General features: G+C 42.3%; 3 protein-coding genes across 9 annotated transcripts in view; all 3 read right to left on the reverse strand.

Moving 5' to 3' along the window:
- Positions 1-318: 318 nt before the first annotated feature.
- Positions 319-34649, reverse strand: BAZ2A (bromodomain adjacent to zinc finger domain 2A). Of its 7 annotated transcripts, none has more exons than XM_081309456.1 (31): positions 34453-34649; positions 29642-29726; positions 25444-25545; positions 18915-19052; positions 16775-17365; positions 15721-15906; positions 14287-14505; positions 13385-13864; positions 13185-13245; positions 12309-12417; positions 12039-12140; positions 11696-11906; positions 10248-10348; positions 9883-9948; positions 9537-9764; positions 9139-9393; positions 8316-8530; positions 7969-8043; positions 7586-7766; positions 7400-7459; positions 7052-7196; positions 5813-6465; positions 5450-5672; positions 5191-5346; positions 4930-5081; positions 4444-4733; positions 4199-4331; positions 3938-4084; positions 3140-3366; positions 2899-3042; positions 319-2820 (listed from the first exon to the last, which is right to left on the reverse strand). In XM_081309456.1, the coding sequence occupies exons 4-31, from the start codon at positions 19048-19050 to the stop codon at positions 2655-2657; spliced, it is 5712 nt and encodes a 1903-aa protein (XP_081165582.1). In that variant the 5' UTR covers positions 19051-19052; positions 25444-25545; positions 29642-29726; positions 34453-34649; the 3' UTR covers positions 319-2654. The 7 variants fall into 7 exon arrangements, with proteins under 7 accessions (XP_081165582.1, XP_081165585.1, XP_081165581.1 ...); XM_081309459.1 differs by lacking the exon at positions 34453-34649 and adding an exon at positions 33263-33393; XM_081309455.1 differs by lacking the exon at positions 25444-25545.
- Positions 34650-36801: 2152 nt separating this feature from the next.
- On the reverse strand, positions 36802-44707 carry ATP5F1B (ATP synthase F1 subunit beta). The gene is made up of 10 exons (XM_081309945.1): positions 44544-44707; positions 43894-44076; positions 43482-43656; positions 42611-42732; positions 42177-42361; positions 40706-40864; positions 40481-40603; positions 39273-39485; positions 38741-38942; positions 36802-37072 (listed from the first exon to the last, which is right to left on the reverse strand). Exons 1-10 carry the CDS (start codon positions 44668-44670, stop codon positions 36972-36974), a joined length of 1590 nt encoding a protein of 529 aa, XP_081166071.1. The 5' UTR covers positions 44671-44707; the 3' UTR covers positions 36802-36971.
- A 12137-nt stretch (positions 44708-56844) lies between these two features.
- Positions 56845-71159, reverse strand: part of PTGES3 (prostaglandin E synthase 3) — a 19951-nt gene continuing 5636 nt past the window's right edge. Inside the window, exons 2-6 of the mRNA XM_081309287.1 lie at positions 62898-63011; positions 62681-62750; positions 61350-61448; positions 60682-60771; positions 56845-57887 (exon numbers count right to left, since the gene is read on the reverse strand). Coding sequence (XP_081165413.1) covers positions 57585-57887; positions 60682-60771; positions 61350-61448; positions 62681-62750; positions 62898-63011 — 676 coding nt within the window. The 3' untranslated portion in view covers positions 56845-57584. The remainder of the gene's footprint in view (positions 57888-60681; positions 60772-61349; positions 61449-62680; positions 62751-62897; positions 63012-71159) is intronic.

A 71159-nucleotide genomic window follows, 5' to 3' on the forward strand; every position in this document is an offset into this window, starting at 1 on the left:
TGAAGGGCCCAGACTAAAGGGAAGAGAAATACACAGAGCCTTTTGAATCTATCAAATGTGGTTTTTATTCAACTGACAAGCACTTTTCTACAGCTGCACTTGTGGAACATCACATGGCAAAAACAGATTTTTTCTCTAGACTTTTTTTTTCCTTTTTAAACCTTATTAAAAATGAGATTGGTCCTAAAAATATAGAAAGAAATAAATTTAAATTCACAAAAAACTGTACATTATCAAAAAGTCACTAAAACACCACATTTGGTTATATAAAAAGTCAGTCCCTTTTGTTGTAAAAGGAACATGGAAACTTGGTGTAGATGGTATGGTTTCTTGCTGTTACCAGACTGATAGGGGAGGGGAAACAAAGGGGCAGGGGGGTGGGTTGTCTTTTTATTTTAACCTGCCTTCCCTACCAAATACTCTTGACCATAGAGAAAATCCACCTAGCTCAAGGGGCAGTGAAGATGAGGAAAGAAAAGTAAGAAATGGCCCCTTTGATCACACCCTATCCCCATCCCTCCTTCAGCCCCTACTTTTCAAACTACTCTCGGACCCCACCCCATCTTAAGAGTGCCTGGTCCCTAGGAAAAGAGATGGAACTGGGAGAGGAACACAAGCAAGAACAAATGAGACTTCACTCCCCCTATCCACCTCCAATGAAATTAACCTAGTACATTTTATGCCAGGGGAAAACTGCCATGGGAAAAAAGAGGAGCCCCCAACTATAACAGTTCCAAATGTCTAACACAAAGTTTGTTACAGCGCAGTTATTTAGATAAAATATAAATATTTATGCATAATATAAAGTCAATTCAAATATTCTTCAATCCACCTCTTATTTAAAAGCAAAAAAAAAATCTCAAATAAAATTAAATTTTGAGGTTTATCTGACAGAAAAGGCGACTTTAGAAATAGGCTATGGGGGAGAAGGGATGTTAAAGGAATAAGAAAGGGGCTGCCCTAGGACCTACACTGCCCCCCACCCCCATCAGTGGCTCTTCAGTGCTGCCAGAAGTATAAGGAATGCTCCACCTCACCTGGCACCTTCCACCCAATGGAACATTTCTTGGATGCCTCAGCTCTCTGCTTAGGCCAGCCAGCAGCCACCTCCCCAGTGCAAGTACCCGTAATCTCTGATGGGAGGGGCTCTGCTGAGCAGGAAAGCAGGGGGCCAGAGGCCCATGGCTATAGCTTGGAGTTAGCAGCTTTCCTCTCACATGTTGGGGGCTTAACTTAGGCATAGTCACATGAAGGGCAGTGGTGGACCCAGAACCCCTCCTGTGCTCCAGGGTCTCTGCTGCTGGGGAAGGGGTCCTGGGGGATGAAGTAGATGAAGGAAAGCACAACTAAACCCACAGATGCTCATGGGATTAGAAAAGATCCAGTTCTACCACCCTTCCTGTAAAAGCTTAAGACCTGAAGCTACTGAGAGGAGAGGGAGTTCCTGCCGAAAGATTGCACAGTTTGAAGAGGCTGGAACAGAAATGACCAGGAGAGAGAGAGAGAGAGAGAGAGAGAGAGAGAGACAGCCATGTCCCCAGAGAAATTGTTCCTGTGGTTACCCAAGGACAAAAAGGTGATGGTATGAAACAATGGGCAAGGTGGGAATAAAAACAGATACTTGGGGAAATTGGATCCCATCAGACAAAACAGGGTCACAATCATAGCGTTCACTCTCTCACGCACACATTCACACAAAACACCTCTCTCCCCCTCTCTCTGAGGCCAGCCAATTGCTACCTGGCCTCCATCTTGGAGGTGCACCCAAACTCAGCAGTAGTTGTCCCTGAGGAGTTCCCAAGAGGGAGGTTTGGGAAGCAGATGGGGAAGTTGGCTGGAAGGCCCAGGGTGCCTACCTGCCCTCTCCCCAGCCACTGAGTTTCAGAAAAGGCTGGAAACTCAGCATATGAGGAGCATCCAACATTTTAGAAGGGATAGCTATTGGCAGGAAGATGAGGACAGAGAAAGACAGGGACCTCTGAACTTTTTTTTTCCTTTGAGGGGGGGGGAGATTTGGGACAAAAGGAGGGAGGAACCCGTACACGATAGTTTTACATTATTGGATGAGAAAAATCTGGAAAGATGTGAGGGGAAAGAAAAAGTTGAGAGAAAGCGAGAAGCAGGGAAGGGACTGAACATGGAAGCAGCATGTTCAGGGCCCGGTGTCCGGCTCGACACACTTGGGAGTTAAGTCCACTTTACTGGCCGTCACTGCGGGTCCGCACACAGTACAGAGTGTTTCTCAGTTTCACACATTCACTAGAACTATTGCTATTGTTAAATAACCCCAGAATGCTGGGGCATGTACAGGGAAGGAGAGGAAGCTCGGAGAAGGAAGTAAGGACTTCTTTCCCTCTCCCCATATTTAATTAGGAAATAAAACAGAAAGGAAAATTATTTTCTTCTTTCTTTTTTGGCTTTCAGTCCAGAAGAACCTCATCTCTGCACCTCTTATTAGAGGAGCAAGAGGAGGAAGGGAGAAAAAGACTAGGGATATGAGGATGTGGTTTGCTGCCAAGGGCAGGATCAAAAATCAGGGTTATATCTGACTTGAGTCTAGACCCAGGGCAGCATCAGCAGGTGAGAATGGCAGGTTTTTTTTTGTTTGGAAAGTGGGGGGAAATGCCACAAGGTGACTCCCAACCTCCCTTGCCTCACAGATTGGCCTGTTTGCCCTGATAAAATTCTTCCCAGCGGCTCTCGAAGAAGCGGCGCATGATGTGCCCAGCCTTGCCCACTTCAGAGTCATCCTCATTGAAGGTTTGGCAGTTGTCAAAGACCAAGAGGGCATCAGCTGCAAACTCCTCTGAGCTGGTATACCTAGCAGGGACAGAGGTGAAAGCTGAGTAAGAGTTGCAGAGTAAGGAAAAGCTAGGGGAGCTGTCAATATCTACTTACCCTCCTCTGAGCAGGCGCTCCCGCATGGTAGAAAAATCCATTGGGTTCTTGATGATGCGTCGGTACCCGCTCACCAAACGTGGGTTCACAGGCTCCAGGAAAGGCCAGGCTGCATCATGGGACTCCATCTCCATCAGGATAATCCTATCAGTTCAGGGACAGTGATGGTTCTATATCCAGAAGTGGACATACACTGACCCCTTCCAGCCCTCTCCTCTGGCCCAGAAATCCCTCAACTCACTCGCAAAATGTGAGATCACTGTGATGGTTCCGCATTGAGAGTCTCCGCCGCTTAGAGGGAGACAGTCCTTCTTCTGAGTACCGAGGCATTGCTGGGCTTTCTCGGCCCCTCGACAATACCCGGCGTCGGCGGCTATCACTTTCTGGGAAGTTAAGTGAATAACTACTTTTCCGCTTCTGGCCTCGCTTTGGGAAACCAGGCTTCTGAGTGAATTCTTCCTCTACTTGCTGAGGACAGGAAAAGGCGAGATGATCAATGGATAGGGGTACACTCCACTTGTCCTCCAGTTCATTAAGATCCCTACCTAAGTGTGACTGAAGCTTCAAAATACATAAGCCAGGATACAAACTTACTCACATAACCCAGTAAGCAGGGGTAAAAGTTATAATTACTCATATTTTATAGAGTAAGAGTCAATAGAATTTAATAAGGATTAGAACCCAGGTCTCCTAACACCCTGTTAGGGAGCTCATTTCAAGGAAAGCCTCAGGGCAAATAAGGATTGGTAGTAAATGGGATAAATAAGAAAATCTCAGCCAGGCATGGTGGTGCACACCTGTAATCTCTGGCTCAGGAGGCTGTAGGCAGGAGGATTGCAAGTTCAAAGCCAGCCTCAGCAAATTAGCAAGGCCCTAAGCAACTCAGTGAGACCCTGTCTCTAAATAAAATATAAAACAGGGTTTGGGATGTGGCTCAGTGGTTGAGTGCCCCTGAGTTCAATCCCTGCCCTCCCGCCCCCAAAAGAAAATCTCCAATTTATGATGGATGGGAGTGGGAATCAGAGAGCAGAAGCCTCACCTGGGCCAGACAGACAGCACAGAACCAGTCTCCTTCTGGGACAGCCTCCATCTTGGGCCGATGGCAGTAAATGTGGCAGCCACGGTCACACCCATCACAAAGCAGAAGAAACTCATCGTTGTCACCCTTCCGACAGACTAGACAGGTCTGGACCAAGGTAGTGAGGAGAGAGAGTGAGCCCTCAAGCCTCTGCATACCAGTAACCCCACCCACTCTGGGTAGCTGTATCCTCAGCCTTTCCAGACTTTTCTAGTCTCTTACCACTTTGTTGACAGACTTCTCCCAAGCAATGGACCTTTCCAGCTGGCCCACACACAAGCACACCTGTGCTGCACTCCGGCATCGCTCAAGTGTCTGGCGCCAGACACGAACTCGAGGAGTGATTTCATAAGATCTGAAGGGAGAAAGTGATGCTCTCTGAAGGAAAAGTAGGATCCACTAAAGACGGGGGTACTTATATCCCTTTTATCCTCCAAACCAAGAAAAGTGGAGTGGGAATTACTCACATCTCTGTAGTGGTGCCTTCAGGAGCACCATTGGGTGTGCTGAGCAAGGCCTTCTCTAGTACCACTTCATGAGCTGGCCAGAGAGGCTCCCGCAGGTACCGCCGCTCCACATTCTGTTCCAGGGCAGCCAGTCGCATAACAGCCAGGTCCAGAGGGTTGGTACTCTTACGTTGAGGTGCCAGTCCTTCCCTGCCCCGACCTCTCCAGGTAATATCTTCCTGGGAGTCAGGGAGATGCTCACAGTAGGCCAAGTCTTCCCGAGTAGAGTCTGGGCTAGGACATGTCCAACCCTTCAGTAGGAAAGAGGAATAAAACTCATTATGAAGGAAGAAATTTAGGGATAGAAAGCAAAAACAAAAAATATGACCCACTTAAGCTCACGGTAGGTCATTTGTGAAGTGGGACCAGAGGGTTCTTCCTCACAGGGCACAAGGGATTGATGTCCTCCCTTAAATAACTCCCAAGCCAATACCAATCCCAGTATACCCGAATCTGCAGATCGGACAGGATAACCCGCTGTTCCAGTTCCTCTACCCACTGAAGCACAGCTAGGTCTGTTTCATATGTCTTCTCTTTGGAGGACCAGCTCATAATCCCTTCTTGAAAGGCAGGTAGCTGAGTAGGCTCAAAGATGGGATCTAAGGAGGGAGAGGCAGAGGCAGAGGCCCAGGCCCATCAAGCTGTTAACCACAGAAGCAGCTCAACATTTACCATTTACACTGAGTTCGGGTCAAGGTGCCTACTCACCAGTTGAGGGCCGTAAGCAAACTTCCTGCAAGAAGTCCCTGTGCTTGTTAAGGTGTTTGTGAAGTGCCTTTTCCCGGATGCCTCGGGGGTGCAGGGCCTTGAGCATGGCATCCAATGTCTCAGGATCTTGGATCCACCACCAGCCTGAGCACATCTCTGTGAGCAGAGGAGATTTACTGACAAGGATAGGACGTGAGGGAGCCCACTATGAATCACACTGGCCATCACTCTTACCCCAATTCCACCTAATATCACTCACCAGGAGGGACAGGCTGGGCTGTCAACTGGGTTAGGTAACGCTGTTCTATCTGTTTGAAAAATTTGCTGGGAGGTCTCCCTCTCCGTTTTGGCTGTCCCAGCCCCACAGGACTCTGTGGCGTTTCTCCGGGGTCTCCTGTTCGTCTCTTAGGGGCCACCCCAGGCAAGGGGGTGGAAGAGAATTGCACTGGTGAAGAAGGATTGGTAGTACTGGGTCTATTCATCTGTGAATAAGTTGAGACATAAGGCGATGAGAATATTCTCACATTTATAGGTTCCCTCAATTTCAGACAACAGCCCCTCAGCCAGGCAATGAAGCCTATGGCCAGATGAAGCCAAGTATATACTAATTCTGGCTACTTACTGGCTTGGAAGAGGCAGGCAACTGAGGGGAAGGAGCAGGCTGGTCCTCAGAAACTGCAGGGGGTGGTGTAGGGGCAGCATTACAGGGCATCTGGGCTGAGAAGTTAAACCAGGGTGCTTGAGGGTCAGGGCCGGATTCTGCTTCATCAGGCTCTGGCTCCTCCAGGGGTTGAGGTGGGGCTGGGTCTAGTTTTCCTGGGCTGCTGTCAGGTGTAAGGACTGAGCTGCTCAACAGGGAACAGTGGCTCTGAGTCTGGCTCAGCCAAGACAGGAAGGCTGACTGACTGAGGTCATGCTGGCTCTGACCCAGAGACAAATGGGAGCCTTCCGGCTCCAGGAACCCATTATGGGACTGAGGATGAGACTGAAGCTGGGGTTGGGCAGGAGACTGAAGCTGAGGATGGGGCTGAGCCTCTGGATGAAGCTGGGCCTGGGGCTGTTCTAAATCCTGTCCCTTGACGGGGGATTTAAGTTGCCTAGGTTGCATTGACCCAGGCTTAGTTTTTCGAGGTCGGCCTCGGGCCCGGGCAGGAGAACTGGCAGAGCTGTTAGAACCAGCTAACTCCCTCTTCACAAAGAAGAGAGCAGGGTGGGGTGCTGGATGGGCTGCCACCTTTAAGGAGTCAGTTTCCTGCTTCATCATATCTTCAGGAACTGTAAAGAGAAGTAAAGAGCATAAGACATAACACTGATAACATAATGGGAAAGAAGCAGGCTTCTATACCCTATCAGCATAGGATACATACTTTTTTCCCAAATTGGACTAGTCCTAGTGCCCCTTTTTTGAGATTTCACTGGCAGAAGCTTACATGCCAATGAACATAGTAGCTGGGGAAGACTGTATGATCTAAGTGATCATTAGCAGCATAATCATAAACTTAAATTTATTAAGAACCAACTATATGTTAAGCATTTATTTTTTTGTGCTGGGGACTGAGCTATCCCTAGATCTGTTAAGCACCTTTCCAATTAGAAGCATTAACTCATTTAAATCCTTTCATTGCTTTGTGAAAAAACACATACTATTAATATCTCCAGTTTACAGATGAAGGAACTGAAGCACACAGCTGATAAGTGGCCAAGCAGGTAGGTAGGTAGTCTTACTCCAGGGCCTGTGCTCTTAACCACTATGCTATACTGACTCTCATAAAATGAAAGCAGTTCCAGACCACAAGGTAGAAAAAAAGGAACAATTTAACTTGTTAGGATTCAGAACTCAGGCTTCCACAGACACTCCTACCTAAGTTCCCCTCTGTTCCTTCCACGAAGATACCAGCCAAATATGGCAACACCCAATAGCGGCGTCTGTAACGATCTTGACCCAAGGAGACTGCTCGAAGCATCTGGGATGAGTGAAGCAGCTTTTTGCGAAAGAAGAGCTGACGCTGGGTAGACAGCAGAAAATGAAGATGAATAAAAAACACATTTCCAGAGCAACAGTGGCGAATTCATTCATTAGTATATGGGAGAATGGCAATGGCTCTCTGTTTTCCTATAGAATTTTGACACCATCTAGGCCCAGCTCAGAAGATGACCAATTCTTGCCAAGCCCATGCCTCCAACTCTTGGGAGGTTAGAAGCACAGTACCTTACTGAGTTTTTCTATCTGACGCTCTAACTCTGGGATGCTAGATGCTATAGCATCAACCTGGAAGGAAATAAGTGGATATTGAGAAAAAGGAAATTAATCAGTATCAAGAAAGAAAACATCTACTTTCTATTCTCTACTTTCCTTGTTCTCTCTCTTTTTTAAAATCATTTTCTTATCCAGTACCTCTCCATCTCTTCGACCTCTGCGGCCATGAATAGCTGCTATAGTCTCCTCCTCTTCCTCTTCTTCCATGCCACTGGTTTCCTCCATGATTCGAGAACTGCGCCGCCGTCCCAGGCCTTCCTCTGGCCCTTCCATTTCTACTTCAGGTCGCCCAGTTCGTTTGGCCAGAGCAGTTTTCAGTCTTGAAACAGATGGAGAGAATGTGTGAAATTGTGACGAAGAACAATGCCACAAAAGGAACACCCAGAATCTAAATCGTCCTGAGACCTGGTTAAGATCCCAAGTCCAGGGAAGGGGCTAATGTCACCAAATTCTAGGCAAAAGTCCTGGCTATCCATCACCCTTTCCCACTCTCTCTGAGCTCTACCCTGTCTTATCCCTACCTCCGAAGTCGGCCTTCAACAATCCATTTGTTTTTCCTGTAGCTGGACATACTCTCCAGAGTCTTGTCAATCTCACTGCAGGGAAATAGGGAATGTAATTTTGAGGTAGAAATGGCAGCACAGGAAAAGAGAAGGCAGACTTAAGGATAAAGGGGCTGCAAAGAGTTTCAGCCTAGAACCTAGAATGGATGAATGGCAAAGGAAGGCTTAAATTTTCCTAGTCAAAACATCTTCAGAGCTTGGCAGGGGATAGACATCACCCCAGAAACTTCTACATGACTAAACTCCTCCCTCATCCCATTCTGATACAAGGCATAGGATAACCACCCCCACCGCCAGCCCCTCACTTGATGATGAGGGTGGAGCCATTGAGCTCATGCACGAGGAAGGCCAGGACAGCAGCCTTCTGTTGGGGTGGCTGGGCCTGAAAAGGCTGGGTGCGCAGGCTGTCACAGAGGGCTGGCTCTACTCCATATGCCATGAGGAAGCAACGCAGAATCTCAGACACATTGTCTCTTGTCAGTGGGATCTCAGACACCTTCTCCCCCAAGATCTTTAGGGACTGTTTGGAGGAGAACATAATGGGAATGAGGAAAACAAGGGTAACAACTCAAACTGGGTGTACCTAGAATTTGGGGTTAAGATTAAACAAGAAAGCTGGGCGTGGTGGTGCACATCTATAATCCCAGCAGTTTGGGAGAATGAGGCATGAGGATCACAGTTCAAAGCTAGCCTCAGTAATTTAGCAGGACCTGAAGCAATTTAGCAAGACCCTGTCTCAAAAAAAATTAAAAAACTAAAGGGCTGGGGAAGTTGCTCAGTGGTTAAGTGCCCCGGGTTCAGTTCCTAGCAACAAAAATACATAATAAATGAGTTGGACAAGAGGAAAAGAATGTAAGTTGAGAGACCACAAAAGAAAAGTATAAAATTCAAAAACAAAACAACAACATACGAAAGAAAGGGAATAAAATAAAGAAAATGAACAAAGTAAAGCCAGAAGCATCAGGAAAGGAAAAAAACAAAAAGAGGGAAAACAGAAAGAGGAAGAAGCTACATCCTCTTCACTTCCCATCACTTTAGGGAGGGGCTTATAAGCATTCTGAAAGAGAAAGCAAAACTGACACAAAGCCTATCTCAAGCCTTCCCAGCATGCTTAGGAAAGAAGCTCACCTGACAGTAGGAAGGCAAGCCAGGATCATAAAGTGCAGCCTTTAGGAGCCGCACCAGCAGGTCTTGCACCTTGTCCAAGCTGTCACCTTGACACAGGAGTCCCTCTTGCAGGACTCCAAGGCTAGGCACATCTTTGGTAGGGTCAAAGCCCAGCACCTTGCCGAAGCTGTGCAGGAACTCCACGATGGTCAAGCAGTCTGAGAAGGCCCTACTGGGCAGTGTCAAGCCAGGAATGCGTGTGAAGTCAGGCAGGGGCTGGAGGGGTAAAAGTGGTAGGGAGTCCTGTTAGACTAATCAGAAGGCAAAAATATGGAAGTCCATGAGGTCCTTTCTTTTATAGAAATGTCCTCACAACTGGCCCCTCCATGACCCAGGAACTATTACTATCCCCACACTACCTGGTGGTCAGCCAGACACATATCCTCTGTGGGCTTCTTCATTTCCTCCAAGATCTTCTGCTGCCTCTGCCGTTCCTCTAGACGCCTTTGTGTGGCCAGGGTCTTATCTGCTTTACAGGCTGGCTTGGCTTTGGCTACCTCCTCCTTTATTTTTACCTTCTCTTTTTTTTCCCTCTTCATTTTTTCCTTCATTTTTTCTTGCTTTGTCTTTATCTTTTCCTTCTCAGCCTACCCACCCAAGGGAGAGAAGAACCCAGAGTGCCATAAAAATACCAGTCACCACCCTTCTGTGATGCCATTCTGGTGGCTTCAAAATTAGACTTGGTGATTGTGTACATGCACTTACCTTGAATTTCTTCTTAGCATCCTTCTGCTTTAAGCTCTTGGTATCTTGTTTCCGTTTGTTTCTGGCCTGTAAACCATAAGGGAAGTAATTTCTCCTCAAACTCTGAAAGCATCTCTGCTTGGGCTAGGATTCAAAAACAGATAAGGGTGCTGGGGAGGAGAGATGAGAGATGGGATGATGAGGGTTTGGCAATGGATCAACCCTGGAGATGCCCACATATTCTTGAATAACGCCGAATTCCCTAAATCAAGCCAAGGAAACTCAGGGTAACAAATGTGTGTTGCTACATAGGGGGTGACAGATATGGAAAGGGAAAAAAAGGATGAAGGGGGTTATAAGAAAAGTTAGCAACTAATGCCCCTCACCTGCCCTTGTACAAGAGTCTGACATTCTCCCCGTTGTACCTTCTGCCTCATCTTCTTTTTGCTTTTATTCATCTTTGCTTTATCCTCCTCATTCAGTGTTTCTATAAAGGTAAAGAGAAAAATGAAATGAGTGAGGTGAAGAGACAGGTCCCTAGTATCCAGTGCAGCACATAATTGTTTGTCACAAACAATTCTACTGAAGAATATATATTTTAGGTATACATAATAATAAATATGGGGAGAGACACCTGCCATGGTGATGGCACAAAGAACTCAAATGGCATCCCCTGTGTAGAAAGAGCAGCCCCTGGCTCCAATTAGACTGTTGTGGCAACAGTCCAGTTAAGGGAGAAGAGGCCACCATAGCAGCATAGCCTTGCAACCTATCTCTCTCAGGCTACCCGACAAGGGCAGAGACATACAGACTGATTTTAGTGCAGAGAGAGCTGGAGAGAGAAAGAAAACAAAATACCAAACTGCCAGGAAACGATCATGGCAATTGGCAGCATTGGTTAACCAAGAGTATACCAGAAAAAAAGGGCAGATAAGGGACTCTTCAATAGTCAGATCAGCACTGACACAGATATTGCTTATGTCCAGCAACAATGTGTTGCTCTGTTAAAAAAACAAAACTGAATTTATTCCTTTTTAGAAGACAGAATACTTAAGTATAATTCTGCAAACAGTGTATTTCATAATAGATATTTCTGACATAATAGTACCTATCCTTTTTTTTCTTATGTAGAAACAATCATTCATCTTCATGGCAACCTTCTGTATTACAGGCGGATAACTACTTAAGGTGTCCATTTGTTTTTGTTTTTTTGCAGTGCTGGAGATTGAACCTGGGGTCTTATGCATGCCAGGCAAGTGCTCATCTACTGAGCCACATCCCTAGCCCAAGACTTCTATTTAAATATGAGATTTGTTCTAGGTCATACAGTTAGAAGATGGCAGAATTCTGAATAAGAATTAGAAAACTATTTTTTCCACCTTCTTCACACTATACCAGGGTAAATGCAATATTTACTGAAAAAAATTAGATATTTCCCTACTTGTGTATCTCACTAAAATAGTGTCAATTATATTTAGAATTCAGATGTAAATTCTGAACCTCCATGACAGCGGAAACGAGCAAGGTAAGAGGTGTATAACCAACATAAGAAAGGAGCTGAAAGATGGGTAAAAAACAAAGTCCTCTCCTCTAGCTTATAGAGCTACATCTGGCTAGAGCCCAAAGCTTCAGTGATTAGAATTCAAGGAAGAAGTGGCTGGAATAGATGTACCCCAAGTGCTGGGACCCTGACACTGTCTAAGGAGAAGCTGAGTCAGATTTATTCTGTCCAAAAGTCAGTCATGCACCTGGGGAAACTCAGATATTAGCAATCCAACAACATTTGCATACCTCAGAGAGGGAAAGGATACCAAGGTAAGAGATACCACCATACCTTGGGCCTCCGGTTTCTTTAGGAAGCGGTTGTCTGTCTTATTCAATAGCTCTGGAATTTTGACCTTGGGAGGCCGACCTCGGCCCCGTTTCACCTTGGGGACTTCCTTAGTTTTGGCTTTCTCATTGTTTCGAGGTCGACCCCTTTTGCCAGTAATTGCCTGAATCCTGGATGGAATCTCCTCTGCTGAGAGTTGTACCCACTGCAATCCCTAAGGTAGCAAGGAAGACTATGTCACAATGGGAGAGAAAGGCCCCCAGAACCTCCAAATGCCATAAGAGGAAGCTGTAGATTGTCTACTCTTTCTCAAGGACAAAACCATATTTAACCCTTGGGCCAGCACCTCTGGTGTGTCTCTCTCTTCAAAGAAATCTCCAACAGGCATCCGGGGACTGAAGCTGAAGTGCTCCCGGCGGACACTGTGTACCACGTTGCGGCTCAGGTACTAAGAGGAGGAAGTAAAGCAACAGTAATGAGATTATAGCCCTACCCATGTCTTTGGCCAGCAAAGGCACAAGCAGAATAGGCCCCAAAGCAGACAGTGCTCTTCTTTTGTCACAGGGCCCAAAGAAATGAGCTTCTACTTTAGAAACACTCGCAAAAGCTACATTACCTTGATTACTTCTGGAAATTGTTTCATTCTCTTCCCACAGGGGCCATAATACCAGGTTTCCCCCTGCCATCGATGGCTGCCTTTCTTGATGCGCACCTCTCTCCTCCACCTGCCAGAGAAGCACATGGGCCCTGCCACCAGGTCACACCCCTACCCACTCCCATGCCACCCAGGAGTCAAGCCCACTGAGCAGATGGCCCACCCGCATCTGTCTCATTAGTACTGCATGCAGATGCAAAAGCAGCATGAGACACAAGCTTAACTAGAAGACAGGCTTGAGTTCCAGGAAATACCTTAGAGCATTCAGGAGGAAAGCAATACACTAAATTGTTCAAGCCCAAAAAGACCTCTATCCCTCATTTTTACAAAGTCAGTGATATGAGCAGCCAGAAAACCCTCCCTGAAGCAATTCAGGGCAATTACTGAGTTTCCAGTAAAAGAGGACAAAGACCTAAGGAAATAAAGGCAGACTACAGAGGGTGGGGAGGCAAGCAGAAGAGTAAACTTGCAGCGGACTCCATGAAATGACTCAGGAGGCCAGGCTTTAGTTAGAACTCTCTGTTCTAAGCAAGAGTATTGTTAAGACCAAACCTTATCTTTCTCTCAAACTTTTAAGCAGTACTCATACTTAGTGACCACAAGTAGCCTTACAGGGGTTGGGGGGGGAGATCCAGCAAGACAGTTATTTCCACAAGGCCCTTGGTGTCAGCAGCCTTGCTCATTTAGAGATAATATGATAAGAGGAAAAGGTCCAATAATCCACTCCTGTCTAACTCATTCCTCCCCCACTTCAGATGAAGAGAGGAACTCCCCTCTTCCTAGAGTCATGCATTCAACTTGTCAAGGTCAATGCACATAGCTATCTAGAGCATTTACCCATGCTGGAGGGGAAGACGAACTTCTTCTGGGGTGGCAATACGTCTCCTGAGAATATCACCTTTGGAAGAAGATAGGAGATACCTGAGTTAAAGAGTTTAGGCAAAATACTGAAAACAGGCTAGTAGGGAAAGGCTGACATCATAGGACACAAACTTTTCTAGAAAAAGCCAGAGGTACAACAGAATCTGGACGCTCACCACTTCCAGAAGTAGTGACTCCCCCAGTAATCTCTTCCAGGTCAGCAGAAGCCTCAGGGAAGCTGCTGACATCCTTATTTGCTGGGGAAGCTGTTGGGAAGGCAGCTGCTGGGGACGTTACAGGGGAAGCTTTGGGGGAGGTCACTGAAGTTGTCAAAGAGACTTCTGAAGAGACTGCTGGGAGGGCTACTGAAGAAGTTGAAGAGACTGTTGGGAAGACTACTGGGGAGACAAGTGGAGAGGCTGGAGAAACTGCTGGGGAGACTTCTGGAGAGATATCTGGGGAGGCTGCTGGAGAAACTGCCAGGGAGATTGCTGGGGAAGCTGTTGGCAAGGCTGCTGGTGAGGCTCCTGGATGCAGCTGAATAGTGGATGACTGGTCAGGGGCTGGCTGGGAAAGGGGTGGTGGGAAGTCTGAAGCCTGAGTCTCCATTTCTTCCTGTTCAGCATCACTGCCATTATTCAGGTCAAAGCTGTTATCTAGAAACCAAAGGAAAAATGGCACCAAAGCCAAAGAGGGTTACTTCAAGGGCTCTTCCCTAGGGTTGGGAAAAGAAAGTAGCTTTGGTTTTCCTCCCCAACCATTCATGAGGATTAAAGGCAAAACTGCTGCCCCCGCTGTCACTGTATGAAAAGATACCTTTTACATCTGGAGCTAGGAAGGCCTATCTAGTCTTCTTTCCCTGCAAACTCCAAGTCAAAAGTTCCTCTGAACAGAAGACACAGGTCAGAGTGTCCTGTGTCCTTTTTTTAGTCCCACCACACACTATCCCATAACCTCCTCAATTCCCTACAAATTTATTCTTACAGAATTCCTATTCCTAAGGTTCTAATTATAGAACCTATTCCCTCACTTTTTTGCAGGCCAAGAACTTTTTTTTGTCCTCTTTCTACTCACTTACCTTGCAGGACAGATTCCCCTAAAACAGGTGGAGAGTTGGGGCTAGCAAAGATTGAAGTTGATGTTTGACTATCATCTGCCAGAAGACTGAAGGCAGTAGCATTGTTGAGGGAAGGGCAATCAAGGGCAGAGATCACAGGGCTATCCTCAAGAGGTAGCTTGTCTTCTGCACCCATCAGCTCTGTGTCATCTATACCATAAAGTCCTCCACTCACTGGCTCTATTTATAGGGTAAAAAAAAAAAAAAAAAAAAAAAAAAAAATCAGAAAGCAGGATACTGAGGAAAAATCTGCAATCAAGATTTCACTGAGAAATACTGGCCTGAAAATATCCAATTCTAGTTTACAGTGTGAAGATTTTTTAAAAATATTTTTTTTAGATATAGTTGACACAATACTTTCTATCTATCTATCTGTCTATCTATCTATCTGGCTGAGGATCAAGCCCATGGCCTCACATGTGGTAGGCGAGCACTCTACTGCTGAGCCACAACCTGATCCCCAAGATTTTTTTTTAATATTTTTAATATTTATTTTTTTAGTTTTCAGCGGACACAACATCTTTGTTTGTATGTGGTGCTAAGGATCGAACCCGGGCCGCACGCATGCCAGGCGAGCGCGCTACCGCTTGAGCCACATCTCCAGCCCCCCAAGATTTTTTTTTTAATATTTATTTTTTAGTTGTAGTTGGACACAATATCTTTATTTTATTTATTTATTTTTATGTGGTACTAAGGATTGAACCCAGGGCTTCACACATACTAGGCAAGCACTCTACCGCTGAGCCCCGACCCCAGCTCCAGTGTGAAGATTTTAACATTAAGTTAAGGGATATTTATGGCACTCTGAAAGAGTAGTCATGAAACTATAGAGAACACAGTTTGGAGGTAAAAAATTAAGGAAGAGGTATTGATCATGTATCCACTCACAAATCCTTGCAAAATTTTAGCATTTATCATAAATTATACTACAATGGGGGTAAAAAGTTATTGTTCATTGGCAAATGTTTTCTTTTTCTTTTCTTTCTTTCTTTTTTTTTTTTTTTTTTTTTGTGGTGCTGTGAATTGAACCCAGGGCCTTTGCATGTGAGATAAGCACTCTACCAACTGAGCTATATATCCCCAGCCCAGCAAGTGTTTTCTTTATAGTTACAACCAATAGCCCAAATAGCCCAAGTGTGTGGTAGTTAAGTTCCTATTAAACAAATTATTAGAGCCCAGGGCTCTTGGCCAAATGGAACACTGGGAAAGAACATGGGAAATGAACCAAATCAGTTCAGAGTGCAATTGGCTGAGCTAGGTCAGTGTAACTGTGGTTTGCCAAAGGATTATCGAGGAGCACCAACACACCAGATTCTCCAACACTTTCCCTGGTTTTCTATCTCTTCTAGGTAGTAGAAGCTGGCTATCCTCTGCTTAGGTGAATGCCAAGCCTACCTGGTGCCAGAGAGTCAAAGGGCTCAAGAGAATCTTCACTGAGAATTGGAGTGTCTTCCAGTTGATCAGGAAGATGTGAAGGATCATCTAAACAGCTCACTGTGGGGTCGGGAACCAGGACTGAGACCTCTTGGTGTAATGACTCCACAGAAGAAACAGAGCCATTATAGCCACACATCTTTAGTTCTAGGGAATATCAGGAAAAGAGCAAAAGTCAAAATCAATGCCTTCTACTGGTTCATTTAGCTACAGCAGGTAATTAGTTTTTGATAAAAGGATAGTCAATTCATTCAACATTCATTGCTGCTAGGGTGCCAGTTCTATGTTGGGAACCTATCTTATCAAGACACTCTAAATAAGCAGAGATGTGCTGGTAAAAATCAATCCTATGGCGAGCAAAGAGAGGGGAAAGGAGATTGGGGTCTGAGATAAAAACCCCACCATGTTCTTCGATGTTTTCCCTGATGAGTGGGAACACAGAAATATTCTATGATTGTATAAGGTGGTCACCCTTGTACTGGAATAAAAAGCAAGCTAAGCTTTTAGCTATTTTGAGGGAAACAATGAAAGAGGTTGTCACATGTACCAATGCCAACAACAAAAAGGAAACTGGGTAAACAAGCAATGGTATGTTCTGCCTCCTTACTTCCCTCCTTCACATGCCAATCACTACCAGTTCTCAGCTCACTTTAGCAGCCAGTCTCAACTTGCCATAGTTGAAACAGCTTCAATGCCCACTGCTAATGCCCTAACCCTTTAGTATTTTTCGGAAGAAGCCCTTCTTGATGCAGTGTCTGTTGGGGCTGTTTCAGGCTCGCCCACCTGCCCTCTCCAGGCCAGCAGCTCTGCATGAGCTTGAAATAATTTGCACTCCCACTCGCGAGCTGGTGCTGCAGCCACAAAAACACCAGCCACTTGGCTCTGCTAATCACCAACATGCAAATCAGCCTCCACTGCAGAGAGCTGGAAAGACAAGTTTTCCTCACCTCAAAAGCCACTGTCCCCCACAGCCCCATTTTCCTTCTCCCCACCCAGTTCATGGACCCAGTTATACCTGGCTGTTCCTCTTCCAGCTCCAGGCTGCCTACCAAGCCAGTGCCATTCTCTGCCACAACTGTCAGCTCCTTTTCTGCTGCCTCATCAGGATGGATCCCAGTGCCTACCTCCTGGGAGGGCGCAAAGGTCTGGATGCTAGATCCCAACATGGGAGAAGTCTGTGGGGAGGTGAAAAAACCTGGGGGTCCATTGGGCATCACCTCAAAATTCTGGTCAGGAAAGGAATCATACAGTTCCTGTGAGTCGAAGTTTAGCCCCATGGGACTCTGGGTACCGTTGGCCCAGAACTCTTGGCTCCCAGCCCGAAGGTTAGTGTTGTGACTTGGGGATGAAGGTTGTCGGCTGCCCCCAAGGATGCCGTTGAGTGGGTACTGTCCCCCCGAGAACTGGGAGAGAAGGGGTGGGTCCTTGAGGTTGCTGCCAGGATTGGCAGATGGGTACTGTGAGTAGTTCCAGAGACAGTCGTAGGCCACGTTGGGGTGATGGAGGTGTGAGGTGCTGGAGGAGTGGGGAGCAGAGTTCAAAATCCCTGAAGTAGTAGTGTGAGATACAGTAGATAAGCCATTAACATTCACATCCCCATTCAAACCTGGCAGAGAAGGAGAGAAAAGGGTTAGTTATGGATATATACGTAAGTAATTCTACCAAAGAACCCCAGAGTAACAGCACTGACTAGAAAAAGGGAAGGTGAAATGGTGGGGGAGTCCCCCTGTTATATTTAGCTTTTTGGCCTCTGGGGAACACCAAACCCAGATGCTCTTGGAAGTAAGCTTAATAACTGCCGCTGAGGCTGCTGAGTAGGGGGCTGGGGAGCTCTCCAGGTCTACCATAAGAGCCACCAGCAGAGAGCTGGCTGTTGCTGCTGCTATAGACTTTATTAAATGAAGCTGTTTGCAGACTCCCTACAGTGACTTGCATTCTCTCCCACTCTTATTCTCTAGGGGAATTCTTCCCTTGAAGGGGCATGAATAAATTCTCCAATCCCCCACACCCATCTTTCCCTAGTGCCTATTTGGCCCCACAGTGGCACCAGAAGGGACAGCCTCCATCTCACTGGCACATGCAGATCCAGCACTTTGTGCCGGGCTAAGAATAGAATGTGCAGTCACCACAGCTACAAGATTCCAGCTCAGAAGGTTGGGCTGGGTTTTGCCCTTCCCCATAAGCCGAGAAAGGTAGTATGCAGTGGGTAAAATTCTTTGCATGACCAATGCTGCAGAATTCAGCTCAACATCAATGACAATCTCTGGGATGATGAAGGACAATGAAATAAAAGGAACAAAGATACCTAGGAAGCTGGGGTGGGGGAACCCCAATGAAATAAAGGAACATCTTTCTATACGCAAGCCTCTTGTAGAGGATAGGAGGGCAAGTGGCAAGTATAATCCTATTATAGTAAGGAGAGAAGCATGTGGACTTCTCTCTGCTTCTAAGCATAAAGGACTTGAAATCCAAACAAAATTTTAAGAGGTACTTGGTACAGACATGATACAGAGAACTGATAAGCCAAATCTAGAAAAGATCAATCCTGGCAGCAACATTTTCATCTGGAATTATAAATTTCTCTCTGGAAAAACTAGGTAAGCACTAAACCTTCCCTTATCCCTATTTTCTATCCAAGGAAAGGAGACGACACAGGCAAATTTACATCCGCCCTCTTCTCTGCTGCACAAAAAGGCAAACATACATGAACCCTTCACTCATCCTCCCCACCACTAGTCCTAGCCCAAAGTTTCTCCAACCTCTAAAGGCAGTGTTTCAGAGGGCTCGTCCTTTATTTCTCTCTGATGGGTCCAACCTGGTCATCAGCAGCAGTAGCCACCTCACTATTCTCTGGCAGTAGCCAGGGAACAGGGCTGACAGAAGAGCAGGCCAAGGTGAAAAAGCTTGTGTTTTCCTAATCCCCTCCAAACTCATCAAGACTAAAAAGTGTTGCTTCCATAAACCCCTAGAATTTAGTCTTAGAAGTCTATTTCTCTCTAGTAGCTGGAGTTCTATGGATTTACTTTCTCCTCACCTAGGGAGGACATAAAATTGTGGAATAGCTAGCCCAAAGTGGAGCCAAATCTCCTCCCATCAAACTACTCTAAAGAAATGATGCCCATTCCCACCCCAGGCCATGTGGCCCTCACACTCACTTTTCCCTTGCTGGGGGAAGTTCATGGGAGACCCGTTAGTGTAGAGGCCCTCCCCTGAGGAAGGAGAGGGTTTCAGTCCTGAGGCAGCAGGTGCAGGGGGAAGGCCAGTAAAGTTAAAATGGTCGTTTGCCTCCATTTCTGTAGGAGGGGAAAGAAAGGGGGAAAAAATACTGGCGGTTAAACAAGGTTATGTCATCTGGAATCTTCCAGAGGGAATACCCCCCTTCCCTCCCTTTTTTTCTTCTCTTGAGAAAAGGAGGAAATATACCCCTAACCTGGGCAATGACCCTATTGAAACAGTCTTTTAAAATCAGCTTTATAGTGATTTAAAAAAAAAAAAAGTTCATGGAAAAAAACAAAACAAAACAAAACAAGACACAAGTCTATAAAGGAGTCTGCCCTCTGTGTAAGCCCCACCCTCTTAACTCCCAGCCCAGGCTACTCTAACCCTCTGTTAGATATTATTGGCCCTTGATTGAAACATTTAGCATTCTCTATTGTTGTTTTATACTCAAGGTAAGACCGCAGTCCCATTCCCAGGGTCCACAAAAATGTTCTCAAGGGCTGGGGATGTGGCTCAAGCGGTAGCGCGCTCGCCTGGCATACGTGGGGCCCGGGTTCAATCCTCAGCACCACATACAAACAAAGATGTTGTGTCCGCCGAGAACTAAAAAATAATAAATATTAAAAAAAATTCTCTCTCTCTCTCTCTCTCTCCCTCCCTCTCTCTCTCTTAAAAAAAAAAAAGTTCTCAAAACCATCTTTTTGACAGGAAGCCACAGAAATGGGGGTGTTGGCAGGAAAAGCATATTTAATATGCATGTTTTATTATACCTGAACTAAACAGTGTCTATGTTACCCTATCTACACTTCTAGATATCCCAAGTACAGTTACATGAGTAAAGGGATTTGAAAAAGAGGCTACATTTCAGAAAAAGTGACCATATGGCAAAATTCAAATCATCCAGGGATATTCTACTACTTTTTTTTTTTTTTTTTTGGCAGTGCTAGAGATCAAACCCAGGGTCTCAAACATGCTAGGCAAGTGGTCTACCACTGAACTTCACCCACAATCTCAATATTCTATTTCTTATTTGTGGGAAATACCAGGCTCTCCAAGAATCTAGGTTAAATAAGTGTCAGTGTTGAAAAATTGATTAAATGAGAGTGTTCCAAAGAATATTGTTATGTCTACCATGGTTAATTCCTAATGTTTTGGTTTCATGGCCTAAACATACAGGGTCATAAAGAGAACAAAAGATGCTTATGATTGCAGGGGTTCAATGAGGGGCAGTAAGGCTAAGAAGCTATTCTCTTTTTCCTGAATATGATGTGATATAGTACTATGGAATGATGAGAAATGAAACCCTTGATCAGAATAAATTTAACTTTGAAAGAGCAAAGAGAAGAAGAAAGATAGGAGGCAGAAGCCAAAATTTTTGGCAAAGTCTGATACATCAGATACTTGCGATATACTAGTACATATTAATGATATGTGAGAATCTGTCTTGATACACAAAAAGCACCTCCTTGGATTATAGTATTTTTTGTGTGTGTGGCACTAGAGATTGAACCCAGGGGTGTTCTACCAATGAGCTACAACTCCAGCCATTTTTTTTTTTTTGAGACAGAGTCTAAGTTGAGGTTGGCCTCAAACTTGTGATCCTTCTGCTTAGCCTCCCCAGTCCTAAGATTATAGGTCTGCACCTCTGTGCCTGGGGGATTACGTTACTATATTCTCAAGGGCAGAAGAATTCACACAGAAAAGTTTCTTTTCCAGTTCCCAAGATGAAGCATAAGAAGACCTAGGTGATGTATGAATTAACCATTTGAAAGGGAGAATAAATTGGTTAAGAGCTATTTGGCCACGGGCTGGGGATGTAACTCAATTTAAAAAAAACAAAAACAACAACTATATGGCCACTAGCCAACATTTGTAAGAGTTATGCTCATGAGTATACCACAAACTGCAAATGAGACCTCATTAGGTAAATTATATATACAATATATACAATTCTGAACATGAAATATAAACCCTTTCTGTATAGTACATGGCATTATAACTAAGGTTTTCCAAATTAATGTCACAATTATCTCTACCTTAACCAATTAACTAAAACAAGAAGTAAAAATAAAAGTTTGTGTTTTGTTGACTTAAGGAGAAAAACCTTAGGACTCACTTCTTTTCCGTATAGGATTTCCTATTTCTATTCTAAAATAAGTATCAGGCCTCAAATTGCTGTGCATAGATGAATAAACCAAGTGTCTAGAGAAAAGACCTCATGGTCCTTCAGAATTCCCCTACTTTATTGTTAAATACTACTCCTTATCTGTAGAGGGTCTGAAAAATAACCATCATAAGATTAATAACCTTCTGAAGAAAGGTCATTCCTTAATCTACAGGTTAAGCTTGCTTAACCCACAGAGCAAAGAGGAAATTTGGTAGTTCATTTCAGATATCCTGGAAATGCTATGCCTTGAGAGTCAATTTCATTTGGTTCTCTCCCCAGCTTCACCTCTCCTTTTCTCCAGTTTTATGCACAGCCACATCGTCCCTGCTCTGTGAGGGGACAGGGACGGACGGACGGACACATACACACACACAATTTTTCTTCCTTTGTACTCTGAACTACACCTTCTCACTCAATGATGGACCACAGTTAATTTTTCCATTCTCTATTTGAATCCATGAGGAAACTAATGACCTCTTTGCTGCTCAGTGAAAGCATGGCATATCCTGTTTTATGAAATACATACTGCACTTCACACAATAAGTGGATGGCTCACAGAAATCAGAGAATTAAAAGGAATGGGAAGTTATCTGGTACCTGAGGTCTGCTTCCACACCTGTTCTAGTAAAGGGTCAGAAATACCACAATCATTTCACTTACAAGCCTTCTAGACACACAAAATACTCTTAGTGTTGTTCAGTGAGGTCAGCACAATGTAGAAGGCTCTGGGTTCAAATACTAGCTCTACTATTTACCAGCTTTTTGACTTGGATTTAAACTTGTTGAACCTCAGTTCATCATTAGCAAAAAATTCTGGCATGCACTTCCAGGACTTGTAAGGACATCTACATAAACATCTTAGCATAGAATTTTTGTCACCCAGCAAACATTCAATAAATGTTAGCTATTATTATTAGACAAACAGTAACAAGAATGATCAGTTTTCAAAATGATAATCAGCTCTATAAGGTCTAAATACAATTTAAAACCACCACTAACACAGAAGATACAAAACCAGGGATGACCCAGTCAGATCTCCCTATATTCAACTTGACTCCTGATTTCAGTTGTCACTTAAACATGGGATCCCAATATGTGAATACAATGAAAATGTAAACAGCTCCTTCCCACAATAAATCTAGGGTTATTTCATTCTAACCTTCCTACCCAAGATGCTTTACACAATAATGCCTTAAGATAAATTCTTTCAATCCAGAGCTAGTAAGAACAGTCCTAGCTTTCCTTTGAACTAATAGAATTTAAGCTAAAAAGAAAGAAAGAAGTCAGCCAGTGCTCAACCTCCAGAAAAGCAGACAGTTCTCATGATCAGGAAGCACAATCAGACAAGCACCCAGCCCAATCCCAGATGTACATAAATGGATGTCTTAAGAGCTCTTGTGTTGGTATAGGGGTGTAGCTCAGTGGTAGAGTGTCTGCCTAGCTGGGTTCAACTCCCAACACAGTAAGGAGGAGGAAAAAAAGCTGTGTTTCATTTGTTTTTTAATTGTTGTTGCTGTCTTTTCCTTTTGCAGTACTGGGAATTGAACACATGGGTTCTCTACCACTAAGTTACATTTCATTTGAGAATTAAGTCATACTGCCTCTTAAATTTTAAGCAGTAAGACATGGCCAAGCTGGCTGCTTTTCTCAACTACAGAGTTTCTACTCTGTGGGACTGTGACATGGTTTTAACAGAGAAAGGCTGACAATGCACAAAGTATTGAAATAAATATTAATGTATTTCAGCACTGTTGCAGGTATCCTATCTGACCAATTCTAACCCTTAGGCCTCTGAGGCTACTGCCCACTGCCCCCCCCGCCCTGCCCCCCAAAAAACCCCCACAGGATCACAAGATACATCAACACTCAACACCCTCGAGCTGTAGACTTAGGTAATTTAATTCCTGCAGCTCTTTAAAAAAATCCTTCCTTGCGCATTACACCAAAATTTCACAAATGGGAGATTTCTATTAGGGTGTAGGGACTGAGACCTGATTGAAACCCTGCTTTAATACAAAAAACTTCCTAAACTCCAGGGAAGTTCTAAGCTTTCAAGTTCCTGACTACAAATAACAATATATGCCTTTTGTATCTAAAAACCTCTTTTCCTTAACTAAGTCACCATCTTCCTCCACCAATAGAGTTCTAAATGCAGAGCTTCAAAACTGACAGGCCCTCTTCTCAAGTCAGGACAGCCCATCTGACAACCCTGGTTAATGAGCTTCCTTTGGAATTCTGACTCAGACACACTATTATGCATCAACTGAGGCTCATTCTCTTTCAAAATGTCCTTTCCTTAACCCTCTTTCCTAGTTAGAACTCTATGTGAGGCTAAAGGAAGATGACGAAAGGAAGATTATATTGGAGGCAGCAGGGGGACTCACAGAAAATTGCCATGTCCAGGCTGCTTAAGACAATACAAAGATAACTTGTTCTCTGTCCTTACTTCTTAACTATGTAGGTTCTACAGCATCAACTGGATATTAAGTTCCACTATTATTATTTCTAGCATCTAATTTAGTGCTAAACACAAGAATCAAGTTTTTGTTGAACCCATAAACCAAACAAATAGATGAGTAAGTCTACTCTCCTCCTCTGACTACCAGCTTACTATCAAAGAAAGGTTGTGGGCTTTACACCTATTTTTCAGAGAACCAAAAAAATTCAGTTTCATTCTATGTTCATAAATATAAAAATCTCTAGAGGAAAGAAAAGACTCAGATCTTTTTTTTTTTTGAAAGAGAGAGAGAGAGAGAATTTTTTAATATTTATTTTTTAGTTCTCGGCAGACACAACATCTTTGTATGTGGTGCTGAAGATCGAACCCGGGCCGCACGCATGCCAGGTGAGCGCACTACCGCTTGAGCCACATCCCCAGCCCAAGACTCAGATCTTGACATGATTTTTAGATAGCTATCCCCTATAAGCCTGGGGAACAGGGAAGAAGTGAGAATGTAAAAAGTCAATAAATCCAAGTTCTAAATTAAATATTCTAACAGGTTTAACTGAATACTCAAGGTACCACAGATTTGAAAACATTTAACTAAACAAAGGAACCACATAACAACCTAGGTTAGGTTTTCTGTTAGCTTTGGTCATTTCATTATCAGAAAACTAGAATTGTCCCTGAAATTGCAGGACACTAGAAGCAGAGTCCAGAGTTTTATAACAAGTATTTTCGCTTTTAGGTCTGATTGTTTTTCAGAATTTTAACAATCAAGGGCTCCAACTCTTCCTCCAGCAAGATGGTTCCCTCCCAAAAATAAGCTGAGCAAGCTGCTAAGAACCACAAGTAGTGACCCATACCTGTAACCCATCCCAGGCTGAGGCAGGAAGACTGAGGGTTCAAAGCCAGCCTCAGCAACTTAAAGAGATCCTGTCTCAAAATATGTAAATAAAAAGGGCTGGGGATGCAGCTCAGTGGTTAAGTGTCCCTTGGTTCAATCCCTGGACCAAAAAAAAACCCCAAACAAACTAAACCCATTAGTGCCAGGTGTGGTGGCACTATTTCCAGCTGACAAATTAAGTTTACCAAACAAAAAACACAAAACACATTCAAAGAAAGGTCTCTCAGGCTACACAGTAGGCATTTTTAAGAGCTGCAGGAATTATCCCATGCAATCCCAGTAATACAGGAGGTTCAAAAATTTAAGAGCAGCTTGGGCAACTTAGCAAGATGCTATCTCAAAATTGTTTTAAAAGGCTGGGGATGTATCCTAATGGTAGAGCAAACTTGGGTACAAGCTCTCCTATCTCAAAAACGGTGGGTGGAGGGAAAAGTAAGCTAGAGATAATCTAAAGTATAAAGAATAATCTAAAGTATAAAGGGGCTGGGGCCGTAGCTCAGTGGTTAAGTGCCTTCCTCGCAAATGTGAGACACTGGGTCGAATCCTCAGCACCACATAAAAACAAATAAATAAAGATATTGTGTCCATCTACAACTGAAAAAAAAATTTTTAAAAAGAATAATATGTGTAGGTAATATGCAAATAATATATTTTATATAAGGAACTTGAGCATTCTCACATTCTAATGTTCTTAGGGATCCTGGAACCAATCCCCTACAAATATGACTGCGTTCTCTTTAGCGAAGGGAAGGGACAAAACACAAGCCAATGAATGCTAGCTACTCTTGCTGCTGGTGACAAGAATTTCCAGACCCTGTTTAAAGATAGGGTTATTTATTTTCCTCCCTGTTTTGTTTTGCGTAACTTTTCTAAACTTTAAAATTAAACAATCTGACAAAGCTGGTGAAAAAGTCCTCACACATAAGAGACAACTCTTAAGAAAGTGTTTACCTTAGGCTATAAGACCTCTGAAGATACCAATATCCTAAGAAACAAATCAGGAACATCATCTGGGCCAGGAAATACTTCAAAAGTTGTACATTTCACTATTTCCTAGGACATAAAAACTGGTATTACTGCCTCACTTACTACAGTACACACAAGGTCAAATATCCCAGTTATTGACTACCTTTAATACTGTTTCAACAGTAAAAAAAAAAAAAAATATATATATATATATATAGAGAGAGAGAGAGAGAAAGAGAGAGAGGGGGGGGGGGCTGGGTATGGTGGTGCACATCTATAATCCCAGTGTCTCAGGAGGCTGAGGTAGGAGGATTTCAAGTTCAAGACCAGCTTTAGCAACTTAGTAAGGTCCTAAGCAACTTGACAGGACCCTGTTTTAAAATACCAAAAAAAAAAAAAAAAAAAAAAAGAAGGGGTTAGGGATGTGGTTTAGTGGTTAAGCACCACAGGGTTCAATTCTCTCACCCCCCAAAATAGAGAGGGGCTTGACCTCTTCAGAGGTGAAAAGGTCAACAGCCAGGAGACAGCAGCAGCAGCCCTAACAGGATTTGCTTCTCTCTTGGCAACACCTGCTTCCAGAAACAAGACTGAAAAATGAATCACTAAGACATTTTAGATTTCTGACAGGCTGAGGTCAGCTCACGTAGTTCTCTTTTACCTCAGATTTTTTCTTTTAGGAAGAAACTAAAGAAAAGGATCAGTCAATATTAAGAATCTACTTCTCTGGCACAGTGTGGTGGTATACTTCCGTAAACCCAGCTATTCTGGAGGCTGAGGCAGGAGGATTGCCAGACTTGGTAACTTAGCAAGAACCTGTCTCAAAATAGAAAATAAAAAGGGCTGGAGATGTAGCTCAGTAAAGAGTGCTCCTGGTTTCAATCTCCAGTGAGGACAGGGGGAAGAAATCTATTTCTTTGATAGAAAAACGCTTTCACTTTACAAAAAGGCAAAAAAAAAGGTTTGCTTCAATTTTGTATCAAATGAAGTCACTGTTTTCTCAAAATCTGCTTCTATTTCTTTCAAAGACTCCAAAAAATAGAGTAATCTTTTCTTCACTCCCCCCCAACCCACCCACCCAGTTCTGGGATGAAACACAGGGTCTCAATCATGCTGAGTAAGCATTCTACCAGCACTCCAAACCCAGTCTTTTAACTCCAACAGGCAAAATCAATCTACTTCTCAGTCAGGTCCCAATTTAGGTAAGAAAGGGTTGAAAACTCAGTGTGTGAGGCTGGGATTGAGGCTTAGCGGTAGAGCGCTTGCCTAGTGCGTTTGAGGCCCTGGGTTCAATCCTCAGCATCACATAAAAATAAATAAGATTATTGTGTCCAACTACAACTAAAAAATAAATATTTTTTAAAAAATCAGTGTGAAATCAACTTTATCAGAAAGCAACTCAAAGAAACCAACCAGTCTAGAGGAAGGGGTAAGAAAAAGGACAGATGACATCAGATGAACTTCTTTTTACTGTTTCCGGAATATCAACAGTCCCAATGTAAAAGAGCAATGATGTCATTTTATTAGTTATGATGCCACTTTTTCATATAATCATATACATTTCTGTTCTTATCCTGGATCTTCAATCTAGGAATCTACATCCAGGTAGCAGGTTTTTGACTGGAAAATAGTGAAAAGATTATTTAAATGCTAGGCTTACACTGTTTTTAGGATATTCCAAATTATCTTAATATTTTACTCTCAAAATCTGAACTCCTGTGGCCAACTCTTGTCCCTAACCAAACCCAGTGTGTAACAAAATGTCTGGGGACACAGCACACAGTACCATTACTTTATGCTACAGAAGAAATCAGATGAAAAACAAAAAACAGAAAATCTGTGCACATGACTATGCACAAAACAGAAAAATCCTACCATTCTCCAAGAATAAGGAGATGTTCTTCTATGAACTGAAGAGTAATCAAATAACAGCAAACTCTCTTATTCTAATTAGTTCTGCACAAGGTAAAACCTCTAGCACCCTAAGTCAACTAAACAGGCTTCCCACAGAGACTGTCCTTAGGCTAGAATCACCAGATTCAGAACAAGCTTGCCAATCAGCCCCTATCCAGATATACAAATCCTAATCATTATTAAATCTTCTCCATTTCCTCTTCTCTCTTCAGTTCTCAGGATCTACCCTTCTTTAATTCACAAGCTTACTTTTTCAGGTGCCCTACAAAACAGAAACTGTCATATTAAGACCAAACTAAGCAAGACCCCAAGTTTTGGCAGGTATGCTGAGGGAATCTGCATCACTAGTATTTAACATGTACTCTGTTGGTGGATAATGGAGTGTTTTTCTATGACCTCCAGCTCAAAGGTTAAAAAAAAAAAAAAATCCAGAGACAGAGATACTCTGGAGAAAGGGATCAGGATCAGTGAGTCAACTGTAGTTGACTACTTCCAGCTGATAAATTAAGTTTACCAAAACAAACAAACAAACAAACAAGAAAAAAAACCCACATTCAAAGAAAGGTCTCTCAGGCTACACAGTAGGCAGGATCCAAGTTTGCCCAGAAGGCCTCAGAAAATGAAACCAAATCTGATTTAAATGGGCATTTTAAAACAACGAGACAGAGACGGGCAGCAAACGAGACACAGAGACAGCAGCAAACGCACAGCTGCCATTTCCCGGCCACTTCCTGCAGGAGGCTGGGGGAGGGGCTGTTTGTGTACAGATGGAGGTGGAGGCTATCCCCCCTATTACCCTCCAAAGGATACAAATCCCTTACTCCTACAAAGAATGACTGCGAATAGCATTGCCTTCCCCTGAAAATTGGGAATACAGAGAAAGAAAGGGATGATGCGAGATCACCTTTTCTGCCACGGAAACGGGGATCCCCTTACTGAGGGATTTCCTTGGAAAGGAATCCCTCTTTATTCTTCCCCCGAGCCCAGTTTAAATCTCAATGCCTAGCATCAGGCCTATCGACCCCTATCCCTGGAGAGGGGGATTCTCCCTGGGAGTGAGGGCCCCATGCCTAGCAGCACCATCCCCAGCCAGGCCCTCTCCTGCACTTCTAGCTCAAAAGATCCTGCGCCCTCCCCGAGGGAGACGCGCTCAAGCTCTTGGAAACCCCTCAATCCTTCACTCATCACAGACAAAATGCCCCATCCCCACAGAGTTTAACGCACCCAGGGAACCCCCTTACACACCCCTTGAACGCGGGCAATCCCCACCCCCAACGAAAGAGGTGGAGCCCCTCCCGGGGATTCCACCCCGAGTCCCCCACAGGAGTCATCTCCGCCAGCCAAGAGGCTTCTCCGCCTCCTCCATCGCGTCGCTGCGGCCCGGAGCCTACACAGCTCCGCCCGTCCTTGCGGCCCGGTGCCGGGGTCCTCAGCAGCCTGGTGCCGGGGTCCTCTGCAGCCCCTCCATTCCCCAGGGCAGGGAGACCCCCGCCACGGTCTAAGTCCAAGCGGGAAATAAGCTGGAGTCAGCTTCCCGCCCCAGGCAAGGCTCCAGGCGACTTGGAAGCCTGGTTTCCCAAAGGAAAGCCTCGGGTAAAAGCGGGGCTCCCTCCCCTCAGGCCCCCGGCCAGACTCCACAAACCTGAGAAGGCGGCGACCTGCCGGGCACGGGGTTCGTCTCTCCCCGGGGGTTGGACGGTTCACATGGCCGCGCTGCGGGCGCCAGGAGGGGAGGAGACGCCCGCGGGGGGAGGGGGTCTGGGGTCCCGGGCCCGGGAAGGGGGGGAGGGGGACGCGGCTCAACCGCGGGGCCCGAGCGGAGCCAACATGGCCGGCGGGGGAGGAGTGAGTCGGTGCCGGAGGGGGCGGGGAAGCTGCGGCCGAGAGAGAGCAGCCCTCCGCGGCCTCCGCCTCTGGGTCCTAGTGCCCGGCGTCCTGGCTTCCAAACCCCGATCTGGGTCCTAGTGCCGCTCCGAGTCCTACAACCCTAATCCCTAGATGGGCTCCTTCAGCCGCATCTCTTTGCCTATAGTCTAGCTTCACAAACTGAAAGGTGAGCCATAGTCCCAAAATTAATCCAAAAGAGTAGGTTACATTTCTAGGACCAAAGGCATGTAGTACTTCCCTGGGAAGGGGGACACCTGGAAAATAACTTCGGGAGCAGTTTATTTCTCCGGGCAGGGTAGCGGAAAAGTGGAATTGGAAAGGTTAATTAGGGCAATTCCATCCTGGTAAAGGAGTGGAGAGAGGCAAGAGTCCGATGCCCACTCACCTCTGTCCTGTCGGGGAAGCCAGGTCCTGCCTGGATCACCACTTTCCTGGCGACATCTGCAGGGCCCTGGGCTTCAGAAAGATTCCTGTGAGTGGGGAAAAGGAGGCTCGATTCTGGGACTAGACATGGGAGTCTAGCCTCAATGCAGTCGGAAGGGTAGGGAATAAGTAGAAAACTAACCAACAAATAAGATGCCTCAAAGGTCTACCTATAGTTCCACTTTTTCTGACGGCTGCATATCTATATGAAATCTTCATACAGACTTGGAAAGTAAAATCTAGCAGAGGATTAGATTTTGGCTGTCACCTTTAAAATGTCTATTGCAAGGTCCCAGGATGGGGAATAGTATCATGTTAGTACTTATATTTAATTTCTAATTTAACCTTTTGTTTGTCAGGCTAAGAAATTAAAGCCCAAAGAGGTTCACTTATTTGTTCAAGGTCAAACAGTGTATAAAGTATGCCTAGAAAGGAAACCAAGTTTCCTTTCCTTATAATTCAAAACTTTGCAGGCTTCAAGATATTCCCATTCGATTCAAACTCAGGCTGAATTATCTTGGAAAAGCAACAAAGTGGGGGTGGTGAAACTCTGGCAGGTTGGGGAATGTCAACAAATACCTTTTCCTCTGCGGGTTTGAGAAGGACAGAGATCTGAAAACGGAGGGGGAGAGGGCCAAATCCATCAGTCTAGGTTGAATGTCTTTATACCACAGAGGAGTGGGCTCTGAGTTTTGGGGAAGACACCACCCACCATTAAAAACAGCTAAGAAGGGCTGGGGATGTGGCTCAAGCGGTAGCGCGCTCGCCTGGCATGCGTGCGACCCGGGTTCGATCCTCAGCACCACATACCAACAAAGATGTTGTGTCCGCCGAGAACTAAAAAATAAATATTAAAAATTCTCTCTCTCTCCTCTCTCACTCTCTCTTTAAAAAAAAAAAACAGCTAAGAAGAGGATAAAAAGGAAGCTTGATTTAGCAAAGCCTCACAAAGTGTGCAGGCCACCAGAGGCTAAGGGGAGTCTTTCCCTCTTCGGAGATAAGTAGATTACCAGGGGAAGGAGAACAGGTAGAAATCAAAATCCTCCCCTCTTCCCTATCAAAACAGATTTTATAGGTCATCAAAGGGAGGGAGAGACACTCCCCTCCCCAATAGCCTAGGATCGAAGTGTCTTAGTAGAAGCCACAATGAAGTTAGAAGAGTCCTTCCTTCTGGAAAAGGAAGAGATTCAGCAAACTTCTGCTAAGGAATGCCTTTCTGTTCCCAAAATAAAAAATTAAGGCAGGTGGAGAGGCCAGCTCAGAGCATGGAACAGGCACCAAATGGGCAGAAAGGAGGAGGAGACAAATGGGCAGAACTGGTATCCCCTCTTTCCGCCTCTTCCTTTTACAGGGCAGATTAGGGAGAAATCTTCCTACCTACGCCCGCAATAGAAAGCTAGTCAGTCCTGGACTGGCTAGGCAGGGGAGGAGCCTGCGCCAGTCAGACGGGTGTAGCCACGCCCCTCGCTCCACCACCACACACCCACACACACCCTCTGCAGGCTCCACTCCGCTCCGGAAGAGCCGGTTACTCCTGTGCCCCACTGACTGCCCCCACCCCTTCCGAGCCCCAGGCCCAGTCTCCAGGGCAACCCCAACTATCCAGGCGGAGTGTTCGGGAAGATGAGCATTGGATAGAAAAGGACCACCTGGGATTAAAAAAGAAAATGGAGCAGGATCCACTTTTCCCATCTGGTACAGAAAGATTCACCTTCATCCCTGAATGATACGCTGCTGCATCGCGTCTAATCAGGGATCTTCCTTGCTCTCTGAAGGATGAGGGTCCGCTGCCAATATGCCCTACAGCTGGGTGTTTACTTCTTGCCAGACGCCACCCCATGCAGCAGCTGTGCTTCTCCCCATCCAGACGACAGAGGGCAGACTGACCCCATAAGTCTCCAAACATTCCTCAATCCCTTCAGATGTGACCAATCACCCACTCGCTCCCTTTAAGAAGCTACTAGAAAGGGAAAGGGGCAAAATGGCTTTTTTTTTTTTTTTTTTGTTAAGCAACTTGTGACTTAAAAGTGTCTAGGGAATAGCCTGAACCTCCCTCTAGTCAGGTCGGTGGACAAGAAATGAAGAGAAAGAGGCTGAAACATTTAATACCTGCTTCCTCCTTTCTCAACCTCCCCGTGTTCCTCTACAGCACCTCCCTGACACTGGGGTCAGCTGCCACAGTGCCTGGCTCCATTTTGGAGCCAGATGGCTGGGGCTGGGAGGGATAAGGGAGAGAAGGGAGAGAAGGGGAGTCATCGCTTCCTACCTCCTTCCTTCTCCTCCTCCAGACACTCCTGGCATCCAACCCAAGCACCACTGCTGGCCACCCTCCCCTCCCGCCAGCGCCTTCCCAGCCCCCTAGAACGTGACTCAGAATAAAATGAAGCAAATCTTGACACCCCATTCCCTAATTCTGAAGGTGAGGGGTAGGAATGAGGGACAAGGATCAGAGCTGGGGCTGCAGTGGGATAGAGGGAGGGGAATTCCCCATTGGAGGTAGGATAATTATAAAAGACCTTCCTTCCTTTGCTGGCATTTGAATGGATCAAACTGTTAATAGGGTCCAGTAAAGAGATGGCTTTCAGCCCTTGTTAACCATTGGAATTGCCTTCCCCACACATACACCCCACCTCCGTTGGAGAAAAACATTTTCCTCACCCTCTATATTTTAGGAAGGTTAGATTCTCCCATAATACATTAAAAGGAAACTAACCCCTCAGATGCTCCCCTCCAAGTCACCCTGTGCCCCTCAGATTTACAATCTTTCCAAACTTCCCAATGGGAGTCTCCATGGTGGCCCCACTAGATTGTGAGGGCCTAAATTTCTTTTGGGTAGGGACTCTCTCAACCTCTGAATAGAGAAGGCTGGGCTTCCCTCACTTTAACACCTCAACTCCTTCAAGACAGACCCAGCCCCGATCCTTTCTCCCCAAACAGCCGCAAGGTTTCGTCGGCGCCGGGGTCTCCCAGCTCCTAGATTCTGGGGGAAGGGCGTTCCTAGGCTGGAACAGCCAACCCCAGGCCCAAGAAGAGGGCCCTTCCCACCTGAGCTCAGTGGGCGGTGCTGAAGTCGGACCCCAAAGTCCGGAAGACATAGGGTGAAGAGGGGCTACAGAAAAGCTTTAGATGGACTTAGTTGAACTTGAAGGGCTAGCAAGGCATGACCAGATAGTGACTGCAGTCTATGCTGCGCCCCTCTCCCGCCCGACCCTCACTACAGGGAAAGAGAGGAGTTGGGGTGGCGGTTATTCCCCCTCCCACTGAGGTTAGGATGGCGTGGGAAAGCGCTAATTCCAGAGGGGAGGAGGCGAAACCTAGACCGCGGGAGATTTTTCTGGTTAGGAAGGCGCGGGGGAGGGGAGATCCTGGGACCAGAATAGGAGGGGTACCCGGGAGAGGATGACCGAGACGTGAGAAGCCTCTGGATTCCGGTCGCAGAGGACAGGGGAGAAATGTGCGGGGGAGAGAGGAAGGGCAGTTCCCGCAGTGAAAGGGTCAGATCCTGAATCCCGGGGAAGGGAGCCGGGAGACGGCCAGCCTCGGGATGCCGGAGCCGGAGCCGGAGGTGGGTGCCGGGCCTCACCTGGAGCAGGGCCGGGCCGCGGGCGGCGGAGGCGGCGGCGGCGCAGGTGGCCGAGCCGGGCGGCGGCGGCGCCTCCTCCCCCAGCCTTGGGCCGGCGGCGGTGAAGGGGGGAGGTGGCGCTTAAAGGGGCAGGAGCTACTGGGGTGAGAACAAGCCCTTGGGAAGGGCTGTCGCGAAGGCTCCGCCGGGGGATGGGGAAGCGGGTGGCGTCTCCTAGGGGCCAGAACCAGGAAGGATCCCAGATGGAAGAAGACAACAGATCCCAGGAAGAGACAGAAACTTCTGTGGCGAAGTGGGGGATGGTGGTGGGTCCGAACCGAAGTACTTGGGACAGCTCTATCTGTGCTCCCAAGCCACCAAAGTAACCCTTCACAAAGGAGGCTGAGAAGGCAGTGGGAACCACAAGAAGACCAAGGGAACTCAAGGCCGAGCATACTGGGGATCACGCACAGCTTCCTACTAGGTGAACAGGTTCCGGTGTTTCAGCTCCTCACGCGCCTACCCGCACCACCGTGGAGTCTCTGAAATCGGGAAGCCACAAGGGCAAAACTCCTAGTCCTCAACCTCTGCTCTACCTCTCGGTGTCCTCAGTGACTAGTGTGGAGGCCATCCATAACAGCCCTAGTGAGGCTGATGTGGGACTGTGAGAATGGGCTTTATTCATAGTTCAGTTTTGCCCCAACCACCAGCACTTACAGTAACCTCTGGGGCAACAGGAAGCAGATGCTCAGTGCAGCCCCCACCTGGTAGTGGGTCAGGGTGGGGGAGGAGAGAAGACAGCGACTTAAAAGACCAGAGAGAAAGTAGGGGGAAGGAAGCACCTAAAAGACCCTCCCCAACAAGACCGAAAGCGGGCCTTTCTTCTGTGGGGGCTAGCAATAAAGTACAAAAAAAATTACTTGAATCTCCCCAGCTTAAATAATCAGCAAGGGGCAACACTCCATGGGGTTGAGGAGAAAGCCCCCGCCTAAGATATAGACAGGCTCAGAGGCTTCCTTAAAGCTAGAGCTTGCAATACTAGGATCCCATGGTGGGGAGCCTCAACAGCTGAGATCTCTGACCTCTGCATAGTCCCATTTCCTCTCCTTCACCCCCCAAATGTGCAAAGGTTAGGCCCCACCCCTGCTGAGTCAGGCAGGGAGGGAGCTAGGCATCCCTCAGGCCTTCCCCAGGGCTGGCCCTGTACTTACCCATGTCAGTCTGGCTGGGCTCCAAGCTGGGACCACCGGGCTCCTCACTGTCCTTGGGCCCCCCTTCACGCAAAAGCTGGTATTGGATCCTCCCAAACTGTGAGCTGGGAACTAGCAAGAATCAAAAAGCCAATGTATGCTTCCTCCGAACCACACAGGCTGAACTGCTGTAGGGTGATGTCCCTGTGTGACAGACTGGAGTGGAGAGGGAGGAGGGAGGGGCGGGGCTTTATCTGGGTGGAGAGAGGGAGGAGGCAAGGACAGGGCAGACCAGGAGAAATATGGAGGAAGGTTAGAACTGTGTTGACACTTCAGTAGCGTGGTAAGAGGGCGGTAGGGGGAAGGAAATAAGTAGTTGCAGCGCCTAAGAAGGAGAAGGTTCTAGATAAATGCTGAAGGACATAAAGCTGTCAGGGTAAGGGGTAGAAGGATGCAAATGACCTTTAGGATTTCTTCTGCATTCTGCATAGGAAAACAGAACAGAAAGGATTGACCCATACCCTGGGGCATTCTCCATCAGGTTTTTATCCATTCCAGAGTTAGGACCTAGAGGAAGTGTCCCCACCCCCATAACTCATAATTTCCCCAAATCCAGGCTTTTCTGGGAGCAAACTACCGGGCACAAGCAGCTCAGGGGCTCCACCTTCTGTCCAGATCATGACACAGGAGAGATTGGTGCCAAGAACGTCATAGGCAGATGGGAGGAAGCTTAGAGGCCCTACTCCACCCCTGGCTCCTCTCCCAGGGCCCCTCCCCAACCTTCAGCCCCCAGGGGCCTCTGAATTGGGAGATCATTCCCCGCCCAGCTCCTACCAACATGAAGGCCTCAGTGGGTGGAGCTTGCAAAAGCAGGCTCCACCTCAGGACAAAAGCCCCAGCTGGTTTGTAAACAGTCGTTAGAAGAGAAGCACCTCCCAGCAAATGGCCTTTATGAATTTCAAAATGGTGAGATCAGAGTTTTTGCAGTCTTCAGTGCTACCGCCAGAGGGCAGTAGGATGGGCCAGGGCCTAGAGAACACAAAATGTGACCTTGCACTTTGCACCTAAATGGGCTAAAATATTTAGTTCAAAAACCCAAGCAGCAGCGCTGAAAATTGTCATCTCCCGGTAACAGATTATAAGGGTCTTAGTAAGAGGTCACACTACACCTCAGTTTTTCCCCCTGCAGAGCCTCAGGCAATCACAAACTTCAGCAAGCTTGCTCAAAATGCCTCCAAGCAGTAGTTAGGCATAGTTTCTGAAGAAGGCCTAGCCAAGATACAGAGAGCCATTTTAACTCAATTTTAATAAAAATAGGTATTCATCACCATTTCCTAAAAACTTAAATTCATTTAACTGCTGCCTTGTCATAGAATATTCTAAAAGCATTTCATTTATCCCAATGACTTTCTAAAAAATATCCCTTTGCACCAAGTTGAATGGCTGTGCCTGCATACCCAGTGATTTGGGAAGCTAAGGCTGACTGCACATTCAAGGTCAACTTCAACAACTCACACCCTGCCTCAAAAAACAAACAACAACAACAAAAAAACACTTTAATCCCAGCTACTTGAGAGGTCTGGAGGATTGCCAAATTCCAGGCCAGCCTGGGCAATTCAGCAAGACCATCTCAAAATTTAAAAACTTTAGCTCAGGTGTGGTAATGTACACCTGCAATTCCAGCGATTTGAGGCTGAAGCAGGAGGACCCAAAGTCCAAAGCCAGCTTCAGAAAATTTTATGACCCTGAACAATTTACCAAGACCCTGTCTCAAAAAAGATCTGGGGATATGGATCAGTGGTAGACTCTGGATTCAAACCCCAGTACCAGGTGATAAAAAAAAAAAAAAAGGGCTTGGGATGTAACTTTGGTATAGTACCCCTATTAACACTCTAGTACCACCAAAAATAAATATGGGGGGGAAGGGCATATTCCCTTTTGTTTGAGACAGGGTCTTGTTAAATTGCTCAGGGCCTCGATTAATTGCTGAGGCTGGTTTTGAACTTGCAATCCTCCTGCTTTAGTCTCTAGAGTGGCTGGGTATAGGAATGCACCAACAGACCCTGCAATCCCCTTGATTTTTAACCAGAAGTAGAAATGTGCTATAAAGAATATATGACCAAAAAAAAAATTGCTTTGGACAAATGCCATAAAAGTGCCAAAGTTGAGGCTCTACCCTAATCACATTATCCATAGGAACTCCTCATAAGATTCACAGCTCAGGAACTGGGGCTGTAGTTCAGTGGCAGAACGCTTGCTTAGCATGTGTGAGGCACTGGGTTTGATCCTCAGCACATTCAAAATAAATAAACATTCACAGTTTAAACTTCAGTTCAGGTTATATTATTAAAACCAAGAAAAACACTCAAATTATGAGGGGTATACATTTTATTGGAAACCTTAAATACTCTTCAAACAGAACATAATGTATTCAATCAGGCTCTTCTGTGGCCTACACAAAAAAACTGTGGTTTTTAGGATTAAAGGCAAGGAGAGGGAAAATACACTGGGTGAGTGCTTAAGTTTGGCAAGAGGACCTCTCACGATGCATGCTCTTCAGCCAGTTTATCAGCTTTTGCCACAGCTTCTTCAATGGGTCCCACCATATAGAAGGCCTGTTCTGGGAGATGGTCATATTCACCTACATGAGGAAAAAAAAAGTCCAATTAGTAAGAAGTGGAGGGACATCAACTTTACGAAGTATGGTATACACCTCACCACTTGAGGTCAGCAGTCAGACTTTCCAATTTGTGCCATATAAGAAAACTTTTTTGAGGACAAGGGGAAAAGAGTCAAATTCAAAAGAAGACATGAATATCCACTTATAGTGGCACACCCCTGTAATCCCAGCTATTCAGGAGACTGAGGCAGAAGAATCAAAAAATAAAGGCCAGCATTGGCAACTTAGCAAGACCTGTCTCAAAATTTAAAAAAATTACAAGGGCTGGGACAATGGTAAAGCACCCCTGAGTTCATCTCTAGTACCCCCAAAACTTATGAGGGGCTAGGATTGTGGCTCAGTGGTAGAAAGCTTGCCTAATGTGTAAGGTACTGGATTTGATCCTCAGCACCACATAAATAGATAAGGGTATTGTTACATCTGCAACTAAAAAATTTACTAAAAAACAAAACAAAGGGCTGGGGATGTGGCTCAAGCGGCAGCGCGCTCGGCTGGCATGCATGAGGCCCGGGTTCGATCCTCAGCACCACATACAAAGATATTGTGTCTGCAAAATAATAACTAAATAATATTAAAAAATTTTCTCTCTCTTTAAAAAAAAAAAAAACCATGAGCAAGGGCTAGAGCACTTGCCTAGCATATGTGAGGGACTGGGTTCAATCCTCAGAACCACATATAAACAATAATAAAAGCCCATCAACACCTATTTACTTATTAACAAACAAAAACACGAGCCAGTTGAGATGGCACAGGCCTGTAACACCAGTGGATTGGGAGGCTAAGACAGAAAGATCATTAAGTTCAAAGCCAGCCACAGCAATTGAGACCCTGCCCTGCACAGCACCACATAAATAAGGGTATTGTTTCAGCCATTCCAAAAGGGGGCTGGGGATGTGGCTCAGTAGTAGAGTGCCCCTGGGTTCAATCCCTGTTACCCAACAAAACAAAATCAACACCACCACAAGAGGAGGACAGGAGATGTGACTCATAGGCAGAGCACTTGCCTAACATGGACATTAGGCCTTGAGTTTGAGCCCCAGTACTGTATAAGGAAAGAAAAAAAAAAAGAAGAAAACATGGTTTGGAATCATATATCTCAAGTTCAAATTCTGGCTTTCCACTTTTCTGGCTGTATGATATTAGGATATGATTAATTTTAATTTTTCCTGTGTGCCAGTTTCCTCATTTGTAAAACAAAGTAGTAATGCTTTCCCTCTAAAACTGTAATTCACTTAGAAGAGTAGCTAGCACTGAAAAGGGGCTAGAGTGCCAAGTAATATACGTCACATTCTCAGGAAGTTAACCAGGTATAAGGGTGCATGCCTGTAAGAGGTTGAGGTAGGAGGATCAGAATTTGTGGCCAGCTTGGGCAATTTGGTTAAGACCCTGTCTCAAAATAAAAACAGCTAGGGATGTACCAGTGGTAGAACACTTACCAAGGTTCTGGGTTCAATTCTTAGTACCTGTGCCCTACCCCCCAAAACATATTTTAAATAAAATTTGTGGGAAATAGCTTATTTTCTCAGTAAAAAAAAAAAAAAAAAAAAAAAAAAAGAAAAAGTATACATTGTGGAAACAGCACACAGCTTTTAGGATTTTGGTTTTTCAACTTTGTACTCAAATTCTCACCTGCCAAAATCTGCTGGAATCCTTTGATGGTCTCCTTCAGGGGTACCAGCTTCCCCATATGACCCGTGAAGACCTCAGCAACTTGGAATGGCTGAGACAAGAAACGCTGTATCTTCCGTGCACGGGAAACAGTCAACTTGTCTTCCTCGGAAAGCTCATCCATACCCAGGATGGCAATGATATCCTGGAGGGATTTGTAGTCCTAAGAGAAAAAAAGGCCTCAGCAAGTATTCATATTCCTTTAATCTAGACAAAAACCTAAGAACAGAAGCAAACTAACAGAGGGGAAATTAATGCTCAGGGATAATGACGGTTCTCAGCCAAGTTAAGTGTTTTATTCCCCTTATTTTATTGAGTACTATTTTTTTAAAAGAAGGGATTCCAAAGCTTAAGCACCTAGAAACCCAAGAAATCTCATTAACCCTATCAACTTTCCTTACTCCCAAGGAAATCACACTAGGAAAGATCTAGTCCTAATATACTTTTCAAATTCCTTCCATTACTTTAGGGTCACTGATGACAATATAATCACCTGCAGGATCTTTTGCACTCCACGGGCAACATCATAATGTTCACTGCCAACAATATTGGGATCCATGATGCGAGAGGTGGAGTCTAGAGGATCCACAGCTGGATAGATGCCCAGCTCAGCAATCGCACGGGACAGCACGGTGGTAGCATCCAAATGGGCAAAGGTAGTGGCAGGGGCAGGGTCAGTCAGGTCATCAGCAGGCACATAGATAGCCTAAATTGAGTAAAAAACCCATATAGAGCAGCAAGAACAAAATTAATTCCATTTAAACCATTCCTTTTATGGACCTCTCTTTATCACCTCACTTCACCTTTATAGCATTAAATAACTACCTCAAGAGTTTCAATCCTAATACCTGCCAGGTGAGTTTATAGATTATCTGGTCCTTCTATGTCAGGGTGTAAGAATTTTCATTGTCATTTTTGCATTTAATCCTACATTTTAACTCTATTGTAATAATACCAACTTTTACAAATTAAAAACAATAAAATATACTTCTGTACCACTGCAATAGTGTTTAAAATGATTCATGATGTAGCCAAGTGTGGTGGCACATGACTAATCCCAGCAACTAGGTGGGTGAGGGAAAAGGCAGGATTATCAGTTCAAAGCCAGCCCCAACAATTTAGCAAGGCAGTAGGCAACTTAGTGAGACCCTGTCTCAGAAGGTGGCTCAGTGATTTAGTGACCTTGGGTTCAATCCCCAGTTCTAAGGTGGGAAAAAAATTATTCAAGAGGGTTGATAGCTCACTGTTAGAAGGTACTGAATTTAATCCCAGCACCAAAAAAAAAAAAAAAAAAAATATATATATATATATATATATATATATCTCATGGAATTTATTATAATTTAGCCCCATGTTTTATATAATTTTACCACATGTACCACCTATATATGTTTAAAATTTGTAGTTCAATAACTGAGTAAATATTTAATAGTCAATTTCCATGTTCCATGTAGTTTGAGAATTCCCTTAGGCTAGAAACCAATATTTCGTAATCAATGTTTCATGTATACCCTCAATTACTTTAGATGTCTGTCTCTTAACCTTTCAGGATCTTCAAAATGCAAAAAAGAATTTTACACATTATCCTAGCTCATAAACCCAGCCTCCAACTTAAAAGCCCTTTTTGATGTAATGAAGTTTCATACCTCTCTCTACAAACCTTTACACAAATTAAACCTTCATCCACTTACTTTTTCTTACCTGTACAGAGGTGATAGATCCCTTCTTGGTAGTGGTGATTCTTTCCTGCATAGTACCCATGTCAGTGGCCAGGGTGGGCTGATAGCCTACAGCAGAAGGGATTCTGCCCAATAAGGCAGATACCTAAGAAAAAAAAAGTGTGGTCTCAGGTGTATAAATCTTTAGGCTGTCTATACAATCCCACAAAAAAGCTCAATGAATCTCCTCTCAAGGATGCTCTCTCACCTCTGAACCAGCTTGGGTGAAGCGAAAGATGTTATCAATAAACAGCAGTACATCTTGACCTTCCTGGTCTCTGAAGTATTCAGCTACAGTCAGTCCAGTCAGAGCTACCCGGGCACGAGCACCAGGTGGTTCATTCATTTGACCATACACCAGCGCTACCTGCAGTAATTATGCAGTCAGAAAATGTGAGAGGAGTATGGAAGTCACATACCCAAGATTTCCCAATTAGAGAGGAAACCACCAAAGATTCTCCTTCTCAGGTGTCAAACACTTTTGTTTACAAATTTCTTTTTCCTATTAGACATTCAGTTCAAAACAGTAAAATATTTTCTTGTATTAAAAATAAGGTAAAAATTCTCAAAGTAGGAAGAAAATACTTTGGAGACAAATCTAGCTGGGTGCAGTGCTGGGTGCCGGAAATCCAAGTAATTTAGGAAGCTGAGGAAGAAGGATTGCAGGTTTGAGGCTAGACTCAGCAAGTTAGTGATAGCCTGTCTCAAATTAAAATATTTATTCAGGGGCTGGGGATGTGGCTCAAGTGGTAGCGCGCTCGCCTGGCATGCGTACGGCCCGGGTTCGATCCTCAGCACCACATACCAACAAAGATGTTGTGTCTGCCAAAAAAAACCTAAATAAATAAATATTAAAAAATATATATATATTTATTCATTCATTCGCTTGGGTACCTGGGACTGAACCCAGGTAAGTTGTTCAGGGATTCCCTAAGTTGCTGAGGTTGACTTTGAATTCACAATCCTCCTGCCTGAGCTTCCAGAACCACTGTTTCTTTTTTTAAATTTTAGTTGCAGATGGACACAATACCTTTATTAATTTTTATGTAGTGCTGAGGATAGAACCCAATGCTTCACATGTGCTAGGCAAAGGCTCTACACTGAGCTACAACCCCAGCACCCTCAAAATTTTATTAGTTTATTTTGGTAGTGGGGATTGAGCCCAGGGGTGCTTTTACACCTAAATTACATTTCCAGCCCCTTTTTAAAATTTTTATTTTGAGAAACGGTCTCACTAAGTTGCTCAGGGCTTTTCAAAATTGCTGAGGCTGGCCTTGGGTTTGTTATCCTTCTGCCTCTACCTCCCAAGTCACTAGGATTACAGGTGTGAGACACTGCACCTGGCTCAAAATAAAAGTTTTAAAAACAGCTGGGGAAGGGCTGGGATGGTGGCTCAGTAATAGAGCGCTCATCTAGCACATAGGAGGCCCTGTTTGAATCCTCAGCACCACATATAAATAGATAGATAGATAGATAGATAAAGGTGTTTTTTCCAACTACTTCCAAAAAATTTAAAAAAAAAAAACAAAAAAAAAAAAACAAAAAAAAAAAAACAGCTGGGAATGTAGTTCAATGGTAAAGCACACCCGGGTTCAATCTCCAGTACCATCTAAAACAAGGGTTTAGCTACCTAGAGTTTTCTGACACAATTATTGTGTGAAATTCAGTCAAGTGCTCACCTTGGAGGTAGCATCTTTTAAATTGATAACACCAGATTCAATCATTTCATGGTATAAGTCATTGCCTTCACGGGTCCTCTCACCAACACCAGCAAATACAGAGTAACCACCATGGGCTTTGGCAACATTGTTAATTAACTCCATGATCAGTACTGTCTTGCCAACTCCAGCACCACCAAAGAGCCCTAGAAAAGGTGTAAAAAAAAAAAAAATTAAGAGTTCTACATTCCCAAATTAAGCAAACCTCAAAAAAATTTGCTTCTTTCCATCCTTTCCCTTCTCAGGAATGGCATCTGGCTTCAGCAAACTCAGAAGAACGAAAGTCAGAAGCTACTCATCAGTTAGGGAAAGATATCAATACCATCTCAGTTTGGTATTGATAATATCCCCCTATCCCATATAGGTTTGATAATGTGTACCCACCACTAACATACCAATTTTGCCACCCTTGGCATAGGGAGCTAGCAGATCCACAACCTTGATACCAGTCACCAGAATTTCCTGCTCAACACTCATCTCAATGAACTCAGGAGCCTCAGCATGAATAGGAGCAAACCTGTTAAGAGAAAAGAGAACCGTCTATATTCACTTTGTTAAGAACAACTGAAGTCTTAAATATTCCTATCAATTCTCAAGTCCAATCTTTCCCAGAGGATCTAGTCTACATTATAGCTACGTTGTCATCTAGAGTCTAGTTTCACTTTCTGAAATAAAGGAGACTTCATATCAGGAACAAATAATCCCATTCCCTGACAACTTTAACTATCAAAGTTTCTCCTACCTAATAACATTCCTTCACATATCAATAAGAAAACAAAGTTTTTAAAAATCCTCAAGTTTTTAAAAATATACAAGTTTTTAAAAATCCTCAACCTAAGCCATAAACATAAGCCTTTTTAATAAAAGTGAGATCCTAAGAATCAGTTCTCAACAATCAGAACTATGTATCCTTTAATTTCTTCAGGAAAAACTACATCATGTTGTTTATTTTTTGGTACTGGAGACTGAACCCAGAAGAGCTTTATCACTGAGCCACATTCTCAGTCCTTTTTGAGACAGGGTCTCACTAAGTTGCTGAGGCTGACCTTGAACTTGATACCCTTCTTCCTCAGTCTTCTTCAATGCTGGGATTACAGGCCTGTACCATGGTACTGGGTAGCATCATGTGATTTTTAACCATTAAATACATGAGCATTTTAAGTATTCTTTTGTAAGAAAATGTTGCTTTATTAGATGTCACCTTAATGTGTAAAACTCCAAGAAAAAGCAGTTCTTTTGTGAATAGATGCAGCAAGAGGAACTTACTGTTTGGTTTTGATAGGACCTCTCTCATCAATAGGCTCTCCAATGACATTCATGATTCTGCCCAAGGTCTCTGGACCAACAGGAATTTTAATTGGTGCACCAGAATCTAAGACTTTCTGACCTCTAACCAAACCTTCTGTCCCATCCATTGCAATGGTTCTTACTGTGCTCTCACCTGTCGGATAAAGGTATTGCAAGGTTATACAACGGGTAAGTACCATAATACTTAACAAAGTGTAGCTGGTATGAAAGACCTAAGACAATCAAGGCTCCTTCTCAGTATCTGAATTTGGCTTCAGCAAACTCAGAAGAACGAAAGTCATTTTGGTAAAATCATCACAGAAAGGAGACAGCCTGATTTCAGCGGTATCTGGATTAATCAGTCTTCTCTATTCTTAAACATTCTACTTACCCAAATGCTGGGCCACTTCCAAAACCAGCCGGGTCTCCCTGCCTTGCACTTCCAGGGCATTTAGGATAGGTGGTAATCCCTCATCAAACTGGACATCCACTACTGCACCGATGACTGCCACGATACGCCCGGTGGCTGGGCCTGCCTTTGGCGACGGAGATGTTTGTGCTGCATAGTCTCTGGCTATTAGAAAAAAATATATATTATAAGAAGAGGGACTCAGTACATCGAAAGTATTAACAACCCACAAAGAGAGGCTAATTCAACCCAGGCTGGGCCTCCTTCCGCTTGCACGGAAGGCGTGTCCAGGGACTGGGCCGCGCAGCCATTGAGAACGCGCCTGCACAGCTTTCCATGCTCATGCACAAAACCATATTATTCCTGAGTGTAGAACCATTGTGCCATGGAAAGGTCAACGCACCTGCTCGCATTTTTCCATCACACAGAGCCCGTTCTCCAAGACAGGAGAGTACTTAAGATGAAGAAAGCTCCCTGGATGATTTCCTGTTTTCCCACCGTTAGAGAGCAGGACTCAACCCTTCCCATCCTTTTATCACTACAGGATTCCTTAGGCCCAAGCTACGATCGGTCTCCGGCTCAAGGTCATAAGGAGGCAGAATTGAACACGGTTCCTAGGGGAAAGCACTTACCAGGCTGGACCGCTGCCGGGGCGGCCCGCAGTAAAAGCTGGGCTTGGGGTAGCGATGCCGAAGGGCTGAGTCCCCGCAAGGCCCCGGAAGCCGACGCAGCGGCCACTCGACCTACAAGACTCAACATGGCGGAGTACGCGTACAGACTGAATGCGGCAGCTGTCCCCGCCGCCTGCAATCCTGCAGTTGGGGCGAGGCCTAGTCTGCTGCAGATTCATCCATTGGGTAGATTTACTGCTCATCATTTTAAACTCTGTTTCTATAGGGTAAGACGCTTTCACCTTCTAAACCATTGGTCAAAACTGGTGCTAATCAGAAACTGCTTCTATTATTGGAATTGCAGCCCTCCGAGCCTTGAAACCTAATTGGACCACAGAAATGTCAGTTGGAGCGAGTACTTGGCGGAACTACGTTTAGGAAAGGGGCCGAGTTCCTGTTGGAAGTGGGCGAAGCACGTGAACTGTCTTTGCCTGTCCTTGGGATCTCTCCCTAGGTAGGACTTTGAGCTGATTGATAGCCAGAGGGGTGAGATTACCTAAATCATGCGTCGGGAAGCTTCACTTACAGGTGAACCTGGCGACGTGGAGAGCTTTTTCTATAATCAAAACACGCTTTTTCTTTCACATACTGTGATTGGAAGCTCCCAGGAGGCTCAGCAGATCAATAACCTGGACAGGATCTTTATCACTAAAATCTATACAATAAAAGAAACTAAAGTAGCGAGTCATTTAATAGATGTATATTAGGTTTGAGTAGAAAACAATTAATATTCAGGACCTTCTTTTTATTTGGCAAATGAGCAAACAATACAAAGTGTTATGATTCTTGGTTATTACTGGTAAAGTGCATACATGGTAGAGAAAGGAGAAATTTGGGTTGCCTGAATCTGTAGGGAAATTCCCCTCAACTGTGAAATGTGAGTAAATTCTTAGGGTAAAGTAGAAAGCAAGGATTTGCACGCATTTGCATGAAACGGTATGATCCTTTTGTGGAACTGCAAGTGGTTTGTTTGAAAGGAAAGAGCCAAGATAGAGCCACTCAGAGTATATAATAGCTCAGTAGCACAGTGGGAAACCCTGGGTTTAGCTCCAACAAGGAGGAAAAAAAAAAAAAAAAAGGAGGATAGTAAAGAAATTAATTATAGAATGAGATAGGAGACAGGTCTTAAAGGACTTTTTAATAGGAATGGGGGCTGGGCAAATATGCGTGTTCCTTCAGGCTGGGAAATAACAAAATAAACAGTCTCTTTTCCTGAAGTATTGATTGTATTCAAAGATATTTTGGGGTAGAACTGCTGGGGCCCCTCTCCCTCTTTTTATTTTTGGTACCAGGGATTGAACCCAAGAGCAATTAACACTTAGCTACATCCCCAGGCCATTTTATTTTATTTATTTTTTTAATTTTGTAGTTGTAGATGGACAGAATGCTTTTATTTTATTTGTTAATTTTTATGTGGTGCTGAGGATCGAACCCAGTGCCTCACACATGCTAGGCAAGCGCTTTGCCACTGAGCTACAGTCCCAGCCCCCATTTTATTTTTTTTGAGAGACAGTCTGGCTAAATTGCTTAAGCCTAAGATGCTGAAGCTACTTTTGAACTTGTGATCTTCCTGCCTCAGCCTCAACCTCTATTAGTTCTCATTTTTCTTCTTTTTTTTCCTTTTGTTACATGTTACATATATTTAGATGTTGGTGAACCTTTATTTTATTCATTTATTTATATGAGATGCTAAGAATTGAACCCAGTGCCTTTCACATGCTAGGCAAGTGCTCTACTATTGTGCCACAATTCCAATGCCAGTTCTCATATTTCTGATCACAAAAAAGTTCTACACTGTTGGACTAGACAAAACAGAGAAAACAAGGAGGGAAAAAAAAAAGTTACTTTTGAAGTGCTTCTGGAATATTCATCTGGTAATCTTGCCTAATAAGAAAACCAAGAGATGCCAGGTGTGGTAATGCACAACTGTAATACCAGCAGCTGGGGAAGCGGAAGCAGGAGGATTGCAAGTTCAAGCTAGTCTCAGCTATTTAGGGAGGCCCTAAGCAACTTAGCAAGACCCTGTCTCAAAAATAAAATCATTAAAAAAGGGTTGGTGAGGACTGGGGATGTGGCTTAAGTGTTAACGCACTCGCCTGGCATGCGTGAGGCACTGGGTTCGATCGTCAACACCATATAAAGATAAAATAAAAGATATTGTGTCCACCTAAAACTTAAAAAAAAGGGTTGGTGATGTGGCTGACTGATAAGTGCCACTGATTTCAATCCCTGATAACAAAAAAAAAAAAAAAAAAGAAAAAGAAAGAAAGAAAATGAAACAAACCACGACAACACAAATGTGTGAGGATCAGGAAGAAAAAGGCAAACCAGCAAAGTAAGGGGCAGAAGAATAAAATGTAGATCCAAAAACACAGGATTAAAAATCAAGAATGAGGAGTAGGGGCATGGGGATATAGCTTAGTTGGTAGAGTGCTCGCTTAGCATGCACAAGACCTGGGTTCAATCCACAACACCACCAAAAAAAAAAAAAAAAAAAATGAGGGGCAAGGTTGTAGTTCAGTGATAAAGCACTTGCCTGGCATGGGTAAGGCACTGGGTTTTATCCTCAGCACCACAATATCAAAAAAAAAAAAAAAAAAATCAAGAATGAATCTGCGTGTGGTAGTGCACACCTGTAATCCCAGCCACCTGGGAACCTGAGGCAGGAAGAACCACAAATTTGAGGCCAGCCTTACCAATTTGGCAAGATCCTGTCTCAAAATTATTTGTACTCTTGTCAATTGAATCCTATCCAATCCTCATGTTGTTTGTAGCTGTACTGGGGACTGAACAAAGAACAACTCTACCATTGAGCTACATGCCCAGTTAATTAATTTTGAGATAGGGCCACACTGTTGCCCAGGCTGGCCTTCAACTTGTGATCCTCCTTGCCTTAGCTCCTGAGTCTAGGATTACAGGCATATATATGTCACTGTGCTCAGCCATTTATCTTATTCATTTGGTGAGTGGAGTATGTGTGTTATAATCAAAATAAAGCTTTTGGGCACAGTGACACAGGCCTGTAATCTCAGTGACATTGGAGGAGGATGCTGGAGGATGGCAAGTTGAAAGGCAGCCTCAGAGACTTAGAGAGGCCCTAAGGAACTTAATGAGACAGTCTCAAAAAGTAAAAAGGCCTGGCGTTGGAGGCCTGTAATCCCACTAACATCAGAGGCAGAGACAGGAGGATCGATCACAAATTCAAAATCAGCCTCAGCAATTTAGTGGGGCCCTGGCACAAATTAAAAAATAAGGACTGGGGTTGTGGCTCAGTGGTAAAAGCACTCCTGGGTCCAATCCCCAGCACCCCCACCAAATAATAATAATAATAATAATAATAATAACATAAAAATAATTAACTAAATAAAAAGGGCTTCAGATGTTGCTCAGTGGTTAAAACCCCTGGGTTCAATCCCTCATACCAAAAAGTAATAAAGGGAAAAATACTGTTTGGGATTATTGTGTTTTTATTTTAAACAAAATCAATTACTTTTTTTTTTTTTTTTTAGAATTTTAATATTTTTTAGTTTTCGGCGGACACAACATCTTTGTTTGTATGTGGTGCTGAGGATTGAACCCGGGCCGCACGCGTGCCAGGCGAGTGCGCTACCGCTTGAGCCACATCCCCAGGCCCAATCAATTACTTTTAAAAAGGCACTGAGATCAAATTATTCCTTTGTCTTTCTGCCCAGAATGGTAATGTGTGATCCACTTATTTACTACCTATGGCCTCAACTATTTCTCATGTAAAAGAACAAAGATACTTCTGTATCAGAGCCAAGAAATTCTGAGTTTCTCACTTCTTTCGTTATAGCAAGCAGCAAGACACAATCTCACTTTTTAAAAAAAATTGTACAGCCAATTTTGGTTTTGGCCAAATTAAGTTTTAATAATCATCAAATACATTTATACTGACATTTGAACTAATCCAGTTTTCCAAGAGACTTCACATAAATTTCTAGGTAACTGAACTCATAAATTTTGGAAATTTATCACACATTCTTTGTCCTTTTAGCAGATTATCAAGTAATTTAACTTTTTCTTGGGCAGTCAAGTTATTCATTAAACAAATTTTGTGTCACACTGCAAGGTCACATGCTTTAAATGTTTCTGAGGTGGGTGGAAGAGATATTTCTCCATAAAGAGACCATTATACTCAAACTTGAGAACTATTAACTCTTTTGCTGTAGTTTACTTTCAATGGCCCCTCTCCCTTTTTTGAAATCAGATAATCTATTAAATATATAGACTAAAATAAAGAATAAATTTGATATTGCCCATAACAGATTTTCTGAACAAACTATATCATCTGTGTGTTAGAGTTTACCTGTTTTGGTCCAACTTTGTACTTCCTGACTGAGACCCAGATTATCCAAGTGATATTTATATAAAATACAAATTATTTTTCTTGGGAAAATAGGCATGAAATCTGGTGTTTTCTTTTCTTTTCTTCTTCTTCTTTTTTTTTTTTTTTTGCAAGGGAGGGGCGCGCTTACGAGGGATTGAACTCCATCACTGAGCCACATCCCTAGCCCTATTTTTCATTTTATTAGAGATAGGGTATGAGTTCTTAACACCTTGCTAAATTGATGAGGCTGGCTTTGAACTCAAGATCCTCCTGCCTCTGCCTCTTGAGCCACTGGGATTACAGGCATTTGTTCTTATCAGATATTTTTTTTTTTTTTAAAGAGAGAGTGAGAAAGGAGAGAGAGAGAGAGAGATAGAGAGAGAGAGAGAGAGAGAGAGAAATTTTTAATATTTATTTTTTTTTAGTTCTCGGCGGACACATCTTTGTTGGTATGTGGTGCTGAGGATCGAACCCGGGCCGCACGCATCCCAGGCGAGCGCGGTACCACTTGAGCCACATCCCCAGCCCCTTATCAGATATTAATTACAGGGGCTAGGGATATGGCTCAATGGTAGAGCGCTTTCCTAGTATTTTCAAAGCCCTTGGTTCAATCTCCAGCATCACACACATGCAAGTTAATTACAAAATAATTGTGCCCTGTAGATCATAACTGGAAACCTTAAAAAAGTTACATTATGGCTATATTTTCCACAAATTCCCTGTACTACTGATAATCCACAGTTGTCATATCCCCACATTATTTCAGTACTGTGGTAATACTTGACATTTTCTGATAATTGACCTCGGTGAATTAAAATTCCATAAAAATGTAATAGTCCCCCGACATCCATAGAGAATATGTTCAAAGACCCCCCCCTGACCCCAGTAGATACCTAAGTCTTGGATACTACCAGATCTTATAGACTGTTTTTCCTATACATACATTACCTATGATAAAGCTTAATTTATAAATCAGGCACTGAGATTACAAACTAATAAACTAGGACAATCATTATAATATACTATTATAAGTTACATGAATGTGGTCTCAAAATATCCTATTGTACTTGGGCTGGGGATATGGCTCAGTTGGTAGAGTGCTTGCCTTGCAAGCACAATTGGCCCAGAGTTCGAAACCCAGAACCAAAAAAAACCCAAACATTAAACAACAAAAATCCTATTGTACTCTACTTATCCTTCTTATGATGCAAGATGATATGGAGTGGTGTGAATGATGTAGACACTGTGACATAGTGGTAGGCTTACAAATTACCTCATGTTGGGGATTACTGTAATCCATTCAGTATTCTGGCTTTAGAGACCCTTAATCTTTTATTCCAATTAGTTTTTCACACCCACATTTCACTTAAGCAGTCTACTCCCACAGCCATTCCCCAACTTTATCCAGAAATGTTGTACCTCAGAAGCCCAATTATTCCCTTCTTGAACCACAATTTTGGGGTGTGTTTACTACTACACAAGAATACACAAATACATTTTAGGTGCACAGGATAAGTCACACTAACTCCAAATCTCATTCTCCTCCCCCTAAATAACCACCAAACAAAAAAATATTTTACATGGTTTGGGGTATGGAGATACAGTTCAGTGGAAGAACACTTTCCCAGCATGTAGGAGATGATGGCTCAACACCCAGAAGCACACAAAAAAACAAAAAATAAAGTTTTATATACACCCCTATTGCAGACTGAACCCAGGGGCACTTAACCACTGGGCATTTTCCTAGCCCTTTTCATATTTTTGAGGCTGGCCTCAAACTTGCAATCCTCCTACCTCAACCTCCCAAATTGATGGGATTAAGGCATGCACCACCACAGATGGCTCATCCCATTTACTTTCTATGAGATTTCTCATGTTTGTATTTTGGAGAATTTTGTTAGTATGGAAGTGTCTTTTATTGACTGTGGGACACATTATGCCATAAAAGTACATGTAATAACATTTTTAATTAATGATCATTTGGGTTGTTTCAAATGGTGAGTACATGCAACACTTAATGAAAAAAAAAGCTTGAATGTGACATCACTTTTTATACTACTTAGTATTCCTTTAATACAGATTCCTAGAAATAAAATGTTAGCTTAAATATATCCATTTAAACCACATTCTGACCATCTTCTAAAATCATCTTGCTAATTTACCAGTCTCCAGCATTCTTGCTGAAACTTTCTTTTTAAATGTGGCAATAAAATTGACCATAATTTGCATTTCCCTAATTACTAATGTGGAATAGTTTACACACACACACACACACACCATTTGGCAGTGCTAGGAACACCCAGGGTCTTAGCCATATCCCAGCCCCAGATGGAATGTTTTCATGTTTATCCACCACTATTTTTTTTGAGAGAATTTTTTAATATTTATTTTTCAGTTTTCAGTGGACACAACATGTTTATTTTATGTGGTGCTGAGGGTGAACCCAGCGCCCCGCACATGCCAGGAAAGCAGGTTACCGCTTGAACCACATCCCCAGCCCCCACCACTATTTCTTCAGGAAATCACCTATTCTTTTATTTTGGCTATCCCCCCACCCTGCCCCTTGTAATTCTCCTATCTTAGACTCCTGAGTAGCTGGGACTACAGGCACATATCATCTTAAGCTCTCATATTTAACAAGGTTAAACAGTTAATTTTTAATCATCCTTTGAAAGATTTCCCCTTATCATCCTAGGAAGCTAAGAATGGAGTCATCTAAATCTTTACAATCCCATATGGGGGATTTAAATTTAGTAAAATTAAAGCTTCTCAGTCACATCAACTTTTCACATCCTCAATGTGCTAGCTGTTACCATTATCAGACATTGGAGATTAAATATTTCCTTCCAGGTGGATGAGATGGCACATACCTGTAATCTCAGTGGCTAAGGAGGCTGAAACAGGAGGATCTCAAGTTCAAGGCCAGCCTTGGCATCATACCGATGCTATAAGCAAGTGAGACCCCATCTCAAAAATAAAATAAAATAAAAAGGGCGCTGGAGATGTAGCTCAGTTGGTAGAGAGCTTGCCTCACATGCACAAGGCCCTGAGTTCGATCTCAAGCACCACAAGAAATAAATAAAAAGGGCTTTGGATGTAGCTCAGTGGTAAACTGACCCTTGGTTAAATCCCCAGTAACCCTCCCTCCCCTAAAAAATATTTCCTTTGTCACATAGTCATTTGTATACTACTACATTGCTAACATACCTCAGTAGGAACAAATGAACCAGAATCTGTATATAAGATCTAAAACAGTGGTTGTCAAACTTAAGGGATACCTCAGAATCCTGAGGGGCTGGATAGATTAATGAACCTTGCCCTCTCTTCCAAGTTTCAAATTTAAATGTCTGTTTGGGGGTCCAGAATTAGTATTCCTGGCAAATCTGGGATCACAGTTGAGAAATCATCAAATTTAATTATTTGCAATCCCAAATACACACAGACCTATGAAAACTTATCTTGGGACTGGATATACACACCCATATAATCACAAGGTAATCCATGATTTTGATAAATTCAGAATCACCAGGTTGAATATGAACCACAGGACTATAGAAACAGGGAAGAAAGATGCTTCAAGCCATTGGATTTGAGGTTAAGAAATTTAAGCTGTAGAAACTGGGGATGTAGCTCAGTGATAGTGTGTGTACTGCCCTGGGTTCACCCCAGTGCTGTAAATAAACAAACCAATTTGGGCTATAGGAGCAAGGAACATAATCCTAGGTGCTTATGAGGATGAGGCAAGAGGATTACACATTTGAGGCCAGCCTGGGTCTTATCTCAAGACAAACTTAAAAAGGGCTAGGGATGTTGTTCAGTAGTACAGCATTTGTTTAGCAGTAATTCTTGTAGGGTTTTCAACTCAAGCTGACAATATGAGTTGTAAACAAATGAGATGATTTCCTTTTCACGTTAGAAATGACTACCTGGGTTGGGCATGGTGGCACATGCCAGTAATCCCAAAGGCTCAGTAGGCTGAACAAGAAGGATCACAAGTTCAAAGCCAGCCTCAGCAACTTAGCAAGAACCTGTCTCAAAACAAAAAGGGCTGGGGATGTGGATCAGTGATTAAGCATCCCTGGGTTCCATCCCCAGTACTCTCCCAACCAAAAAAAAAAAAAAAAGACTACCTGGTATAAAGTGCAAAGTAAACCTGCCAGTATCCGGAGTTGTCATCACGCCCTAATGACCAACAAATCTCTGCAATCTGGACACTAACGCCAGTGTCTAAGTTTAACCCTTAATCTTTATCATGTCTGGAATATTTAAATTTAATTTCACAAACTTGTTTCCTTACCCACAGACCCACCTGCAACACATTATATTTTTGAAACAGTCAACACGCCATTTAGATAGTCTCCACCACATCAGGCACTTTACTAAGGACCAAATATCTTGGGGATATATAATATCCCTCAATGGTAGGAATAGATATGCAATACACAATAATCAACTGTGGGAGTTTCAGCAAGGCCCACAGATTTGAAGAGCAGTTTAGTGATACCCTGTCTCAATCACAGGCACACCCACCCTCTACTCCCTCCAAAATTGGAATCACACTAAGGTATAAATATATATTTTTAAGGTTTTGCTTAGTCAGAGATGGATACAATAGCTTTCTTTTTTAATGTGGTGCTGAGGACTGAACCCAGTGCCTCACCCAGTGGCTAGTGCTCTACCAGTGAGCCACAACCCCAGCCCCAAGGTAGTTTCTTAATGCTTATAGATAAAAGGATTGGCAGTAAGCCAATGAATCCTTAACTTCTAGAACTGTCTTTCCAAGAGAATAAATAAGAGTCTTAACAGTTTCCCCATTTAAGCTAAGAACTATGGTACACTTCAGTTAAGCTGATTCCTTTAGCATCCTTCAGAGAAAGTTGAAACTACAGGGCTGGGGATGTGGCTCAAGCGGTAGCGCACACGCCTGGCGTGCGTGCGGCCTGGGTTCGATCCTCAGCACATCATACCAACAAAGATGTTGTGTCCGCCGAGAACTAAAAAAATAAATATTAAAAATTCTTTCTTTAAAAAAAAAAAAAAGTTGAAACTACAATCTAGGGCTTTCCTGGGTGTGATGGCACTAGCCTGAAATCCTAATAAGGAATTCTTGATGAGGCAGGAGAACCCCAATTCCAAGGCCAGCCTTGGCAATTTAGCAAGGCCCCAAACAACTTAAGAGAAACCCATCTCAGCCTCACTATAGCTTTGAAGAAACAGCATTCCTTTAACAGGGTCAGAACCTAAGCAATACTATTCTCCCCACCCCCAAATACTAAGGGTACTATACCAGTAAGCCAAATAGCTACATCCTTAGGTATTGCTAAAAAGAACTTATCTTTGAATTTATGATCTCCCAGTCTGTTTCCAAAGCCACTGTGATTGCAGGCATGTGCCACAATCACGTGCCTAACGTATAACCTCTCTTTTTTTAGGGTGGGATGGTGGGGATTAAATCCACTGAGCTATATCACCAGTACTTTGAGACAGGGTGTCACTTACGTTGCTTAGGGCCTCACTAATTTGCTAAGGCTGACTTTGAACTTTTGATCCTCCTGCCTCAGCTCCTGAGCACTGAGGTTATAGGTGCCTCTATACCTAGCTAGTACTTTTTATTTTTTAAAGGAGAAACAGGGTCTTGATAAATTACTGAGACTGACATGAAACTTGAGAGCCTCCTGCCTCAACCTTGAACACAGACTGCAGGCATGTGCAAGTGCTTAGTAAACTACACTTTTTTTGGGGGGGATTAAGGACTGAATCCAAGGGAGCTTAACCATTAAGCCACATCCCCAGCCTTTTTTATTTTGAGACAAGGTCTTGCTGAGATGCTGGCTTTGAACTTGCAATCCTCTTGCCTTAGCCTCCCAAGCTGATGGGAATAAAGGCCTATGCCACCATGCCCAGTGAACTATACTTCTTTAAAGGATCAGACTGAGGGGCTGGGGATGTGGCTCAAGTGGTAGTGCGGTCGCCTAGCATGCATGCTGCGCGGGTTCGATCCTCAGCACCACATACAAAGATGTTGTGTCCGCCGAAAACTAAAAAATAAATGTTAAAATTCTCTTTAAAAAAAAAAAAAAAAAGGATCAGACTGAAATGCAAACTGTTCCTATGCCTAGGGCCCCTAGGATTTTCTAGTAGCATTCCAAAATGGTTTTGGATATCACTCAGTACAGTCCTATACCAAATGGAAAGAAAAAGTCTTAGGAAATATGTATGTCAACTATTTTCCTCAAATATATTTGTTCCCACGGACTAGCCTATGAGCTGCCCACATATAGCATATCACCTGAGGGACTTATGTTTGTATCTCTAGCACTAACACTTTAAAGAAGTGCTGAAATACAAAGCATTTCTATGCTATGATAAATACAGAAGCTGTGAGGGAATGAAACTGCCAAAATGCAGAAGCCCACAGATTTAGGAGGACAACAGATTTAGTTTTATTTCAATCAAATCACAACACTTTCTTTTCCAGCCACTGCAAAGTTCAGCTACAATTTTGTATTACAGATTAACTTTTAAAAGGTTTCCTGTGACATTACAGCAAGCCTCTTTTTTTTCCCCAAACAGAAAAACAGCCCCAAATTCTTCCTCAGAAATAAAAACTCAAATTCCAGTAAATGGTAAATACATGAATTTACAGTAAACCAGACACTTAAAAGGACAGCCAAGAAGTCTTCCAACAGTTTATTAGAAAGAATGTAGACATTTAAAAAAATCCCCACTGTCATGAACATAAATTGAGGTTTTCAGCCAGATAAGCTGAATTTAAAAAAAAAAAAGAAATAAAAAAAATCCAATAGTGTATTAACATTTTTTCACTCATTTGCCATACTGACAGTGCAAATACAAATCTGGTCTAAATGTACAGACTCTCAAGCAACAATGTACAGCTTTCTTCGTCCTCCATGCTAAGAGATGTAAAAGCTTAAGGGCCAAACAATACCAAATGTATAGGCTTCAAAAACCATCTAAGTTAAGGGCATTCACTAGTTTTAGCTAAGATACATCTGGAACACTGACAAGTAATCACTTACATACAATAATATGCAGTAAATTTTCTGAAAAATAAACTTTAGTGTAACAATCCTGTAGGGTACACCAGAGGAAAGGCAGGTTATCAGTTTAAGATGTCAGCCAATTTGTTTCAGCCACTCTTGAGTCCATATCCTAAAACCTAAAATTTAGTTATCTTTCCCTAAGCTGAGAGCTTCCTATCATGTCAGTAATTATATTATAAAGTAAAGGAGACAGGTGAAATGTTTTTACTTATCACAACTGCTGTTATCAATTGCCTAGGACCTCAACAGCTTCATGGAAGTCTGGGAAATGTTCATGCATAATAAGGATAGTGCCTTAGCTGACTTAAATTTGCCCCATACAATGGTACATTATCAACCCTTAGTGAAGCCTTTAAAAAAGGGGGGAAAAAACAGGTTGAAAAATGGGTTAAAGGAGGCAAATACAGCATCTGCCTTTAGAGCTATAACTCAGGAATTTTCTCAATTATGAAATCTTGTGAAGAAGTAATTTTCTTTCTCAAAATCCAGGCGACGACAATATTCCTTACTCCAGATCTGGCATTTCTGAAAGGAGTTTTAAAACATTAGTATAAATCACAAGGGAACAATGTACTGATATTATTTTTATAGGAAAAGCAGCCAAAATAGAATTAAAAAGTTTCAGCCTAGTGAGTAACTGCTTGTCACTAGCTCAAATTATTGACATTTTCTACCTTGGCTATTTATTCAATGCCATAAAACTTCATTTTTCTACCAAAAACCATTACCAAGCTGACATCTCTACTTTGAAAGTTTGGCCTTTGACATGAAACATCACTGTATAAACATACTTTTCATGAAAATACTTACTTTCATCATCACTGTCTTGTGAATCCTATAGAATGAGAAATAGAAAAAAAGTTACCCAGCTGGTCAAATAATCCCATTATCTAAGCAGTTTAGCTGAAGAAGCCAAAGCACTTTATTTAACTAAAGTTCCAAAGATACAGTTATATTGAATAGAGGAATTTAATCAGTGAACTTAAGGTATACTGGCTTACTAAGGAGAATGGATGTACAGCAGAGGATCTAACTTTCTGTAAAAATTGGTGTGTGCTTCCTGGTGAGACTTTAGCACACCCTTTGAATTCTTCCATAAACTGTCCTCTTCTCTCTTGGCATTCGATGAAAAGAAAAATGGCTCAATACAACGGTCAATGAAAACAAATTTTAGTTCTAGATATTAAAATTAAAATATTTTCCAAACTATATTGAATAATTTTCTAAATATCAACAGAATGCCAGAAGTTGAGAAAATGGTCTAATTAGTATATTTTCCTCTTACAGATTTATAATGTCCGTCTCTTTACTTTTATACCTATTTAATTTGCATTCTTAATCAGATTAAGTAATCCCTAAACTTATTTTTGGGGGGGATGCATGTATTGGGGATTTAACTGAGCTACATCCCCAGCCTCTTTATTTATTTATGAGACAGGGCCTCATAGTTGCTAAAGGGCGCACTGAATTGTGGAGGCTGACCTTGAACTTGTGATCCTCCTGCTATAGCCTCCTAAGTCTCTGGTACTTCAGGGGTGCATAATAGCACTCTACCCTAAACTTACTCTTAATTGAATAAACTATATGAGGCTACGCAATGATTCTTATGAAATCCAGCCCCTTAGGAATGGTCCACAAACACCAGTTCCCTAGTAGGTACCCATCTATCAAAAATGGGCACATTTTTAAAACCTGCTTTTTCCCTATGTATTTTTTTTGAAAACCAAAAAGAAAGAAAAAAAGCAACCTTGAGTCTATATAAAACAACCTATAAATGCATTGCTTCTCACTATTAAAGTAAACAGAAAAAAAAAGCATTTGTAGACTTACATCATCTGCTCCATCTACTTCTGGTAAATCTACATCCTCATCACCACCCATGTTGTTCATCATCTATTTGAAGTGTAAAAGTTAGTTTTAAAAATGATGTTAAATTAAGTCCTAATTATTAGGCTGCACACTCCAGAATAAATCTAAAGTCTTTCTCACAGGTTTCCACAAATGAAAAATGCAGAAGCATCTTAAGACCCTTGCCTTTCTGGAAAAGGTATATTTTTTAGGTAATTTCACAAAACTGTCAGAACTTGAAGAAAAATTAAGCCTAGGTTCTCCCTGAAGAAAAGTGAGGTTGTTAAAATTCATTCAGCAAGACACCCCATATATGAAGGAGAAATAGACCATCAAAAATCTGTGTTTAGTGGTGCAGGAAAAGGATGAGATTCATTAAAACTGTAAAGCTCTGTGTATTAAGCTACTTGGCATGTAGATTGTTGTATTCTCATTATGGTGTTAACTGTGTTGTAAAGAACCGATAAAATGATTTAAAATCAAGCCTTTAAGATGGTTAATTTGTACAGAAGGCCTGAATATTAAACAAAAGATGAACAGTAACTATGAAGACACCACATAACTTGAGAGGTACAAATTGTGGAAAATGCTCTTGAATTACAATAAACTGGGACTAACAATTGAGCATACTTACATGAAGCAGTAATTTCCCATCTTTAGTTGATATAAATTTAAGAAGTATATTACTTTAAGATACACAGATAGTCCAACAGTAAACAACTTATTACCACAGGGACTTTTCTCCATAAATTAAGTTTTATGTAATATTTAAGTTTAAAAAAATAAAATTATGTAAATAGCCATGTATAACTTTGTAAACAAAAATGTAAACTTGAAAATATTCAATTATATGCTTACCCAGTTTTTACAACTGGAAGGGTGATTAAGCTTAAGTCATACATACCATGTAATGTATTCAACCTTAACAAAGATGGAAATTCTGGCAGGGGCATAGCTCAGTGAGAATGCATGCTTGTTAACATGCACAAGGTCCTGGGTTTGATTCCTACCACCACAGACACCAAAGAGGAAACCCTGCCTCATGCAACATGGATGACCATGGAGGACATTTTATTAAATAAAGCAAGCAGTCACAGGTCAAATATTGAATGATTCTGCTTATATTAGGTGTCTTTAAGTCTTCAAACGCACAGGAAGAGCTAGGAGCTGGGGGTGGGTGTGGGGAGAAAATGATTAAGTTTCTGTTCAATAGTTATGAAGTTCCAGCTATATAAACAAAATCAACCAAATTTCAGAGATCTGCTATATACCATGTGCCTACAGTTAGTACTGTTTGGCACATAAACAAACTTGAGACAGATCCCATGTTAAATTATCTTTAACATCAATAATAAAAGGGGTAAGCAAGATCCTGACTCAAAATAAAAGATGAAAACGGATGGGGATGGGGTTCAGTGGATAAGCGTCCCTGCATTAAATCTCACATACAAAAGGGGGCCACAAGATAGGGGTGTGATTCAGTTGTGGTACTTGCCTAGTTTGCCCAAGCCCTGGGTTCAATCCCCAGTACCACAAAAATAAATAAATAAATAGATAACAAACACAGAGAACCCCTAGTCAAATCTCAGTATAAAATTTCTCTGCAACCTATTCATTGGTGTCTGTTTTTTTTTTAGAAGGCGTATTACTGTGTTGCCCAGGCTGAACTCAAACTCAATCCTTACTACCCCAGCCTTCATTAGCTGGCATTAGAAGCATGTACCAACCACATCTGGCACAATCTGGTCTTGAATGACATGAATAACTTGTAGTAAAAGTTTCCATACTGTTGAGGGCTCTGTTGAATGCTTCTATTATTATTTTTGAGCAGGAAAAATGCTCAAAATGTGCCACGCCCAATGGTAAGTATTGAGGGTACAATGGCACAAGAGATATAGCACTTAACACATGAAACCACTATCCTCCCCTCCTGTTGAAACAAGGTGCCATTGTCATGTGAGATGTTAAATTTAAGTAGTCAAATACTCAGAATCTGGAAACAACTTTTTCATAAACAACAATTTTCATAAAAGAAATGCAAATAAAATCTTGTTGGTTAAAAAATTTCAAATTGCAGATGAATTTGCAAATCGATTCTTTCTTTTATGGTGCTGGGAATTGAATGTTAGGCAAGCACTCTACCACTGAATTATATCCCTAGCACTAATATTCTCTTTTCTAATCATAATTGTTTTAGCACGTTTGGGAAGGTCTATTCTACCCACCAGTGATTAGATTTTTTTTTTTTTTAATTTTGCCATGGTAATGTGACACCTTAGAAAACAGAAGAGCAAGGACTAGCATGGATGTGGGTATATCTCAGTGGTAGAATGCTTGTGTAGCACACAGCCTGCATAAGGCCCTGGGTTGGATCCCCAGCATTCCCTATCCCTAGCCACAAAAACAGGCTCTATTAAGGCCCTTCTCCCTGGTCTTGAAAAGCAACAATGACCCTACACACATCTCAGAGTGAAAAAGGCACCATGATTCTTGGTTTAATTATTTATATCTGTACTATGTAGCTCTAAAATACAAGCAATGGGTACTGCATTCATGCTTAAAAAAAAATCCATTTTAATGCTAGAGTAACTAACTAGCTGTGCTTGATTGACTGTATAGTGTATATATTGTCTTTACACATCAACTTGAGAACCTAATCTTTAAAAAACTTAAGATTTAAGATTAAATTATTATTGTTGAGATCTTATCTGGTGTTACCAAAGAATGGTCTTGAAAATGCCTATCTTGAATTCCACTAGGTGCTTAAAATCAAATTAAAATGACTATGTAAAACTTTACTGGGGGTAGGGAATTAGAGAATGCATTTAAAAGAACTTACCTCAGAGAAACGATCAAAATTAGACATGTCTTCATCTGAATCATCTTCCCAATCTTTCCAATTATTGAAGTCCACACTAAGCCAATTAAGCTATAGATCAATACAAATAACACCCTATGATTAGGTTAATTTGCACCTCAAGACATGTTTTGAACTTCAGGCTCACATCTACTTTGGGTGCAGGCATGTGTGTGCACACATAAACCCAAACAAAAATAGAAAAATCCCCATCAAATCAACAGGGTTCAGTGGTTAAACCTAACTTTTTAAAAAAAACAAAATTAACTGGTAGAACAATTTGCACATACTTGAATAATTCATTTTTGCAGTGACCAAACCAGATTCCCACGTTATAATCAAGTAATTTACAAAGGCTTCTCCTATGCAATGTCTATTTATCTATGTGCCTTCCCACCATTTATGGTACAGGGGATTAAAGTAAGGATCTTGTGCATGCAAAACATACTTTCTACCACTCAAGTACATGCCCAGCCCCAAAGTCTTTTCTTGAATGCAGAAGATTCTACATCAACTAGAAAATTGATTTTCTAATGACATTTGGTGTTAGAGGAAAAAAGACTATGAGCTTTTATATTTAGCTTTGAAATAAAAATAAGTGTTATCCTTCATTATTTAAAATATTAACTTTAAGAAAATGAAAAACCTACCTTTGCCCTTTCTTTTGTTAACCTAGGCCATGATTGGCCAGACTCTCCTTTTCGTAAACAACATAAAATTGATCTGTCCGTTCTTTTATGCTTGGAATCCTAAAAACAAAAGCACCATCAAACCATTTATTACTTCAGTATCACTAAAGGAGCCTGTTTTATTTTTATTTATTTTATTTTTTTTTGAGACAGGCCTATAGTTACTGTTGCCCAGGCTGGTCCTCAGTATCTAATGATCCTTCCTCAGTCTTAGGAGTAAGTGGGTTTATAGGCACTTACCATCACTTGGCTCTCACCTCTCCTTTTTTCATTTCTTAGCCTAAATATTCTCCAGACTTGAAGAGGCAGGCCGTTGACAGCTAAAATTTTCAAAACTAGGGGCTAGGGCTGTAGCTCAGTCCCAGAGCAATTGCCTAGCATGTGTGAGGCACTGGTTCGACCCTCAATACATTAAAAAAAACATAAATTAATAAACAAAGATATTGGGGGGGGCCTATGGTTCGATGGAAGCGTTTGCCTTGCATGTGTGAAGCAATGGGTTCGATCCTCAGCACCTCATAAAAATAAATAAATAAAGGCAATGTGTCCATCTACAACCATAAATATATAAATAAATAGATAAATAAAATGAACAAAGATATTGTGTATCCCTTTATACCTTAAAAAAATATTTAAAAAAGAAAAATTCAAAACTATCCAATTGGGGGTTGAGAAGAAGCCCCCCAATTCTAGTTTAATCTGGCATTATTTTTTTCCTTGCCTGCACAAGGTGATATAAAACCTTTAAGGGGCTGGGGATGTGGCTCAAGTGGTAGCGCGCTCGCCTGGCATGCGTGCGGCCCGGGTTCGAACCTCAACACCACATACAAACAAAGATGTTGTGTCCGCCGATAACTAAAATAAATAAATATTTAAAAAAAAATAAAATAAATAAAACCTTTAAGAATTGACTAAAGGGCTGGGGTTATAGCTCAGTGGTAGAGCACTTTCCCCAAACGTGTGAGGAACTGGGTTCCATCCTCAGCAACATATTAAATAAATAAATATAGATAGATAGATGAATGAATGAATAAATGAATTTAAAAAAAGGACTTGACTAAATATGGCATTACCACAGAACGATTTAAAGATTCTATTCTTAGATAAGCCTCAAGACTGCTGCCAAGTCCAAGTACCATAGCATGATCAAAAATAAGCAGAAAAAGGAGAAAGATATTGCTATATAAAGTTAAGACTTTGAACTGTTAAAAAATTAACATCTTAGAACACTTGAAGTATGTTGTCCATTTCTCTACCATTTAAATCACGATAAAAACATTAAGACTACTTACATTTGGATCAATACAGTGAAAAAGATCAATTTCATTTAAATGTTTAAAATTATCACTTCCTCCAAGACAACTGTATAAAAAAAGAGAAAAAAAGAAATAAGCCTCTTCAAAGATTAGTAACAACTGTTTTGAAAAAAAAAAAAAAGAAAACATACAAGCCACTTATTTATTTGTCTGAAATAAATTTTTAATCGGATGTTGTAAAATAGCAATTTACCTGAAAGTAAGTTTGGATTTTTCAAAATTTACATTAACATCTTTACTGTCTTCAACACAAAATTCAATGAAGACATAGTCCCTTCGATCGTACCACTTTGCAGAAGCAGGCTGCCTACAAAGAGAAAAAAAAATTAAAGTTAAGCTGGAACTCCTAACGATATTTACTTAACACCCAAAGTTTAGTACATAAGTAATACATTTCTCTATTCTTTCTGATACTATTGAGGCAATTTACTATAATTTTAAACGCTTTTTTTTTGGTACCAGGGATTGACCCCAGGGATGCTTAACCATTTAGCCACATCTCCAGCCCTGCTCTATCTTGAGACAGGGTCTCACTAAATTACTGAAGGCCTTACTAAATTGCTGGGATTATAAGTATGTGCCATAATGCCCAGCCCTTATTTATTTTGAGACAAGATCTAAGTTCCTGAAGCTCTCAAAAAACTGCTCAGTCTAGCTTGAACTTTTGATCCTCTTGCCTCAGTGTCCCAATCACTAGAATAAGAAACATGTACCTTTGTTTTAAAAATTAACAATAACAAGGGCTGGGGATGTGGCTCAAGTGGTAATGCACTCGCCTGGCATGCGCAGGGCGCTGGGTTCAATCCTCAGCACCACATAAAAATAAAGATGTTGTGTCCACCGAAAACTGAAAAATAAATAAATAAATAAAAATTAACAAAAAATATTGTCCTGCATAACCATGATAGTTCACTAAAATGATTCATGAAGTAGCAGAGCATGGTGGCACACACCTGTAACCCCAGGGACTCGGAGGCGGAGGAAGGAGTATCACAAATTCAAAGCCAGTCTCAGCAACTTAGTAAGACCCTGTCTCAAAGTAAAAACATACACAGGCTAGGTATGTGGCTCAGTGGTTAAGCATACCTGGGTTCAATCCCTGGTACAACAACTACTATATTCCAAGGTAAAACAGAGCTCTAACAACGTTCAGTTTCAGAAGGACATCAACCTTCCTAGGGCACACACACCTATAATTCTGTAATCCTGATGACTCAAGAGAGGCTGAGGCAGATATTTGAGGCCAGCCTGGGAAATTTTACTGAGACCCTGTCTCAAAATATAAAGAGCTGAGGAATGTAGCTCGGTGCTAGAGCACCTCTGGGTTCCATCTATAGTACTGGGGGGCACAGAAACAACTAGACTGGGGAAATAGCTCAATGATAGAGTGCAAACAAAAGACCCTAGATTCAGCCCTCAGTATTGGGGAAAGATAAAATTCTTAAACATATTTAAAGGCACAGAACAACATTTGAATCTAAAGAATGAGCTAAAAAGATGACAGGAGATAGAACCACATCAATTTCAACTATTTGTATTACTGAATTCTTTGTACTTTGAGACTCTTGTCTCAAAATACAAATTAAAAAGGACTATAGATGCAGCCCAGTAGTAAAGTGCCCCTGGGTTCAGTCTTCAGTTACTCCTCCCAAAAAGTGGGAGTAATATATTCAAATCTTAGTCATAAATCAAGACAGCTGATTCCAAACTTTGAAATTCCTAACCCTTTAAATCAAGCACCTCCCTGCCTATATGCAGGCCTGTAGTTCCAGCTACCCTGCTGGCTGAGGTAGCAGGATGAATAGAACCCAGAAAATTGAGACCAGCCTGGGCAATACAGCAAGATTTTGTGTGTGTGTGTGTGGGTGGTGCTGGGGACTGAACCCAGGGCCTTGTGCAATGTAAGGCAAGGCAAGGTCTCTACCAACAGAGCTATATCCCCAGCCCTGCAAGATGCTTTTAAAATATAAATTTATTTATTTATTATTTTAGTTCTAGGTAGACACAATACCTTTATTTTACTTTTATGTGGGGCCAGGGATCAAACCCAGAGCCTCACACGTGCTAGGCAAGCATACTATCACTAAGCCACAACCCCAGCCCCCAGGATGCTATCTTTAAAAGATCTAACCAAACTTCTGTGGAATAGGGAATTATAACTTAGAATGTTAGCATGCTGATTCAATGATTTATTTCTTCAATAGACCACATATTATTTCTATTTTTCTTATAGACACAATGTACTTTATATATGGTAATGAGTTGTGGTTAACTGAAAATACTTGCTACCTAGGGACTAGGGAGGAGGTGTTGGTATAGCTCAGAGTTCCTTTACATAAATGGCTGATGCCAGATCTAAGGTGGGACATATGAACTTGGGACATTTTGCACAAATAAAACTTTTTTTTTTTTGGGGGGGTGGGTGGGGTGGGTAATTGGAGAGTGAACTCAGGGGCACTGACTACTGAGCCACATCCCCAGCCCTATTTTGTATTTTATTTAGAGACAGGGTCTCACTGAGTTGCTTAGTGTCTTGCAGTTGCTGAAGCTGATTTTGAACTCTTGATCCTCTGGCCTAAGCATCCGAGCCAATGGAATTACAGGTATGCACCATTGTGCCCAGCCCAAATGAAGCTTTGAAGAACATGAGGTCATTCAAAATAGGAGACAACAGCTGGACATAGTGGTGCACACCTGTAATCCCAGCAACTCAGGAGGCTGAATGAAGCAAGAGGCAAACTGAGGCCCCTTAGTGAGATCCTGTCTCAAAACAAAAAACAAGACTGGGCATGTAGCTCAGTGATATAGTGCCCTAGGCTCAATCCCCCTCATGCAAAATTAAAAACAAGAAGCAACATAAAGTTCCTTCCATTACCAAGAGGCCATTTGAGCACACAAAGGAATGACTACTGGAGCTGGGGATGCAGGTAAGCACAAACAAAAGAGCACTTGCCAACCATGTGTGAATCCCGGGTTCAATCCCCAATACCCGAAATAAATACAAGAATCAACCAACCAACCAACCAACCTTAACTTAATTCCAGCTTAGATGAAATATGAGGCAAAGGAACATGTTAAATGATTCCATAAACCAGTTCTTTCAGGCTACTTACAAATCCTGACCATCATGTAATTAAAAAATTGCTCGACTACAAAACAGCTAACTAAGAGATTTGTATATTAAGAGCCTGTAGATCATGCATATCCACAAGACTAGGATCCTAATTAGAATATACTCGTATCAAAATTGACTTTATTGTCACGTGTAACTAAAAATAAAAAAAAAATTTAAGGGGAGGGTGATTAAAGAGGAGTGGTAGTGCATGCCTGTAATCCTGGCAGCCTGGGGGGCTGAGGATATCCAACTTCAAAGCTGGGGTCGTAGCTCAGTAACAGAGCTCTTGCCTAGCATGTGTGTAACACTGAGTTCAATTCTCAGCACCACATAAAAATAAACATAAAAAAAGAAAGAAAAAGAAAGCTGGCTTCAACAATTTAGTTAGATCCTAAGAAACTTAGTAAGACTCTTGTCTCAAAATAAAAAATGGGCCTGGCATGGCAATGCATGCCTATAATCCCAGCAGTTTGGGAGGCTGCAGCAAGAGGATCACAAGTTCACAGCCAGCCTCGGCAATTTGGTAAGGATTTCAGCAACTCAGTTGAGATCCTGTCTCAAAAAAAAGACTGGTGACTGGTTCAGTTGTTGAACATCCCTGGGTTCAATCACTAGTGCACACACACCAAAAAAAAAAAAAAAAGACCTCTAGGAGTAGCCTGGTTAAACTGAATTTTTCAGCTCTTCAGTTTGTTTGGATTTGTGTGTATGTTTTTTTTTTTTTTACTTTTCTTTAATATGTAGAACTGATAATCGAACCCAGTGCCTCACACATGCTAGGCAAGTACTCTACCACTGAGCCACAATTTTTATGTCATTTTTAGTTACACTTGAAAATAGAATATATTTTGACATTATATATATATACATATATATACACACACACACACACACAAACATATACCATCCCTCTCCTGCAGCTACACATATATGGAGTTATACTGGTCCTATATTATATATGAACATAGGAAAGTTATGTCCAATTTCTGTTCATATTAAAGACACCAGAACAAGGAAAGAATCCATCTACTTTCCTCAGATTCACACCAAGTAATCTATATATTTGTATCACCATTATGTGATGAATTGCTCTTCCCCTAAATATATATGAAGTCCAGGGCTGGGGATATAGCTTAGTTGGTAGAGTGCTTACCTCCCATGCACAAGACCCTGGGTTCAATCTCCAGCAGCACCACCCCCAATATATATACATATACACACACACACACACACACACACACACGTATGTGTGTATACATTATATATATGAGAAGTCCTAATCCCAAGCACCTAAGAAACTAACTATATTTGGAGAAAAATTTTCTTCTTTTTCTTGTAGTGGGAGGTGGTACTGGGAATTGAATTGGGGGTACTCAACCACTGAGCCACATCCCCAGCTCTATTTTGTATTTTATTTAGAGACAGGGTCTCACTGAGTTGCTTAGTACCTTGCAGTTGCTGAGGCTGGCTTTGAACTCCTGATTCTCCTGTCTTGGCCTCCTGAGTTACTAGGTTACAGGCATGAGCCACCAGGCCTGGCTTTTTTTTTTAAGGTAATTAGGTGAAAACATGATCTTGGAGTAGGTTCTGATCCAAAAATGAAATACCGGGCTGGGGATGTGGCTCAAGCGGTAGCGCGCTCGCCTGGCATGCGTGCGGCCCCGGTTCGATCCTCAGCACCACATACCAACAAAGATGTTGTGTCCGCCGAGAACTAAAAAAATAAATATTAAAAAAAAAATTCTCTCTCCTCTCTCACTCTCTCTTAAAAAAAAAAAAAAAGAAAAAAGAAATACCCTTATAAGAAGGGATTAAAACACATGCAATTACAGAGAAACACAAAAGATGGCAACCAGAAAGGCAAGGAGAGAGGCCTCAGAAGAAACTATCCCTGTTGACAATCTTAATCTTGGACTACCATAATAGTGAGGAAATAAACTGTTGTTTAAGTCACCCAGTCTGTGATACTTTATTATGGCAGCCATATCAAACTAATACAATAATTTCCTAGGCAATAAAGAAATTTAAATTATTTAAGCCACGGGGTAAGGCCAAGACAAAAATGGCTTCTACATTTTTCAGTGGTTGCTGAAAATAAAATTGAGATAAAGATACATACAATTCAGGGAAAGGGGACTGAATGCCTACACCTGATCTTGAGCCTTTTTATTAGCATTGGCAAAATTCACACCAGTGCCAATCTACAAATTCACTTTAACACAGATATAAAAATTGTTTATAGGGCTGGGGATGTGGCTCAAGTGGTAGCGCGCTCGCCTGGCATGCGTGCGGCCCGGGTTCGATCCTCAGCACCACATACAAACAAAGATGTTGTGTCCGCCAATAACTAAAAAATAAATATTAAAAAAAAATTCTCTCTCTCCTCTCTCATTAAAAAAAAAAAAAAAAACAATTGTTTATACCTCTCCATATACTATGTAAGTCCACTACTTAGAGAAAAACAAAATAAAGCAAATCCAATGGGACATTTCATGATCTTCTGACCAGCATTTCTAAGCTCAGTACTAGGGCTATCCAATGTCAAATGAAGGAACTAAATTTTTCGTAGCCTGAAATTCTTTCCTATAGGTCTTAATCAGGTAGCTTTTAATCCTAATGTGTAGAAAATTACAAGCACCACAGTTTAAAAATAGATGCCCCAAGGAAGCTAAATGCCTCTAATCTCAGCAGCTTGGGAAGCTGAGGCAGGGGGACCACCAAGCTCAAAGCCAGACTCAGCAATTCAGCAAGGTCTTAAGCAACTAAGCAAGACTGTCACAAAAAATAAAAAGGGCTGGAGATGTGGCTCAGTAGTTAAGTGCACCTGGGTTCAACAAAACAAAACAGGGCTGAGTATGGGATACAGCTCAGTGATAAAGCACTCAACTATATGTACAAAGCCCTGGGTTCCATCCTCAAGGAATACTGGATGTAACAGAATGCTACAGCATATAATTTGTCGCTACCTCCAACAATAAGGACAAAACACCCCTGAGTTCAATATCCTACATAAGGCAAATATATATTTATATAATATATATATTACTTTTTTTCAGAATATAAAAGGCTTATAAATCTTAGTTACCATCATAACTCAAGTAAATCTGACTCACTGAAATACATTAAGCACAACCTAATATACATATATACATGTAGATTTTTCTTCACACAGAATTCCTCATCATTTTAGTTATCCCCTCAGCTATTTTTAAAATCTTTCTTTTTACAGCAGTGTCCAGATAAGTTTCATTACAAATCAAGGGCATTTTTAGTTGTAGATGAACACAATACCTTTATTTTATTTATTTATTTTTTTATGTGGTGCTAAGGATGGAACCCAACACCTTGCACATGCTGGGCAAGCACTCTACTCTTGAGTCACAGGCCCAGCCCCTTATTATTATTTTTTATGTGATGTTGTGCATTGAACTGAGTACCTCATACATACTGGGCAAGCAGTCTACCACTGAGCTACAACCTCAGCCCTCAAATCAAGGCTTCTAACCACAAGAACAGGATCCTAATTAAAATAAATTATACTCCTAATTAAAATAAATTTGGGCCACTGTGCCCAAATACACTCTGTGTCAAAATACACTCTAAGGGGCTAGAGTTGTGATTCAGTGGTAGAGCTCTTGCCTAGCAAGTGCGAGGCACTGGGTTCGATTCTAGCACTGCATACAAGGAAATAAAAATAAAAGTCCATTGACAAAAACATTTTCTGAAAAAAAATTACACCATTGTGCACATCTAAAATAAATTTAAGCCAGGTGTGGTGGCACACACCTGTAATCCCAGTGGCTCGAGAGGCTGAGACAGGAGGATCCCGAGTTCAAAGCCAGCCTCAACAAAGGTGAGGTACTAAGCAACTCAATGAGATCCTATTTCTAAACAAAATACAAAAAAAAGGCTGGGGACATGGCTCAGTGGTTGAGTGAGTGCCCCTGAATTTAATCCCTAGTTCCCCAACACCACCAAAAAAAAAAAAAAAAAAAAAAAAAAAAAAAAAATCACATTGCACCCCATCAACATAATTACATGTCAATTAAAAACTAAAATAAAAATAAACAAATCAGGGCTGGGGTTGTGGCTCAGTGGCAGAGCACTTTCCTAGCATGTGTGAGGCACTGTGTTCGATTCTCAGCACCACATATCAATAAATAAAATAAACGTCCATTGACAACTGAAAAAATATTTTTAAAAATGCAAAATGTTGAAATAGATAAACAAATCAAATTTTCTACATATACAAATATGGTACATCGTTACAATACTGGGATTCTTACTCAAAATCACTGTGGAAAAAAAATAGCATGTTATCATCTAATTACCAAACATTAGCATCTTAATCCGTAGTCAGATGCACTGGAGAAAACAGCAAAAATGGTCATTTAATACAATTGTTCAGTTGTGCATGGTGATGCACACCAGTATCTATAGTGACTTGGAAGGCTGAGACAGGAGGATCAAGTTTGAGGCCAGCCTGGGCAATTTAGGAAGACACAGTCTCAAAATAAAAAGGGTAGTCAGGCATGATGGTGCAGGCTTATAATCCCAGCGGTTTGGGAGGCTGAGGCAGGAGTATTGGGAGTTCAACATCGCAAGGTGCTAAGCAACTTGAAGAGATATGCATGGCTTTCTCAGAGACTTTCTTTCATGGCACTGGGGACTGAATCCACCAGTGCTCTACTATTGATTTACAACCCCAACCCTTTTTAATCATTCAGTTTGAAATAGCTCTGGCTAAATTGCTGAGGCTGGCCTTAACCTTGGGATCCTCTTACATACTTTGAGTAGATAAGCTTGGCCTCAGTAGCAAAACACCTGCCTAGCACATGTGAGGCACTCGGTTCAATCCTTAGCCCCACATAAAAAATAAATAAAATAAAGGCATTCTATCCATCTACAACTAAAAAAAAAAAAAAAAGAGCGTTTTACTCCTGGCTTAGTTTAGTTTATCTTTATTGATGAAAAGTAAGTGATGTACTTTAACAATCTAATTGGTTTTAAGTACTTAGATAGTAACTTCATTTTCTTGAAGAAATGCTTTTTTGTTTGTAGATGGACACAATATCTTTTTTTTTCTGAATGTGGCGCTGAGAATCAAATCCAGTGCCTCACAGGTTCTAGGCAAGTGCTCTACCACTGAACTACAATCCCAGCCCCAATAATTTTATTTAGATATTTAAACATATAAGACACTGGAGGCATAATACATTCATTCCCTACCAGTATACAACTTCATATACTTTATTTTTTGGTCGGAGGACTGAACCCAGGGGCAATTAACCACTGAGCCACATCCCCTGCCTTTTTGTTTATTTCATTTTTTAAATAGTA

Source organism: Spermophilus citellus (genome assembly GCF_964194105.1).
Source record: "Spermophilus citellus genome assembly, chromosome: 10".
Lineage (NCBI taxonomy): Eukaryota > Metazoa > Chordata > Mammalia > Rodentia > Sciuridae > Spermophilus > Spermophilus citellus.

What these genes read in the sequence shown, in the direction of transcription:
- BAZ2A (XM_081309454.1), bottom strand. An exon ending in AATTTCCAGAAGTAATCAAG is followed by an intron (nt 12,141 to 12,308) that starts GTAATGTAGCTT and finishes TCCTCCTCTTAG; the next exon opens with TACCTGAGCCGCAACGTGGT. An exon ending in AGCCCAGCCTGTCCCTCCTG is followed by an intron (nt 5,347 to 5,449) that starts GTGAGTGATATT and finishes CTCTGCTCACAG; the next exon opens with AGATGTGCTCAGGCTGGTGG.
- ATP5F1B (XM_081309945.1), bottom strand. Translation starts at nt 44,670, where the DNA reads ATGTTGAGTCTTGTAGGTCGAGTGGCCGCTGCGTCGGCTTCCGGGGCC. An exon ending in GGAAGTGGCCCAGCATTTGG is followed by an intron (nt 43,657 to 43,893) that starts GTAAGTAGAATG and finishes TTTATCCGACAG; the next exon opens with GTGAGAGCACAGTAAGAACC. An exon ending in GGTCCTATCAAAACCAAACA is followed by an intron (nt 42,733 to 43,481) that starts GTAAGTTCCTCT and finishes TTCTCTTAACAG; the next exon opens with GTTTGCTCCTATTCATGCTG.